The 65,031-nt window shown below is 51.7% G+C and overlaps 3 protein-coding genes across 3 annotated transcripts; all 3 read left to right on the top strand.

Moving 5' to 3' along the window:
• Positions 1 to 4,396: 4,396 nt before the first annotated feature.
• Positions 4,397 to 9,982, top strand: LOC130029326 (keratin, type II cytoskeletal 3-like). Its single transcript, XM_056120266.1, has 8 exons — positions 4,397 to 4,460; positions 4,638 to 4,903; positions 6,369 to 6,589; positions 7,049 to 7,109; positions 7,730 to 7,825; positions 7,983 to 8,147; positions 9,094 to 9,219; positions 9,758 to 9,982. Exons 1-8 carry the CDS (start codon positions 4,397 to 4,399, stop codon positions 9,980 to 9,982), a joined length of 1,224 nt encoding a protein of 407 aa, XP_055976241.1.
• Positions 9,983 to 21,245: 11,263 nt separating this feature from the next.
• LOC130029311 (keratin, type II cytoskeletal 1b) lies at positions 21,246 to 33,989 on the top strand. The gene is made up of 9 exons (XM_056120250.1): positions 21,246 to 21,785; positions 27,611 to 27,825; positions 29,078 to 29,138; positions 29,584 to 29,679; positions 30,577 to 30,741; positions 32,400 to 32,525; positions 32,632 to 32,852; positions 33,228 to 33,262; positions 33,703 to 33,989. Exons 1-9 carry the CDS (start codon positions 21,246 to 21,248, stop codon positions 33,987 to 33,989), a joined length of 1,746 nt encoding a protein of 581 aa, XP_055976225.1.
• Positions 33,990 to 43,266: 9,277 nt separating this feature from the next.
• KRT1 (keratin 1) lies at positions 43,267 to 48,979 on the top strand. The gene is made up of 9 exons (XM_056120246.1): positions 43,267 to 43,845; positions 44,936 to 45,150; positions 45,729 to 45,789; positions 46,035 to 46,130; positions 46,301 to 46,465; positions 46,571 to 46,696; positions 47,429 to 47,649; positions 48,445 to 48,479; positions 48,573 to 48,979. The coding sequence occupies exons 1-9, from the start codon at positions 43,267 to 43,269 to the stop codon at positions 48,971 to 48,973; spliced, it is 1,899 nt and encodes a 632-aa protein (XP_055976221.1). The 3' UTR covers positions 48,974 to 48,979.
• Positions 48,980 to 65,031: the final 16,052 nt, after the last annotated feature.

Here is a 65,031-nt window from a genome sequence, read left to right as displayed (position 1 = left end):
CATCTTCATGAGGGCCTGAGGGCTGGGTCCGAGATGGGGGTTGGTTCGGGGTAGAATGGCTGTACTTTAGGGAACCATTCATCATCTATAGGGTGGAACAAGCCAGGAGGGGTCAGGCCAGTGCCAGGTTCTGTGGAGGAGAAGGGGTTTCCCAATTGGGCCGTGTCTAGGGGAGACAAGGGTTGTGACTGCTCGAGCCACGGTGTCTGGACTGGCTGATCAACTTGCAAAGTCAGGCCCCTGGTTCTGGCCAGAAAGGAGGAGAGTGGAACAGCACAAACTTTGCTCTTCACTCGGGAATCTTGCATATTGCCCTGCTGTGGGCTGTGCTCGGGGCTGCTCCTCAGGTCTTCACTCTGACTCCACACTCTGTTCACCAGCCATTTCCACAGCACAAGCAGATTCAAATTGGGGCTTGCTCCTTGAGCTGGGCTCCGGACTGCAGTGGGCTTGGCGCTATCTCCAGGGCCCTGAGTTTTGCATGTTGACTCCAGTCACAGGGGCTACTCATGGGATGGAGCCAGCTGGGAGGCGTGGCTCTGCCGCTCACTGTCTGGGGGCCCTGGCAGTGACTTCTGAGGCCCAGATTTCCTCCTATGGACAATGACCCCTGCCCTGTAGGGCAGCAGGGATCTGGTGGGAAATGGCCTGGGAAGCCGAGTTCATGGACGAGCCCGCGGCTGGGCTGCACTATCTGCCTTTCTGCTTGCCATGTACCTCTCAGCAACACGGCGCTTCTCCCGTTTCCAATGTCCTTGGCCGGACTTGCTCACTCAACCGCCCAACCACAGCATCAGAAGTCAGAGCCGAGCCCTCAGCTCCTACTCCGTGGAGAATGGGAGCCGACTGAGCCTCCTGCTGTCTGGATGGTTCTATGTCCCTGCGCTCACAGGCTGCTGGGCTTTGGCGGTCACCAGGGCTCTCTGTAGTATAGAGAGCAGTTCCCGAAAGAGCTCACTCCCACCCTGGCCTCAGCCCAAGTCTGCCCAGGACCCCGGAGCTGAGAGCTTCTTCCTCCCATGCTATCCCTGCCAGGGCCCCTGCCTGCAATGCCCATCTCTCCTCTGCATTTTCTGCTGTACTCACCCACCTGCCGTGCCTGACCCAGCACCACCCAGCCCTGTGCGGGCCCTTGCCAGCCTGTCCTTTGCCCAGTGCCTGCGCCTGAGTCCCCCTTCAGCCTCTTGGTTGCCGGCACAGAGAATCCAGTGTCTCAGGATAGAGGAGGTGCTGGCCACAGTCAGTCCAGGAGGCAACGCTGTGGCTTCAGACAGTAGGGGTGCAGGGCCTTTGCCCTCCTAGGGCCCCCAGGAAACACACGGCTGGCTGGATCCGGGTGACTGCTGGCCACAGTCTGCTCTTTCTCTCTTAAGAGGCCCCCGAGGAACAGAGTTGGGCCTTTATAGTCTGCAGGTGGAGGGGATTAGTGGTGGAATTTGCCAGAAAGAAGGGATTTGGGATGGGCCCTCATTAGAGTCCTAAACTTCCACCTCAATTTCTCTGGAATTTGTCCTTGATGTGTAAAATGCAAACTGTCTTCTCAGCATATTCCTGCTGGGCCAGGTCGTTGGCAACTGTCAGTGGGAGGAAGCTCATTATTAATTGTTCTCCAGGGCTTCTCTTTAATGTCGAGGATCTAAAACAGGGGTAGTCAGAGGGTGGGTCCCAGAGACCGTGGGGCCTTTTTGGATGAAGACATAGGGCACACTTGGAACCCAGAGCACTAGTTGGATCTTGGGGTCCAGATCAGCTCCCGGGATGGTGAGGAAAGCTATTTTGTCCATTACATCGCTGAGGGACCGGACCCCCTTGCCTTGCTCCAAAGCCCCAAATTCTGCAATCATTCTTCTCAGACTAACCATGACTTCAAAGTCGGGGATGCTGGTGGGCTAAGTGCTGGTGGGCTAAATGCTGGTGGTGCCATGACACCGGCACTTTCTCCTCCTCTGAGCCCTGGGCCAGCAGACCCAATGTGGATGACCCAATGTGGACTCCCTGCTTGGGTGCACAGTGCTCACCATGGCCTGGCAGAGGCGGAGGCCTTTCATGAGAAATTCGTTGGTGGCTGAGTTGAATGGGAACAACTTTCTACCTCGAAGGCTGGGCCCCAATCTGAACCCAAGTACCAAGTTTTCTATTCTTAGGGCAACAAGATGCTTTGGGAAAACTTGGCCACAGGGAACATAGAGGTGGCTAGGTTTGCAAGGGGCATCCATCTGTGCTGTAAAGGGAGAGGGAGCAAGAGCGAGAGCGAAAGCGAGAGAGAGAGAGAGAGAGAGAGAGAGAGAGAGAGAGAAAGAAAGAGACAGAGTCAGAGTTGAATCTTAGGGGGTAGGAGGAGGGCTAGCTCAGACAGAAGCCTCCCCGTTTTTGTGTTTTGGGTCACACCTGGCGATGTACAGGGGTTACTCCTGGCTCTGCACTCAGGAGTTACTCCTGGCGGTGCTCGGGGGACCATATGGGATGCTGGGAATCGAATCCAGGTCGGCCACGTGCAAGGCAAAAACGAGTCACAAAGAAAAAGGGGGCTGGGGCTGGAGAGATAGCACAGCCCTTTTTCTTTGTGACTCGTTTGCTTGGTGAAGGAGACAAAAGTGTAGGTGGGGTAATGACTCCAGGGCCGGCAGGTCACTGTTTGGCTTCTCCCCCTCTCCAGCTAGCTTGGCGGGGGAGTGGGGTGTCCAGGCAGGGCACATGTCCAAGAAGATGGTGGTCAGACTGGAAGAGGAGACAGGACAGGCTCATTTAAAGGGAGCGAGGGCATCTATAGAGACGCTTTTTCCAGAAGTACCTTGGGTTTTACCATCAGAAAAAGAGTCAAGACCAGCGTTGGCTGCTGAGGGAGAGGCCAGAGATGACATGAGGTTCACACAACGCATGGGTAGATGAAAGGACCTCACCTCAGGCAGCTTCCTCTGGGCCCACAGACCACTGTCCTCCCTCCTTCTCTCCCTCCCTCCCTCCCTCCCTTATTCCATCCTTCTCTCTGTCTCTGAAAATATTGGTAAGGGAAGGTCACTGGACACCCTCTGGGACTTCTGTAGAACCGATGGATTTTAGTCAACAATAGGTCCTGGAAAGAGCTGGCATCTAGGGCCAGCCCACGGCAGGACAGCAGGAACTGCTGAGGTCACTGGCCCCAGAGCTTGGAAGACAGAGTACAAAGAAATTGGGAACTTTTTGCATTCTAATGTGGAAAACTGAACAATGTGAAGAATTTCTGAACGCTCTCCTCTAGACCCTAAGGTGCTTGGCGTCAGTGCTGCAGTGCACTTCGGAACCTCAGGCTGGGGAGGCTCTCCACGAGTGGCTGGGTGGAGAGGTGGACCCAGCCAGGGGCAGTGGGCAGGCTTTCCTTGGTCTAGAGTCTCCCTGGGAAGGAACCTGAACTTCTCGGAAGGTAGAGGTGGTGTCTTCTGTGAGCCGAGGGAAGGGGTCACAAGAGTCCCAGGTTGGGCTTCTTGGTGGGATTTTGGCCCTGTGAGGTTGTGAGGCCTCTGACCTGGACCCTGGTTCTAGACCCGCTTCCTGCTGGCCCTGCTGCAGTTGCCCTTCCTTCTCCTCAGCCCTCCCCTTCCCCCTTCTCAGTCCTCAGCACATCCCGTCCTCTGGGACTGACTTTTCATCCACCCCACTCTCCCCAAGACCCCCTTACCACTAGTGCCAGGGACCCTGCTATATGCTTCTCATGGCCAATGTCCCAGAGGCCTCTACTGCACCGTCTCCCCACTCATTATCCTTCCCAGTCCCTTTCCCTTCATCCCAAGGTCCTCACCAGGGCTCTGCCTCAGCCCAGTACCTCCAGAGGTGGCCTGGTTGGGCAGAGTTGCTACCGGAAGAGACAGAGAAACGCTGACCTATCACTCCCGGCTGGCGCCAAATGGTCGGGATTATGGGCTGTGGCCAGTCCTGCAGGATGGCCCCCTCGCCCAACCCCTCGCCCCACTTCAGCTTAGTTTAGGTGAGTAACCCTGGGAAAAACAAAGCCAATTTAGAAATTTGGGGTGATTACCGAGGTGTGTTTTGCGTTTTGGACTCGACCTTTTGCTGCCAGGCAAACCAAAGCTGGTAATACCTCAATTAGTTGGCTGGCACCGTTCACCAGCCTGGCGCCCTGGCCCTATATAAGGGACATCCCCAGCCCAGAACCCCAGACAGCCTCTGAATCTGCTGCAGCTTCCGAGTGCATCTGTCTTTGGAATAACCACTGTCCACCATGAGTCGCCAAGCCAGCTACAACCAGCAACAGTCCTTCAGGTCCTCCAGCAACAGCCGCCGCCAGGGCTTCAGCGGCAGCTCAGCCGTGGTCTCCAGACAGAGCCGGACCAGTTCCAGCCAGTGCGGCTCCCGATCTGGCGGCAGTGGTGGTGGCAGCGGGTCTGCGGCTTGTGCGCTGATGGGGGGAACTTACGGCAGCAGGAGCCTCTACAACCTGGGGGGGAATAAGAAGATCTCCATCAGCGTGGCTGGAGGCAGCATGCGGCCTGGCTTCGGGGGGGCCACCGGTTTTAGAGGTGGCAGCAGAGGAATGAGTGCGGGCTTTGGTGGAAGGACTGGGGGCTTTGGTGGAGGCGTTGGAGGTTTCGGTGGAGGAGCTGGAGGTTTTGGTGGAGGAGTTGGAGGCTTTGGTGGAGGAGCTGGAGGTTTCGGTGGAGGAGTTGGAGGTTTCGGCGGTGGCGCTGGTGGTTTTGGTGGCCCAGGTGGCTTTAGTGGCCCTGGTAGCTTTGGTGGGCCAGGTTTCGGAGCTGGTGGCTTCCCTGGGGGAATCCAGGAAGTGACTGTCAACCAGAGCCTCCTGCAACCCCTCAATGTGGAAATCGACCCCCAGTTTGGGCAAGTCAAGACCCAGGAGCGGGAGCAGATCAAGACCCTCAACAACAAGTTCGTCTCCTTCATTGACAAGGTGAGCCTGTCTCAGGACAGTGGAAAGTCGGGCCTAATCCACCTGGTCTCTTCCCTCTTCTCGTGAATCTGGGGGAGGCCCTGCAGGGTCTCCCCACAGCTCCTGCCCATCGTGGTCATAGATTATGGCTCTGTCTCAGCCCCTTGGGCAGAGCTGCCTGGCCCTGTGCAGGCCTCAGGTGCTGTGGAGAGCACGGCCATCGTGGATGCCCCTTTGGCCTCTGAAAGCTGAACACAGACTTTCTTCCCTGAGAGGTACTGTGAGCTGCTCCTTGTTGAAAGGGAGGTTGACTTGGCGGATGCTGGAATTTGTATCTGAGATACAAGTTACTCCTCCATCCATCGAGGGAGATAGAGGTTGGGGAGGGTGGGAGAGAGTCGGGGTGAGTATACCTCCTTCAGCATGAAGAGCCACACAAGCTGAGCCCACTTATTGCTGTGTGTGTGGCCACATGGGCTGGGCGGACTCAGGTCTTCTGGTTGAGGGACACCGTGACAACTGCTTTGTGACTAGCAGGGAGTTGGCCTTGGCCAACTGCTAAAGGTCTTCGTAGTATTTCTGAGTATGATGTGTGGAGACATCTTTGTGGCCTGTAATTAGGTTAGAAAGGGTTTGTGGGGGCTCTTGGTGTGAGGGGTTGGTGGTCCTCTCACCGGACATCTGCTCTGGGGAGAAGATACAAGAGAAGTAATCCTTCATGTTGGGGTGTTAGATGTCTTTGAAAGAACTGTTCCAAGCAGGTGCTTGAATGGCAGCATAATCACAGAAAGGATGACAGGGAGGGGAATAGGAAATGGGGTTCAACACTCCAGACCTTCTCATCACACTCAAAAACTGTCCCGGGTCCTGACATCCTGAGTGCCCAACACAGGACTTCTGCAAGCATTTGTTGAAGGGCCAGTTAATTGCTGTCTATTCCACCTGCCTGGACAGTGACCTTCAACTTGAGCCCCCAGATGTTTTGTTGTAGCTTGGGTCAGAGGTTCAGATTCAGCAGAGTCCTGCGTTGAAGCAAGCCTGACAGATGGGGTGACCCTAGGTATGCCTCGACCCGGTTCTTGGGTCAGGATCTTCCTGAGAGCTGCAGCTCCATGGTTTTCTTTATTCCCACCTGAGTGCAGAGTGCCCAGATGCACCACAGACCTCCTCCTGGAGGGGCCCGGGGCTGTGGGATCTTCGTGCTATAGGTTGAGGACTCAATGCATGAGCAATGAACACACACATGCAAAGATCATGGAGCCGACGTAGGTGCTTGGTCGTCTTGTGACTTTGTGTTTTTCTGGGTTCCTGCTTCCCTGTCTGCGGTGGGCTCCGACCTCCTCAGCATTAGCACCAAGCTAATGTGGTAGGCAAGGGGGCAACCCTGCTGGAGAGAAGGGAGCCCCGTGGGTGTGGGTTCTGGGGAAGACCCAAGCTGGCCGGCCCCCCAACGGCTCCTCGATGGCCCTTTCTCATTGGCTGGCAGGTGCGCTTCCTGGAGCAGCAGAACCAGGTCCTGGAGACCAAGTGGCGCCTCCTTCAGGAGCAGGGCTCCGACTCCAACAGCAGCAACAACAACCTGGAGCCGTTTTTTGAGAACTACATCAGCAGCCTCAAGGACTTCCTGAACGGACTGCACAACGAGAGGGACAAGCTGCAGGACGAGCTGAGGGGCATGGAGGAGCTGGTGGAGGACTTCAAGATGAAGTGCGTGCTGCTGCCAGGGTCCCAGGGCAGGGGAGGGGGAAGAAGGGGGGGGCACCCAGAGGCAGATGCAGAAGGCCTGGGCTCTGTGCTCAGGTGGCATTCTGTGCCAGTTGGCTGCAAGCTCATACAATTGTCTCCTACTTATTCCAACTTTCAGTATCCTGGCCTTGAAAACAGAGGCTCCAGGCCTGTGTGGGTCAGAAAGTCTTTTGGGCATTCGATGACGGGGCACATTCATACGATTTGGAGCATTTGGAGACATCTTCCGAATGAGTTTTTATTTTCCTCTCAGTTGACCTCTAAACGCAAAACAACTCACTTTAGACTTAAGGCTCAAGCTTTGGGGGCCATGTCATGACCAAGCCCTGTTCTAGCACTTGTAGCTCTATAGATTGGGCAAACTCTGGGGCTAAGGGGTGTCCCAGGGTAGGTGGAATGGAAGGGCCTCTTGTCTCCCAGGTATGAAGAGGAGATCAACAAGCGCACGGCCGCAGAGAACGACTTCGTAGTCTTGAAGAAGGTAAAGGAGCTTCTCCTCCCTCAGACCCAATTCTGCCCTAAAACTCGACTGGGCAGATGGCTTGAGGCTGAGGGGAGGTAGCTGTGTCCCTACTACCAGTTTCTGGGCTCTGTTAGGCTGTTTGGGTGAGGGTCAGGCTTCAGGAAGGAGGCCCCGGAGGGGCTGAGAGGGAGGCAGGACCTAGCGCCTCAGGGCCCCATGAGTTCCCTCCTGCAGCAGGCTCTAAGGACCATCCCACTTTTGCCCTGATCTCCTGAGGAGTGCATGGGGGGCACATGAATAGATTAGGCCTTGAGTTCTGATTGGAAGACAGGTAGCAGGAAGAAGCAGGGTTTGCAGTTTTCTTCTCACAGGGTGGTAAGGGAGAGATAAGAGTCTGTCAGAACCTTGTCACATTCTCTTCCTCTGGTCTCAGTGGCATGGCTCTGGCCAGCCAAGTTCCCCCCGAGAGCAAGCACAGGTCCAGAGGCACAGAGGCCAGTCAGAAATGTGAGGACCCTCACCCGCATGAACGTCACTGAGGGGAGCTCTGCCGGGGGCGGGGGCAGCCCATCCTCCTGTCAGAGTTCAGGACTGGGCAGTCTGTGGGCAGGAGGGGACAGTGACTGACTCTCTCCCAGGATGTGGATTGTGCCTACATAACCAAAGTGGAGCTGGAGGCCAAGGTGGAGAGTTTGACGGATGAGATCAACTTCCTGAAGGCCCTCTACGATGCCGTAAGTCTTCAAGCCCCCAAGGTGTCCCAGCTGGCTCTGTCCTGACAGAAACATCCCCCCTCCCCCTGCTCCTCAGTCTGTCCCTGCCCTATACCCTCCCCCCAACCCCCCAGAGTGTGGGTTTCCTCAGAGAGGACATGACTGCCTGGCTCTGTAGGAGCTGTCCCAGATGCAATCAGACACCAGTGACACGTCCGTGGTCCTGTCCATGGACAACAACCGCTGCCTGGACCTGGACAGCATCATCTCGGAGGTGCGCGCCCAGTACGAGCTGATCGCCCAGAGGAGCAAGGCCGAGGCCGAGGCCCTGTACCAGAGCAAGGTGGGTGAGCTCCAAGCAGCACTGGGGTCTTCTCTCCCATGTCCAGGTGGGCAGAGCCCACCCTCCCATTCTGCTGCCATGGCAACCCTGCTACCCTTCCTGCTGGTATGGGGTTACTCCCAGAATCTCCCCTCCTACCCGGGAACTGCCCCCTTGCCCCTGGCCTTAATCTAGTTATCTATGACGTTGCCCCAGGAGACATAGTGGGGGTGCAGCAGGGTTGCTAGTGGGGGCTAGTAGCTAGGAAACCAGGGATGCTGCCCAATGAGCAGCAGAAGATCTTCCCCACAGAAGACTTCCCTGCCCAGAGAGTCAAGGCCAAGAAGTCTGATCTTCAATCCCTCTGGCTGGGAGTGTCTTGCTGGCACTGGCCCATGTGTGGTTTGCATTTGAAGACCCTGCAGGGTTGAAGTCAGTATCCAGAAGAACGAGGGGAAGGTGTTGGTAGGGAGCTGAGCAAGCTAGTCTCTGGACACAAGGAATTCTGGGCACCTTCCCTCCCTGCATCCCCTCCCCCTGACGCCGAACAGGGCTGGCCCCCGATGCTTGTGATTCCTCTGGCTTTTCTTCTGCTTCAAAGCTCCTGGCAGTTAAGGAGATGGTTCTGGCCCAGAATGTGTTTGCAATCTAGTCTTGTGCTCTCACTCGACAGCAGGCTGAGTCTGGTCATGGGCTCAAGTGGTCGTGCCTCAGTTTCCTCATTCATAAAATGGGGATGACAGTGACCGCCTCATCAGGCGATAGTCAGGTGTCAGTAACAAGACACGTGGTGCCAGGTCTGGTCCACAAACGGCAGCTGCTGCACCAGGGATGGAATGCCTGGTTCCTCCGACCTGGTCCAAGGGACCCAACTGTTCCCAGCTTTCCTGCCCATGCCTCAGAGGACCTGGATCAGGGTGCTGGCAGGCCTTGCTGACTTTCTGAAAGTGTGACTCTTTCCCCTCAGCTGGGTGAGCTGCAGAGCACAGCGGGCAGGCATGGGGATGACCTGAAGAGCACCAAGAGTGAGATTTCCGAGCTCAACAGACTGATCCAGAGGCTGCGGGCTGAGATCGAGAGCGTCAAGAAGCAGGTGAGTGGGGGAAGAGAGGGCCAGGGCCAGAGACACGGGCTTTGGCTTGCATGGAGCTCTGGGGCACAGCGCATACCATAAAGGCCCCCGGTGTGGGTCCAGAGCAGCGCCAGCTCGGTGCTGAGCCAGAGATGGTGTTGGGACCTGGGCCCACCTCCCCGGAGACTGCAGGAACAGAAGCTGCTTGCCGGAGACCAGAGCAGGAGACTAGCCAAGGGTCCCCTCTAGAGAGGCTGGGGTGGAAGAGCTTTTCTGCTAACACAGGAAGGCTTCCTGGAGGAAGGAGGTTTTCTAAAGATACTCAAACCACAGAAGAGGAGAGAAGTCGAGGGGGAATCTGATTTCCTGCCCTGGGTCCTGGAGGCCAGGCGCTGCCAAGCCCACTCCGTGTCGTGTTAAGCACCAGATCCAGGCCCAGCGTGAACCTCTGGGGGCTGCCATGCCCTCAACACCCCAATGAGAAGCGGACGCCGGTCACATAGGACCTGGGTGAACGCCCCGTTTCTAAACTGCACTGCCTCCCCCCTGCAACCGCCAGAATGCCAACCTGGAGACGGCCATCGCCGACGCGGAGCAACGTGGGGAGCTGGCCCTCAAGGATGCCAACGCCAAGCTCCAGGAGCTCAAAGCGGCCCTGCAGCAGGCCAAGGAGGAGCTGGCCCGGCTGCTGAAGGAGTACCAGGAGCTGATGAACGTCAAGCTGGCGCTGGATGTGGAGATCGCCACCTACAGGACCCTCCTGGAGGGCGAGGAGTGCCGGTGAGTGGGGGCTCCCCGCTGGGCCCCCAAGCCTGCTGCCTGGACATGCAGGCTCCAGGCCCAGCCTCCTTCCCCGGCTCTGAGAGATTGCCAGGCATCCAGGAGAACCACATTTTCTGTACGACCGACCGTTGTCCCCACACCCCCACCCCACCCCACCCCATCCAGTTCACAGGCAGCACACCAGCACACTCATTACTGGGACTTTTTTTTTTCCCCAATGTTTTTGGACAAATGGGTTTCTGGAGCTGGTCCTTGGACTCAAGGCTCTGACCGATGCCGATTTGGATATTTATTGATTTAATGAATGGGGGGAGGATGGGTAATTGCCAGGACAATCCGTGCTCTGTTCCTCCAACAGTTGGTGGAAAGGGTGGCGGTCTCACCTGACCTCAGCCCAGAGAAACAGGCGTCCAGGGCTTGTTTGTCACCCCTGATGCAGTTCTTTCTGCCATGGCCACGCGCCAGTGAGAAGCTGGGGGGTGGGAGTGAGGGCTGGGGGGCTCCCGCAGCTGCTCGCCCGCGTTGGTGCATTTCACGAGATGGTTAACAGGAGGCTGGTCTTCCCGCAGGATGTCCGGGGAGTGCCAGAGCTCCGTGAGCATTGGTGAGTGTCAGACGTGGCCCTGGGAAGGGGAGGAGGGTCCTTCGCCCCGCGGGGGTCAGAGGCTCTGCATCCCCTCTGCAGGGGGAGAGGTGGCAGAGGGGCCAAGGGGCTCCTCCCTCACAATCTCCGGGACAATCTCCGCGGGCGGTGCCCGGGGACTGCTCCGTGGGTTCAGTCCGGGGGGCGGTCCCTGTGGGCTGGACGCTGGGCCTGAGCAGGCCCCCTCCAGCTATCCTCGGACCCCCGACCTCTCCTCTTTTGCAGAGATGGTTCACAACGCCAGCGGGAGCAGCACCAGCGGCGGCGGCGGCGGCAGCAGCGGCTACCTGGGCGGCGCCAGGGGCGGCAGCGGCTCTCTGGGCGGAGGCGCCGGGGGTCGCGGGGGTCTGGGCAGCCGCGGGGGCTCGGGCGGCGGCAGCTCGGGGGAGCGCGGCGGCTCCTACTCCAGCGGCTCCAGCTCCATGACGCGCCGGGGCGCGTCCGGCGCGGGCAGCTCGGTGGTGCGCGGAGGGTCCTGGGCCGTCGCCGGCGGCAGCAGCAGCAGCTCTTCCCGCAGGTCTCAAAGTTCCTCCCAGAGCCAGCGATCCCAGCAAAAATTCTAGCCGGTGGCCGGGCTCCCAGTCCCTTTCCTGCCACCTTGCACTCCAGCTCTGCAGATCCCTTGCACGCCCTGAAACAGTGACACTCTCCCCCTGGAGGGGTTTCAGACCTGCCCCCCAGGGCCAAGCCTTCCCGGATGGTTGGTACGCTGGGAAGGGTGACGGGCTGGAACGCCACCCCCTCCCACCGGGCCCGCCCAGCCAGTGCCACCGCCCAGCCACTTGTCCCACTGCCCCCTGAGGGCACCCAGGTCCCCGTCCAGGTAGCCAGCAGAGTCCACTGCGCCCCACCTCGCCTTACCCCCGGTCCCCATCTCCTGCTGCTGCTTTGATTTCCCCTTCCTGTCTCCAGAAAAATAGTTTTCTGTTCTGTACCTTCAATAAACTGCATTGTGTTTCTGACATCGTGGTGGAGTTTTCACTGTGGATTCCAAGGCCCTTGGGCCAGGGATGACACTCAGCCCCTTCCTGGCACACAGCGGTGCCCTGCGCAGGGGGAACCCCAGAGTGAGTCCTGAGAGCAGCAGGCAGGAGTTCGGCTTTCACAGAGATCGATTTTCTTACTTGATAAGATTTTGCACCATAAAATTTCTTTGCGTCTGAAAAATGCTAAAGGTTAGAAGGTCTTGCTTTTGAGTAATTTCAAGCACATCTAAGACTGTCTAGTAATTATAGCTGATCATGATCAAGTCAGTTGCTGATACAGTCGAAAATTCAAAAACAATGATAAAAAGGATAAAAGCCAATGTGTTGGATGGACATGCACGTCTGATGAGTACATGCGAACACGTTTGATCTGATGTGCCTTGGAGTCTTAACTACTAAGTTGTGAGAGTGGACAGGTCACCCACCTGACCCCCCACACAGCACAGAAGAAAGGCAGATCCAGGAAATTTATTTATTTTTTCTACTCCCAGCTATGCTCAAGGCTTACTCCTGACTCTGTGTTCAGGGACTCCCAGTGGGGCTCGGGGGCCATATGTTGTGCTGGGGATGGAACCTGGGTGGGCCACATGCAAGGCAAGCACCTTGCCAGCTGGCCCCAGGAAGTGTTTGACCCCAGGAAGTGTCTGACCCCAGGAAGTGTCTGACCCCAGGAAGTGTCTGACCCCAGGAAGTGTCTGGCCCCAGGAAGTGTTTGACCCCAGGAAGTGTCTGGCCCCAGGAAGTGTCTGACCCCAGGAAGTGTCTGACCCCAGGAAGTGTTTGACCCCAGGAAGTGTCTGGCCCCAGGAAGTGTCTGACCCCAGGAAGTGTCTGACCCCAGGAAGTGTTTGACCCCAGGAAGTGTCTGGCCCCAGGAAGTGTTTGACCCCAGGAAGTGTCTGACCCCAGGAAGTGTTTGACCCCAGGAAGTGTCTGACCCCAGGAAGTGTTTGACCCCAGGAAGTGTCAGGCCCCAGGAGGTGTTTGACCCCAGGAAGTGTCTGGCCCCAGGAAGTGTTTGACCCCAGGAAGTGTCTGACCCCAGGAAGTGTTTGACCCCAGGAAGTGTTTGACCCCAGGAAGTGTCTGGCTCCAGGAAGAGTTTGGCCCCAGGAAGTGTTTGATCAGAACACAGGGTGCAGTTCAGGGCAGAGCAGCTCCATACATACAGAGAGAGAAACAAAAAATCAAAGTGCACTCAGATCGATTGGGGGATTGGTGGTGGACGATTGTAATCAAGTAGGGTTCATGGATGTTGTGCTTTCCCATGCCTACGAAAGTTATCTTTACATTCAGTAGCAACCTGGAGCATGAAGCATCATTATGACTAACAAAGTACGGAGCGATAGCACAGCAGTAGGGCATTTGCCTTACAAGCGGCCAACATGGCCGACCAGAGTTCGATTCCTCCGCCCCTCTCGGAGAGCCCGGCAAGCTACTGCCGAGAGTATCTTGCCCGCATGGCAGAGCCTGGCAAGCTACCTGTGACGTATTCGATAGGCCAAACACAGTAACAACAAGTCTCATGATGGAGACGTTACTGGGCCCACTCAAGCAAATCGATGAACAATGGGAGGACCGTGATCATGATAGCTGGGGGGCTGGAGAGATAGTATAGTGGGTAAGGTGCTTGTCTTGCGTGTGGCCGATGAGGGTTTGATTTCTGGAGTCCCATAAGGTCGCCTGAACCTTTGAGGAGTAAGCCCTCAGCATTGCCAGGTGTGGTCCCAAACAAACAAAAACAAAACAAAAGCAAAAACTTTATTGCTATAAAAATGAAAGTAAAGTGAATGCTGTTGGAAAAATGACACCCACCGACTTGCTGGACACAGGGTCTTATGTGCATCTTCCATTTGTAAAAAGAACAATGAAGTGAGATGTGAAAACTGGGTTGGTCTGTAAAGAATGGCTGTGGATGAGTATCTGTGTGATACATTCTTTATAAAATGCAGTCCTCATTAGCATGAAGCACTGACAAAGTTGTCAGATAAACAGAAAGGAGGACACACCTAATTAATGGTGATCACAGAAACTCTCAGTGAAGTGAACACAGCACCCAGAATGTCAAACACTCACTAGACTAGGCAAACACAACCAGAAACCATAGTGTCCGTGAAGAATGTCCCAGCTCTAAATTTTTTTAAATTATGGGTTATTTATTTATTTTATTGAATCATCATGAGCTACACTTACAAAGCTATCAAGTTTGAGTTTCAGTCATACAATGATAGAACACCCATCACTCCACCAGTGTACATTTTCCACCACCAATATCCCCAGATTCTGGAAACAACCCGAGTCCTTAAGGACAGACTACTGGTTAAAGAAACTTTGGTACATCTACACAATGGAATACTATGTAGCTGTTAGGAAAGATGAAGTCATGAAATTTACTAATAAGTGGATGGTCATGGAGAGTATCATTCTAAGTGAAATGAATCAGAAAGACCCATGTCTAAAATCTTACCTGAATTGTCTAATCCAAAGGGAGGGAGGCCACCTGCACTTAGAGCAGGTGTAGTCTCACCTTCCAGAATCAAACCCAAGGCTGGTCACACTTCCAGGTTGTGAGTCGACAGGTGTGTCTTTAGGCTCAGGATAGGAGAAATAACGTTCAGCTTGTCTCCAACTGACCAAGGAATTACGATGGTCCTTGAAGTAGATGGTTAAGCAAAGCTCTTCTATGTCTTTTGAATGGTTCACAATAAATCACATAGTCCTGTTTTCCTTCTCCAGTGATGTTCTTACTGACGAAGGGAAGCTAGGTTTGGTAGGTTAGGAGGTAGGTTTGGTAACAGATGGGTACACATTGGGCAATCCAGTACTCACTAAAACTGATGTTCTCTTGTTACTTGCTTAGCAATCTACTCACGCTTTTATTTTTTATGAATGAGACCGATCATCTTTACAGAGGCAGGCTGTGTTTTACATCCATTTTAAAAATGAATAAACAGAGGGATGGGATGGATTTGTTGATCTAGGGCCATGCAATTAGTAAGTGGTGGAACCAAGATCCAAACTTTCCTTAACTCCAAAGTCCCCCTAAAGAGCCCCATGAGGCAGAAAATCGGACTGTTCAGGGGGCAGTGCTCAGACTTTGGAGCAGGGCTGCTGATGGGAACTGTCCCTGTGTTCACAAGCTGTGATCACCTGACAACCCCCCCTCCCCCAGCCCTCACCCAAGTCCCTCTAGTTAAATAAGATTGTGTGACACCCTCTGTTTAACTCCTGATGCATTATGAGAGCTTAATAAGGGATGGTTGGGCTGGAGCGATAGCACAGCGGGTAGGGCGTTTGCCTTGCACGCAGCCAACATGGCCGACCCAAGTTCGATTCCTCCACCCCTCTCGGAGAGCCTGGCAAGCTACCAAAGAGTATCTCACCCGCACGGCAGAGCTTGGCAAGCTACCCGTGACATATTCGATATGCCAAACACAGTAACAACCAAGTCTCACAATGGAGACGATACTGGGCCCGCTCGAGCAAATCGATGAACAACAGGAGGACCGTGACCGTGACAACAATAAGGGATGGTCACTATTTATGGCCAACATTTCCAGAATTCACCTGCTCTTTTATGGTGAGGTAATAATGAATTGTTCATTCTTTAAGCTCATATGATACACTATCTCTCTGACCAGGGAAAGGAGAGTCACTGACCTGGAACTTGCCACCGGATTTATATCTCCCCTCCACCACCCCACCCCCACTCCAATGGACTTGCAACTCTGGTCCCTACCACAATCCTGAGGTCAGTATCCTTTAATCTGTCCCTCTCTCTCTTGGATTCAGCACGGAAGAGAATTGTCTGCTCAGGCAACCCCAGTTCCCTGCTGGGCCTCAAGGTTTCTCTTGGAATTCAATCCAAGTCTAACCTGAAGCCCTGTTTTGGGTCCACACCTGCGTGGCTTTGCCTCAGAGACAGGAGTTGGCAGCTTTATAAATGGGTGTAGAAATAGTCATGGCTGCCAGCATGTTGGTGGAAGAGTTTAATATGCCTGGAACAATATTATCTCTGGATCTCAGCCATGAGAATGCTCAGGGCTGTGTTAGACCTTGTAAGGGCATCTCACCTGATAGCATCTTTTAGAGAGAGAAAAGAGAGAGATAGACACAGAGAGGGGGGATTATAGTCAAATAGATATCAGAGGTTATAAATGTTTTTTGGATTTTTGGGTTACTGTCCTCAATGAGGCCCCTTGGAGGAGGGTCTCCAAGGGGAGTTTCCCTCTCCGCCCTGAGCAGAGCCCCAACAGCTGAAGACCTCCGGGACCCAGCCAAAGCCATGCTGAGACCACTCTCCACACGCTTGGACGAGGAACTGGCAGAGGATCCCAGGTGTGTGGGACCCGGGGCTGAGGTCTCCAAGCCTGCTCGGTTCGGGACTGGGCCTCCTCCACCCAGTTCCCCCACCTTCTGGTAGCTAGACAGTTACACCCACCAACTGCCATGTAACCCCATCAATGGCCAGGATCCAGAGACTCTAAAACCAAGCTCTCAGAAGCGACCTCTTATTCTCTAGTTCTCACTCTTAGAGAACCTGGCAGGACACTGAGAGTATCATACCCGCCTATATGCCTGACTAGGAACACCTGTAAAGGTGATTAGAGGCTGCCCCAAAAGCTTCCATCCCTCTCAGAGAGCCTGGCAAGCTACCGAGAGTATCCCGCCCTCATGGTAGAGCCTGACATGCTAACCGCAGCATATTCAATATGCTAAAAACAGTAACAATGAATGGTCCTCATTCCCCTGATCCTGAAGGAGCCCCCAATATGTCATCGGGCTACACTAGCACGTGACAGGGATGAACAGAGACATTACTGGGCCCGCTCGAGCGAATCCATGAACAGTGGGGTGATAGTGATAGTGATAGTTGGGTTACACTCCAATACTCAGGTGTTAGTCCTGGTTCTGCACTCAATAATTACTCCTGATGGTGCTTGGGGCATCATATGGGATGCGGGGGATCAAACTCGCATCAGTTGCATGCAAGGCAAATGCCCTACCTGCTGTGCTATTGCTCCTGCACCATCAGAGGCTATTTTTACCAATTGTGGTACAAAGTGGAACTTGAAATGTTAGTTGCAGCCCCCAAAACCTCCTTTACACCAGAACCCAGTGGATGCATCACCAAGGGTGTTCTTGTGTGTCCAACACCGCTGTCCCACTTGTAAGCAGGATCTGCTCAAGAGGCGGGTGGAGTGCTCCTTAGGAACACCTGTCCTGGCTGCAGGAGTGCAGAGGCTGCTGGGAACAGCTCACAGGTTGTTATGGATTGAGAGGGAGGATCTCAGCTCCAGTTCTTATGCACAGTCAACATTCTTCTGTCACATCGACAAGGTTTCTTTCTTTCTTTGTTTCTGCTTCTTTCTTGGAATATGAAAGTGCCAGAATGCTGTCATTGAGATATCTAGGACTGATACTCTTTTTACATAAAAAATATTGAATTACCATGAGTTACAAAGTTATTTATGATTGAGTTTCAGCCAAACAATGTTCCAATTCCTTTATCAGTGTCCACTTTCGTCCACTAATACCCCCAGCTCACTCCCACCCCGTAGTGCTGTTATTCCTTTCTTTTTCTTTTTGGGTCACACCCAGGGATGTTCAGGGGTTAGTCCTGGCTCTGCACTCAGGAATTACTCTTGGTGGTTCTGGGGGGACCATATGGGATGCTGGGGGATCGAACCCTGGTTGGCCAGGTGCAAGGCAAACACCCTACCTGCTGTGCTATTGCTCCAGCCCCAGGTCCTGCTATTCTTAAGCAGGAAGAAGAGGCTTGGGAATGTCGGAGCCAAGGTCAGGGTTTGACACAGGCCCAGGAGCTGCTCTCCATAGGCAGGCCACAGCAACTCCCTATTTCAAAGACATCAACCTTCACCCTGTCCTCCCGTTGTTCATCGATTTGCTCGAGCGGGCCCAGTAATGTCTCCATTGTGAGACTTCTTGTTACTGTGTTTGGAATATTGAATACTCTCTGTAGCTTGCCAGGCTCTTCGAGAACCTTCACCCTACATCTGGTCAATTGTGCTCCTCTGTTATCAGATGGGAACTGCCTAGAGAAATTCTTCCTCCCCTCCTCTCTCTTACCAAGGACCCTGCCTGTCGCCATGTCCCTGTAATACTTCTGCACTGCGATATCCATCTCCAACCCTGGAAGATGCAGGACGGGATGGGGAGTAGATTTATGGGGGCTGCCTCTGCCAATGACACCCATACCTCTCTCAGACCTTGTCACTGGTCCAGCCTGTTGACTGATAACTGCCTGGGCCTCACCCCATTGGCAGCCCTGGGTTTCGGGAAATGGGAGACAGGACGGGCAGGCTGTAGACCACAATTGACTCCCCACTTTCTTCTGAAAGAAAGCATCAGGGAAGGTGGTGAAAGATGTAGGAGAGAAGGGGCACCCCTTATTCAAAGACCTCGCCCCTTCCTCAATATGTATTGATGGGGGTGCCCGGGCTCAAACCTTTGTTTAACCATTTTCATCTGTGTATTCTGGGACAGCTTACTTGATCTTTTGTATTCTTTTTTTTCCATCAGGAAAATGATAATAAAAATTTTTTTCTTCATTAAGTTAGTTTTCTGAAGCTATCCATACCATAGACTAATATTGTACGTGGCCCACAAAAAACATTTGATAAGAACTTATCATTATTACTAAGATGGTGATGGGTACTGTGATGATGGTGATGATGATGGTGATGATATGGGCTGAATGGAATCTCAGGAGGTCAATTTCACTCATTCTTCTATTTTCTCATACTTTTCTGCTTATAAAAATCACTTGGGACTTTTGAAAAATTAGTTAACACAACTACAGTGCAGGTCAGTGAAATCTGCAGAGGTGGCTTTTAAAGCTCTCCAGGTGAGGCCAACAAGCAACAAACTTAGAAACCACATCCATCTCTGTGCCATCCAACCAGTGGAGGGGCTTTTCTTAGGGACAATTTTTCTGGAAATCTCGCTTATCATCTAATGTCGACCTGAGATTAAATGTCTCATTTGGGACTGGTACCATCCCTCTTGCTTCCCTTTAAGCCAATGTTCTCTTGCTTTGAGGGAGCAGAGGACGGCTGTTTACTAACACTTGCTGGGTGTATCTTCCCTAGCCCTTCCAAGGAAAGACAACTTCCCACCACCCAGTGGCACAGGACACACAGAGACAGAGTTGGGTATTGATGCTAGATACTGACAGCGAGTCAGAGTTAGAGACCAAAGATGCTTTGTAAAGCTGTCTGCAGTGTCAACCTAAATTTGATTAAAAGTCTGAATTCCCCCATGTTCAGCAGGAGGCTGAATGAAAATGGGGGTAAGTTCTGGAAAAATTCTCTTCCAAGGCCTCTGTGCCCTCAGACTCCTGAGTTCCCTCCTGCTCTTTCCCATCCTTCCTCCAGGAAGTTTCCTTGTCCTGTGTCCCTCTGGCCTTTGGTGCTAATACTTTCCTAGGTCTCTCCACGACCCTAGTTTCCAACCCCAGAGTACCCACCTCATCCCATACGTCATCCCTGGAGGTGAGTTTGAGTCTGTTGCCTGCTTCGTGGAACCTTCTCCGGTTGCTTCTCTTTAGCAAAACTGCCCCCACCCCTTGCTCTGGTCTCAGGGCTGTTTCCATGACAAATGCCATCAATCACACTAATAGTCCCTGACCGAGTGTTGACTGTCTTACACGCCGGACTAGTGTTTCATGAAACACCAGAATCCGTGTTTCACGCTTTCCCTAATTGCCTCTGGCTTCAACTCCATTCTGATTCCTCCAGTCCCTGCGACCACAGGCCAGTAGAAGCAGGACTGGCAGCTGAGACCGGTGGTGGCACATTTCAGGCTCACCCTCTCTCTGTGTTGCGGTGTCTCCTGGAAACGGTCCACCAAGCAGAGCCAGCAGAGGTGGAGGTGAGAAGAAGGTGTGGCTTCAGGCTGCCCACAGAGCCCTCCTGCCTGGCAGGCCTTCTGGCCGCTGCTCCCCATGCCATCCCACATCGCTCTGCTCTTTCCCACAGTCTGCCGTTTCCCACCTGGCAGCAGTGATTTCAGACTCAACAACAGCAGAACATTTGCTTGTTGTGCACAGGCGAATGAAAAGGACATTTATAATATTAGGGAAAAGACCTCCTTTAACCCTTACTAAACCAATTTGCTTTCGATGTGACTCCTCTCTGTTCTTGATTTTATGAGTTCGGAGATATTGCAGAGATACCACTGTGTACCATTTCATTCATTCCCTGTCACATCTGAAGCATTATCCAATGCTGTTGCATGGTCCTAACAGAAATAATTATGTCTAAGTGGGAAAACCATCATTTAGGCTGGACATCGGTATCCCTCACGAGTTAAGTTATAGATGAAACCACCAACTCTTTGAGCCTGGAGAGCAAATGTGCCCCATTGTTGGCCATCCTTGATGCTGGCTGAGAGAGCTTGGCCCCAGACCTGGTGTCTAGGAGAGTGTTGCAGCACGAACACCCCGAACACCACAGCACTGCTTCGTAAGCGCATGGGCAACAGAGGAGTTTTACAATTGTTGAGTCTTTAAAAAGTAAGGTGTGTGTGTGTGTGTGTGTGTGTGTGTGTGGTGTGTCTGTGTGTGTGTGAACACCACTTGTAGCAGCTAGAGAGATAGAACAGTGGATAGGGTGCTTGCCTTGCACGTGGCTGACCCAGCTTTGACCTCCGGCATCCCTTATAGTCCCCTCAAGTCCCTCCGGGGGTGATCCCTGAGAGCAGAGCCAGGAGTTACCCCTGAGCACCTTCGGGTGTGGCATAAACCTCATCCTCCCAAAAAAATCATTCTTTTAGGGTAATCCATTTCACTCTAGTTTACAGAAAACATTGTCTATAACAGGTTGGAAATACGGAAAAGAAAAGAGCAAAACAGAAAGAGAATAGGGTAGATCAGTCTTTGGGTCTAGAAGACAGTGTGGAGGCTCTGTGAATTCACATGCAGCTCTCCAGAGATCCAGAACCTCATCCGTCTTATCTCTGAGAAGCCTGAAGCTTACAGAGCATCTACAAACTACTTCTCCTGGCTTCCACTTGCACTCAATGACCACAATGCTGTGTTTTGGCATGATTAAAACTTGGGATATGCCAGTGGGCGGTAAGAGTGGGGAGCAGGGGGTGGGCGTGGGGAGGCCAGAGCAGAATCTTGGCCTCACCAGCGCAGTGCTGTGGCACCACGTGTCTCCACCCTCTTCTATGCTGTGGTTCCAAGGCAGCTAGATTGCCCTAGATCTCCCAGGCACACCCCAAAACAAACAACTCGATGGTGGCGTCTCTTAGGAAGATCTCAATGCATGTTTGGGGAAAACTTTAGAGGAGTTTCCAGCAGCTGGATCCTTAGTGATTACCGCACACCGATCTCTAAATGGCCAGAGATGAATGATAAATGATCAAGCCGGGGAAGTTTGTCTACAGTGTGCTTTTTTGCAACTCCTAGATGTGAGATCTTAAACAGATGCTCCTGGCAGGCGAGCTAAACATAGTCCCCTCCCAGGATCCGGAATGCCCAGCCCAGCAAGGATGTATATATAGGGACCGCGCCAATCTCTTACCACAGGAGTCAGAGCTCCTTCCCTCCCCTGATCTCTGCCTCTTTCCAGTTTCTCTCCTTGGCTTCCCTGGATGCCCCAGCAATCATGAGCCGCCAGTTCAGCTCTCAGTCTGCGTTTAGCTCCCGGAGCAGGCGGGCTTACCGTTCTGGCTTCTCTGGGGGCTCTGGTGGTGGGAGCCGGGCAGCAGGGTCTGTGTGCGTGGCCCGGGGGAGGTGTGGCGGCGGTGGTGGTGGCTATGGGGGCTATGCCAGGAGCTTTGGCTCTCAGAGCCTCTACAATCTGGGCGGCAGTAAGAGTATCTCCATTAGCCTAGTGGGGAGAAGCCCTAGTGGTTTCCGGCAGGGAGGGGGATTTGGAGGGGGCAGGAGCTTTGGGGGTGGTGGTTTTGGAGGTGGCGGCTATGGAGGAGGTGGATTTCGGGGTGCTGGATTTGGAGGTAGCAGCTTTGGGTTCGGGGGCTTTGGTCCTTCTTGCCCCCCGGGGGGCATCCAAGAGGTGACTGTTAACCAGAGCCTCTTGCAACCACTCAACCTGGAGGTGGACCCTGAAATTCAGAGGGTCAAGAGCCAGGAGCGGGAGCAGATCATGGTTCTCAACAACAAATTCGCCTCCTTCATTGACAAGGTGAGTGCCCCAAGGGAAGCGGAGGGTCTGATCGAGTTTGCCATCTCTCAGCACATGGCTGCCTAAGTTTGGTCCTGACAACCGCCTCCAGACATGTGTTCTGGGATTTGAAACAAACAGTTGCCTCACTTAGGGTCCCATTTTGACTACTGGGAGGGGGATCTACTTTGGCAGCAGAGTAGATAAGAGGTACAAAGACCAACAAAAAATGTAAGGTTAATAAATTTATTTTAATTTATCATTATTTGCTTTAAATCCACTCATCCATCTATTCATCTAACTGTTCACCCATCTTTCACTGAATTATCAATCCAGCTTCTATCATGTCATCCATGCACTGAATTACTACCCACTTACCCACACATCCATCCATCCATCCATCCATCCATGCATATACACATACATACATACAACATCCACCCTTACACTTATCTACCCACTGACTCACCCACACATCCATCCATACACTGGGCTACCTATTTACCCACTGCCGTACCCACCTATCCACACGTGCATCCACCCATGCATCCATGCATCCATCTATCCATCAATCTACACACGCATCCATACATACATACATACACTGATCTACTTATGTACTCTTCACTGACCCACACAGCCATCCATCTACCCATCCATCCACTTATCCAGCCATTCATGGAAATACCCACCCCCACCCCTATATCCATCCATCTCACAGACATTCACTAAATATCTACTGCATGCCATATTCTGTGCCAAGTTCTACAGAGTGACTAGAACACAGGTCCATAGAAACTCCAGCTATAAAGAGGAGAGAGTTCTGACAGTATTTGGGAGTATGTTAGTAGGTATAGCATTCATCACTTTGTCCTTTGAGTTGATAGCTCTAAGGATGGTGTGATGAGTTCTGCCTGCTAGGTCCAGGGATCCTATATCTGACAAGGGTCTTAAAGGTCGAAAAAAAATCCAACAAATCCTCAGAGCAGAGATTTCCAGGCAAGAAGGACATAAAAACATGTGATGTTGCCAGGAATTTTCAAATGGTTAAAATTCCTGGAGAAAATGGTATGACAGAGGAAAGACGAGAGAAGTGGGGAGGAAGTCAGAGAGGCAGACAAGTACTGTAGGGGAATCCATAGAGGTTGATATGAGCACCATGCTGAGGACTGTTCTGATCCAGTAATGGACCAGAGGGAGTCACGGCTCTCCCAGTTCCCTGAATCCATTCAGGTGAGGTGTGGTTCAGGCCCAGAACATCAAGCACAGGCTGGTGGTAAGGACCACATCCTGGCATTTCCTTTTCCAAGAGGTGGAAGTATGGCAGCCATTGGAGACTTCCTAGAAAGTTCTTTGTTTTCAGGGATGTGATGGGAAGTTCAACGATGAACTTTTAGATATTCAGTGATGTTTTCTCAGTTGAGTCCAGAGCTTGACCTGTGGCCTGAGTCAGAGTAGCCATAGTACCAGCCCTCTGCTGGGTGTGTGACCCCTCTAATATGGTGTGGACACTGAAGACAGCCAGCGTGTATGGCCAAGAGAATTGAGGCCCAGAGTTCAACAGAGAAAATGTGTCTGGATACTTGTATTCACCTGGAATGAGAACTTGGCTATCACCTGCTCCTTTTCCCACACACATACTCAACAGGGGCAGGGAAAGTGGGAACAAGGAGGGGAATGTAATGGAGACAGAGAGTGGGGTCAAGACCAGGCCAAGGAACGAACAGGGCACTTGAATGGGCCATGGCTTGCTGGCAACTGGATGCGAGAGACTCTCATTTGATTGCGGTTCCTGCGGTAATGGAAATCTTTGGTTTTATGACACAGGGCTATGGGCAGAGGCTCGGAGGCAAGTGGCTGTGACTTCCTGTCCTTCCCTAAGGACACGATCTGTGATGAGCAGGGGTGACCTCCCCTCCAGCAGGCTGGAAGGGGGCATGTGTCTATGAAAGCGATTTCTGATGCACTTTCTCATCTGGTCCTTCTGTTTTCGTCCTTAAAGCATAAATCCTCTTCCAAACGTCTTACTAGTGCCCTTCTTTAAAAACATACCACTTCACCTCTCGGTTAGAATCTTCTATTGGCTTCTTATCTCCTTTGGAATGAAAGGACCCGTGGTTTGGTCCTCTTAACCCACAGCTGCTGTGTCCCCGGGATTGCATTTCTGAGGATTGGGGGAAGTTTCAATTACCACTACATGGAACAGCACTCAAGTGTCAAGCATTCCATGAGCAGAGAGAGGGGCAAACTAGAGTTCACAAACTGATATTTTTCTAGAAAGTTTCAAACTTACCATCTGCACTTGCCCTCTGACTCCTCACCTGCTTCTCTCTGGTTTCCCAGCAACCATTGCATTCCTACACCCTGCTCCCATCCCAGACCTGCCCCTGGACCTTTGCACTTGACACCCTGTTTGATTAGAACTTCTAGAAGAAAAGAGTGCTCTGGTTCCTCCCTCACCTCCATCAGGTTCTTATAGACAGGAGGGCCTTCCCGGGTCTCCCTGGGTAAAGAAGCACCCCCAGCCCAGTATTCCTGTTCACTAGCCTTGGTAACTTCCTCTTTTGCCTTATAGCCATTTGGTGTGGTTCATTTCTTTAAAGTTGTCTCCATGAGCACAAGGTAAATTCCCAGAAAAGCAGGGGTTTTATATGTAGGGCTTAGAATCCCATTTCCAGCACCCACACCAGCACTGGCAGACAATAACTGCTCAATAAATAGGCATTAAATCAAATCCGAATCATCTCCCTTCCACCACCTGCCACCATGGGTCAGACTTAGACCCTCAGAGTAAGAGAATGAGGAAAAAAAGGAGTTTTTTTTTCCTCTGAAGGCCGAGGAAGCGGCCTTCAGACAAAAAGGGATCCATAGCTCCCCATGACCATACTGCCCTGGCATGGTTCAACTGAGCTGAACTTCCCTGTTCAGGCCTGGGCTAATGATTGTCCTGAGATTCGACTCTAGCAGGTGGTTTCAAATCCATCTGCACATCACCTGTCTGGGATATTTACTAGCTCTCGCCCTCAAGTTGGATGCAGCACCCATGGGTCACAGCAACTGTGTCTGTGGGAGAATAGATCTGGTGCCATCTTCATGGCTTCCTATCCCAGCAAGAGAGCAACCTGCTGTAACCCAAACCACTGCACATCTGTCAGCCAGGCAGAGCACTGAGGGGCTTAGGGGAACTGCTTGTGGGACCAGGAAGTAGCTATGACCGGAAGGCAATGAGCAGGCATGGGGACACGAGTGACCAAGTGGAGGGTTTTTTCCAGTAAGAAATCTAGCTCAGCACAGTGCTGAATTGCATCTATTCTCTGAGTTCTCCCTGAGTATTGTTAATGAGGTATAACCTGGGAAAGGAATTTTTTAAATTAATTTTATTGAATCACCGTGAGATTGTTATAAGCTTTCATGTTTGGGTTACAATCACACAATAATCAAACACCCATCCCTCCACCAGTGCACATTCCCCACCACCAACATCCCTGGTATAACCCCCCTTTCCCATCCTCCCTCTGCCTCCATGTCAGATATGATTCCCGATAATCTTTCTCTACTTTTTGACATTATGGTTTGCAATAGAGACCCTGAGAGGTTATGATGTTTGGTCTTTTATCTACTTTCTGCACACATCTCCCATCCCGATTCCTCCAGCCATCTTTTTCTTAGCGATCCCTTCTCTATTCCAGCTGCCTTCTCCCCCTTGCTCATGAGGCAGGCTTCCAGTTATCTGGCCCTTGTATCTACTGTCCTTAGGTATCAGCCTCATGTTATGTTGTTTTATACTCCACAAATGAGTGCAGTCCTTCTATGTCTATCCCGGAGAGGGAATTTTTTGTGGGAGGCTAGGAAGAGGTGTGGAACTGGGAAAAATCACAATGGCTTTCAGTGATTTTTCTAGTTGCTAAGTTCCGTGAGGAAGTCCTGGTGCAGGAGGTTTACTCCATGGCTTGGAAGCTGGCCTCACAAGCTGGGGGAAAGGGCAGTTCAGATAGAGAAGGGGACACCAAGTAAGTGTGCTTGGAGGACCTGCTAGGGATGGGAGATGCGTGCTCAAAGTAGACTATAGAGGGAACACGATGGTCATTCAGTACCTCTATTGCGAACCACAACACCCAAAGGGAGAGAGAGAACAAAAGGGAATGCCTGGCCGCAGAGGTGGGGTGGGTGGGGGTGGGGTGGGAGGGATGCTGGGGTCATCGGTGGTGGAGGGTGGGCACTGGTGGAGGGATGGGTACTCAGCATTGTATGACTGAAACACAAGCACAAAAATATGTAAGTCTGTAGCTGTAGCTCACGGTGATTCACTAATAAAAAATTAAAAAAAAAAAAAAGAAGTCCTGGTGCAGCTTGAGCCAGCTTCTACCTTTGCAAGTTGTCTGCCCTGGGGAGAACCATGTTTATCACTGAGCCTCTAAGAGGGGGTCAGGGTGGAGGGTGTTCCACTTATCTCAGAGCAAGCAGAGTCAGTTGAGTGTTGCTTGACGTGAAGAGTTCCCCCTGAGACCACAGGAGGCACTCAGGTCACCCCTGCTAGGAAAGTGAACGATGCCAGGCAGTACTCCAGAGGGAGGCTTCTTTCCATGGATTGCTCACAACATGGGGCACTGGACTTGCCCTTATTTTCTCTGCTCCTGGGAGTGCCGCCAGGGTGGAAGCAGGCAGGTGCGGGAGCTTCTCACGGCTGTGCACGCTGTCAACACACACACACCTGTGAGAACGGGTTGCCTAATCACCAGCATGACTCAAGGAAAAACAGGGAACCCTGGGAAGGAATATTCTCTGCACCTCTGCAGAGAGGCACCCCTGCCCCCAGGACATCTTAAGGACCCGGGAATTGGGGGCAGCCTCCTTAGCCCCTAGTATAGGGGAGTCTCTTTGGGAATCTGTTTGAACCACATGAAGCAGTGGGCGTGCCCCATGTGCAGCTCCCAGAGAAATTCTGGAGAGAATGTATATGTGCGTCATGCAGGTGACATGATGTGTGTTTGTGCATATGTGTGTGCATGTGTGCAGGTGTATGGGCACATGTGTGTGTATGCTGGAGCAAGGCCAGAAGCATCACTGTGTTAGCTGGGGACGGGGAGGGTAAGCTGTACTTTGTATCAGGGGTTTTGGGGGCGAAGGTGGTAAGCATGTTGAGTGATATCTATTCTCTAGTCCATGTGAATATTTTCTAAACCCAGACAACCCCCGGCAGTCTCCACTTTAGAGAAGCTGAATGCACACTATACAACACTCCCAAACAGGTCACAGTTACTATCAGACTTCTAAGTGTTGGAAGCATTTAAATGAGGCGATCTTCCAGAAAAATACATAAGGCCAGGAGTGGAGGAGACAAGGTTAAGGATGGACACTCCCAGGCAAATGTGCTGGGAAATCATTTTAATATTCAGAATCAAATGGTATCTTCCCTTCTGGTATGTATTCCTCTCTTCCATGACAAAAACATGTCAACCAAGAGAAATGCACTGTGAGCATGTCAGGGATCCAGACGCTCTAGATTACCACTTGCTTGTGTGGTACCCATGGGGAGACTGAGAGTTCTGTGACGGTGATGCTAGTAGCTCCAGAAACAGACACTCAAGAGCAGTGGTGCCCCCTCAAACTAGGGTTTGCTTTCTGTTCTTTTCAGGCAAGTTGGCCTTTTGGCTGTGGGTCAGCCATCGTCCAGGGGTCACCTGTGAGAATTCCCGTTGGCTTCTGTTCGTCCTGTTCTCTGGTCAAGCAAAGCTCTAGGGGCTTCTCTGAGGGCTGGTGATGCTGTGGATTCATGAGTCCCATCCCCAGGAGGGAGTCTCTCAGCTCCACAGCCTGGGGTGAACTTGGAGGTCTCTTGCTCTTAGGTACGCTTCCTGGAGCAGCAGAACCAGGTGCTCCAAACAAAATGGGAGCTGCTGCAGCAGGTAAATACCTCCACCCGCACCAACAACCTGGAGCCCATCCTGGAGAACTACATCAGCGAGCTGCGAAAACAGGTGGACTTCCTAAATGCGGAGCAGGTGCGCCAGAACTCCGAAGTCAAGAACATGCAGGACGTTGTGGAAGACTACAAGAGCAAGTGAGGCTCTGGGAAAGGCCAAGGGGTCATGGCCAGGCACCGGCTCATGGCATGAGACACTCTACTTACAAGCTACATGTGTAAAGGGTGCAGGCAGGCAGGCACTGCAAGGCCCCTGTGGGCTGCCATGGTGCATCCGGCATCCCTAGGAGGAAGACTCTGCCAGTCAGCTCTGAGTTCCATGGGGAAGGGCTGAGCAGGTTCCTGGATATTGGAATCAGATAAACCTGAGTCTAATGTGAACATTTTTTGGGGGGGGGGCTTTTTGGGTCACACCCGGCGATGCTCAGGGGTTACTCCTGGCTCATGCATGCAGGAATTACTCCTGGCAGTGTTCGGGGGACCATATGGGATGCTGGGAATCGAACCCGGGTCAGCCGCATGCAGGGCAAATGCCCTACCTGCTGTGCTATAATAGCTCCAGTCCCTAGTGTGAGCTTTTTCCAGACTCATGCTGCCTGCAAATGCATCTTACTAAGTATTTGGATTTAACATTAAAATGGGGTGGCTGATAAGTGCCTCCCTGTTGAATTGTTGTAGGGGATAGACTCTTGGCTCAGTTGAAATCAGATGGCAGCAGTAGGACGGGAATGAGGCTGGAGTGTCTGTCTTTCTGGCATGCTTCCTGAGATGGGTAGGCTGGGCACTACACATGGTAGACCATTGGTCCAGGTGAAAGGAGGCAGGACCAGTTCCCAGACTGTGTCTGAACATACTAAGCACTCAACCAGCTCCAGCTTTTACGACTCACAATAGAGTGAGGGGCTGTGGGGCAGGCTTAACTCCAGACCAGATCCTCCAGCCTTGCAGGAAAGCCCCGAGCAGCTGCCTCCTCTCCATGCTGGGGTGAGAGTCAAGACAGCAAGTTGAAATTCACAGTGAAGGTGATGGGGAATAGAACCATGGATGAATTTGCTTTCTCTTTTACAAAATGTAGTCAAAGAGGTTTATCCTTTATGTCTTCAATAACAAACAAACAAACAAACCCAAGTGTGATCATTTTACAAAGGTAAAACTTTTTTGCGGGGGAGAGGGAGGGTTGTTCTGTGTCGTCTGGAATGTGGTTCTCTGTTCCCTCTGTCGACCTAGAGAACTGGGAGCTATTTCTAACTGCTGCCGGGAAGAGTGGCAGGACCTGGCAGGGGCCAGCCAGAGCCCAGAGCAGCAGGATCCAGGGAAATGCCAACAGGGAGGATTGTGGAGGGGCCAAAGGCAGTTTTAATGGCTCACTGGGTCTTTCTGTCCCCCACAGGTATGAGGATGAAATCAACCGGAGAACCAACACTGAGAATGACTTTGTCATCCTGAAGAAGGTGAGGACAGGGCTGTCCTGTGGGGATGGGAACAGGAGGGAACGCCCATGAGATGATGTGATGGGGACAAACAGCGTGCCCTCTGGCACCAGCTTGTTAAGTGTGTTACCCCAACGTAACATTCCTCACACAAAGAGGAAGGTCCTAAAGTCGCTCTGCATGGAATCTTGGGGAACTCTGGAGTCACTTTCTCCCCAGTCCCGGGAGAATTCAGATGGCAGCTTATCATCTAACCATGGGATCTGGGGAGGGTGCTGAGTGCTGTGTGTGACTGATGGAGAAGAGCTGGGGTCACACTTCTCCCAGGAAAGCCAGGGGTGCAGGTCCCTGACTTGAGTGAGGTTTAGGCCATTTGTGGGCAGGAAATGGGCTTAAGAGTCTTCTAGGGTGCTGGCGAGAGCCGGCAGCAACAGGCCATTAGCGCCGGTTTGTACTTCCTGTGTAGGATGTGGATGCCGCTTACATGAACAAGATGGACCTGCAATCCAAGGTGGACACACTGTTTGGGGAGATCAACTTCCTGAAATATTTATTTGATACAGTGAGTGCAGCCCTTTTGGGAACCACTTCTCCTTTCTCCCAGCACCTCAAGCTTCTGGATTGGGGAAGGGGAGCCCTGGAACCAGCTACCAGTGAGGCCCGGAACTTCTCTGTTCCCTGCCCTTCTCTGCTCTGTGGTCTTGTTCCCTCGGGCTTGTTGTGCAGAATCCTTAGATGGGGTTCCAGGGAAAGGGAGGCAGGAGAAGGTGAGGCAGCCCCACTGCCTTCTGGGAAATGCAACTAACATCCAGGTCCTCCGGGGACAAGGCTACCAGGATGCTTCATTAGTGCCAGGAAGTCTCAGTGCATAGGAGAGGGCAGTGATCCCTTAAAGGAGGTGAAGACTACAGCAGGGAGGGGAAACCTGCCCCTGCCTACCCTGGGAGCAACTGCTCTGGTCAGATGCTGTATAGTGGCAGCCTTACTGTATCCCAAGTATCTCCTTCCGATAGATGAAAAAGCCGGGGTGCTGGGAAGTTTCATTTCGTGCTCAGCCCTCTAGCTAGTCAATGGTACAGGCCAGATTCAAGAAGGAATGTGAGTGGCTATTTAGTGGGATTCCTTCCTATTACTCCTGAGAACTGAGGGGGGTTCATGGAGCGAGTCTGTCTGTCAGAGGGTTCAAGATGGTGGTGAAGCTGGAGTAAAGAGGGGATGGAGGGAGCAGGGACGGCAAGAAGCTCAGGGCATGTCTCAAGGGCTGTATTCAGGGCTCTTCCTCTCCCTAGAGGCTAGGGTGGGCGTCTCCATCCTCAGAGGAGGAGCCTCTAAGGCCCCGGCAACTGCCCCTCAATCTTCACATCTGGTCCAGGCTTCTCCAGGGTCACTTGGGGAAATGGCAGAGGGAAACAGGCTCTGGAGGAGATGGGACAAAGTTAGCTCTTCCTCTGGCCTACAGGAATTGTCCCAGATGCAGACTCACATCAGCGACACCAATGTCATCCTGTCCATGGACAACAACCGCTTCCTGGACCTGGACAGCATCATCGATGCCGTGAGGACCCAGTATGAGATCATTGCCCAGAGGAGCAAGGATGAGGCTGAGGCGCTATACCAGACCAAGGTGACTACTGCCCCCTCCCAGCCATTACTTCCAAACCTTCCTCCAGGACTGGCAGCATCTTTCTCTTATTCTAAAGTAAAACATGTTCAGTATAGAAAAACTTCGATAAAGATCACTCGTATCCCACTACCTCTATTAACTGCGGGCCAGAATATTTCCTATCATTTCTTGGTAGTGAACATTTATTGGAAATGTCTATGTTCCACACTTATAAATAGAAAGTTTTATATTTATAAACATAAAATTTGTACTTATAAAGCTTCATTCCATACCGTCTATGTTGTTTATATAATGTGCTATATTTAGATACACTATGTGTAGGTTCTTTTGTTTGTATATATTCATTTATTTCCCCTTTACAACAGCCCTGAGAGTCAGGAACTAACTAGGTCCAGAAAACAAGAGTGTCAGATTATTGACTTTCCTATGATTTTGTGTCTGATAAGTGGCAGAGGCAGAATTTATGCTCAGAGGTGCTATCTAACGAAGGCACACTCTCAACCATGATAATATTTTTGTTCTTTAAAGATTTAAAAAATACAATTTAATCTTTTTTCTCTTGCTTATCACTTTCGGATGCCTTTTCATGACATTAACTATTCCATACCATTTTTCACAGTAACACCTATTTCTGGGTGGGAATACTCCCTCACTCATGTGCCAAACATCCTGTAGCTAAGTGTAAGACACATCTTTGGCTACTTTAGCCTGAGTTGACCAGGATCTCTATAGAGAGTGAAGACCGGTTGAAAGGGCAAAGGCCCATCACTAAATTCTTCATTGCTGGCACTCATCTCCTTGGTGGGTTACTTGCGGCCAAGTTCCCTCCCTGGCCTCTGTACCACAGTCTTGTACACTGGTGTTCAGGGGGGCATGAATCTCAGCACCAGACCCCGGGGCCAAGAACAGGAAGTGTAGAAAGCAGAATGCCCATGACCCCCATTCAGGGTCACAGCCTTTGAGTTCCAAATGATGGGGTCACATTGACTTGTTTCAGGGCTGGAGGAAAAGGGGGATGAATTTGGGGCGAACTGTGGGGAAATGGGGTCCTGAAAAAGCTATGGAAATCATCCTCGAAAAGGATAAAAATAAGTTTGGGTGAGCAAAGTGAGGGGGGCTTCACGGTCCATGGTCACGGTCCTCCCGTTGTTCGTCGATTTGCTCGAGTGGGCCCAGTAACATCTCCATTGGAGACTTTGTTGTTATTGTGTTTGGCATATCGAATATGTCACGGGAGCTTGCCAGGCTCTGCCGTGCGGGCGAGAGACTCTGCCGGGCTCTCCGAGAGGGGCGGAGGAATCGAACCGGAGTTGGCCGTGTTGGCCGCGTGCAAGGCAAACGCCCTAGTGCTGTGCTATCGCTCCAGCCCCAAGGGGGGAGGGGTCTTAGGGTAAATAAAGTGGAGGTATAGATGTGGAAAAGAAGAGATGGAAAGGGATCCAGGATGTAGGTGAGTCTGGGATGTGGGTCTGGATGAGGGACTGGTGGTCCCGACTGGTGGTGGTAATGGGTGTGTCAAACTGAAGGGCTCTGTCAACCAGGCAATTGGTTGCAACCAGGAACCTACTAGAAACCCTGAGTAGGGCCCGGGAAGGTAGAGCCCTGCTCAGAGGGGTGCACGGTGACCGGGGACTCACTGTGGTACCTTTGACCCTCAGTACCAGGAGCTCCAGATTACAGCCGGGAGACACGGGGATGAGCTGAAGAACAGCAAGATGGAGATCGCAGAGCTCAACCGCACCATCCAGAGGCTGCAGGCAGAGATTGGCAACATCAAGAAGCAGGTGGGACGGGCACCCGGGCCAGCCGACCACAGGCACCGCCACCCCACAGAGTCCTGCTCTTGCCTCTCACCCCCACGTCTTTGCTTCTTCTCCTTCCCATGAGCAGATTGACCAGATGCATTCGGCCATCTCGGATGCAGAGGAGAGAGGAGAGCGGGCCCTCCAGGATGCCAAGCAGAAGCTGCTGGACTTGGAGGACGCCCTGCAGCAGTCCAAGGAGGAGCTGGCCCGGCTGCTGCGCGACTACCAGGCGCTGCTGGGGGTCAAGCTGTCCCTGGACGTGGAGATCGCCACCTACCGCAAGCTGCTGGAGGGCGAGGAGAGCCGGTGGGTCCTGTCCTGGGGCCAGAGTCCATAGGATTGTGAAGAGAGAGGACAGGCCCGCATTTGGTGGGGGTGTGTGTGGGGGTCAGGGTGCGGGTGACTAGAAGCTCAGGGTGAGCAGGAGCAAAGGCCATGTGTGTTGGCCGTTAGCATCACTCCCTTGCCTCTAAGCCGGATGTCCTGACACCCCAGCCTCACAGTCATGCCCCAGGGGTGATCCCCCAATGCCCAAGGGCTTCCTGAAATGCGACTCACTGGTCCCCTGGCACCCCACTATTCCCCTGCTTGGGAGCATGCTTTCCCAAGGTTGTGGGGGGAGTTCTCAGGTCAGCTGCTCCTTTGGGGTCTGACTGGTACGTCTGCTTGCTTGTTCCGCAGGATGTCGGGAGAGCTGCAGAATCACGTGAGCATCTGTAAGTGGCAGCATCCAGGGCCTGCTGGCGGGCTGGGCAGAGGGCGGGCCCGGAGGGCTGGCGACCTGCTGGTGTCAGTTCCAGTCTCAGGCAATGAAAGCCAACAGGCAGACACACACACAGCTCCCAAGACTGGGGGAAATGTGCTGAAATAAGTCGAGGCGATTTCAGTGTCCCCTTTCGTCTTAATTTGTATTTATTTATTCATTTATTTATTTATTTATTTATTTATTTTTGGATCACACCCAGCGATGCACAGGGGTTCCTCCTGGCTCTGCACTCAGGAATTACCCCTGGCATGCTCAGGGGACCATATGGGATGCTGGGAATCGAACCCGGGTCAGCCGCGTGCAAGGCAAATGCCTTCCCCGCTATGCTATTGCTCCGGGCCCTTTGTCTTAATTTTTATGACACCCAGGGGTTCCTTTCTGTCTCCCCAGCTGTGCAGAGCAGCCAGGTGACAGTCAGCGGCTCAGGCTCTGGAGGCGGCGGCGGCCGAGGCTCAGGCGGCTACAGCGGCGGAGGCAGCGGCGGCGGCTACGGCGGCGGCGGGAGCCGGGGCGGCGGCGGCGGGGCCGGTTACGGAGGGGGCTCCCGGGGCGGCAGCGGAGGGGGCTACGGGTCGAGCAGCAAAAGCAGCGGCAAGTACGGGGGCCGGGGCGGCTCCTCCCGCGTGCAGATCATCCAAACGTCCACCAACACCTCCCACAAGCACATCCTGGAGTAGAGGCGGAGCCGCACGTCCCGCCTGGCACGCGCTGCCCTGTCCCCCCTCCTACCCACCACCCCTACCCCTGCCCTTGACTTTCCCCTGATGGGTCTCAGCAGCTTTGCCAGTACATCCCCCTGTCCACGGGGAAGCCGGGGGATAACCCCAAACAGCTACTGCGTCTTTGCAGACTGGTGTGCAGTCAGAGCTGGGCCACCGGCAACTCCTTCAGCACTTGGGGTGGGTGTGGGGGCTGCCCCCTACACCCCCCCGCCCCAGGATTCCAGCTTAGCCAAGGAGAGAAAGAAAGCCCCAAAGCACCACCAAAGCGAGTGAGTGGGTGTGGTGGTGGAACTCCAGTTATCTCTCACACCCGTGCCTGCACCTGGCTGCTGGGTGAACACCCCACACCGCTCAGGGCGTCCTCAAAGAGGGTTCCCGGGAGTGGCCAGGCGGGGACCTTGTGCAGGGGCCATCCTGCCATGTTGCTCTGTGAGCCCCATGGGCACAGTTGGTGGGGCCAGGCTGTGCTGATGCGTCACACACCAATAGCTCCCATCCATTCTGGTCCTGAGTCCCTGTGTCTGGGGTTGCCTACCCCATGTGGGGTCTCAGAGGACAGGTGGTCTCGCCTGCTCTTCCCTGATCCTCCCGAGTTCTGCTCCATCGGGCTGTCCTGGGGGTTGGCCAACAGGTGGGCACACTCCACCCAATTTGCTCTGCCAGGTGCCCGTGGAGTCCGAGGCATGGGCTTGGGGCTTGAGAGCCTTCATTGCTGAACACATCAGGAAGCTGCCCTGCCCTAGCAATGGAGTTCTAAGGCTCCTTCCAGAGCGCCCAGTCCCCTCTGCTCTCTGTACTCCATTACCAAGAACCTCCTGAGAATAGGACTTCTCATGCTGGCCTGACTTCAGGCTTCGGGGTGTGCTGGAGGAGATGGAAAGGAAACTCTGGGCCACCAGCTGGCCAGGGAGAAGGCAGCCAACGTGGCTTCCAGACGTGGGGCTTCCTGCACGTGCCAGCTGATTCTAGCTCAGCTCCACGCTCTCCCTCCTCCGGGGGCATCGGGTGGGCTCAGGTGCTGTCCCCTGGAGAGAGCTGCCACCTCATCATTTCCTGGTTGAAGGTTGTACCTTGAAGGGTTTGTCATTTCTGGTGTTCCTCCAATAAATTTTCTCAGATCTCAAACTGTTTGGTCAGGAGGTGAATTATTTCCTCTTTGGTTTCTACAGGCCTCTGAAGGTAATCATGTGCAGGAGTCCAGGTTCTTACTTTGAGTACTTTTTTTTTTATTGCATGAGTAATACATAATCTTAGAACACCTTGCAGGCACAATCTTACTAATCCTCACAGTGACTGATCACTCAGCTGTCACTACATACGCCTTGGCCAGATGTTGTTCAACACATCTGTGTCACCAGCCACAACCGGGAGAGGGGGTGCAATGTGGAGCAATCATGTCGCTCGATGTTAAGGCAACCCACTCCCCTCCCCTTCTGTGAGAGGTTATGGGGATGGGAAGTTTCAGAGAGAGGAGAATCAGTGTGTGTCCCTGTGACACGATAGCCTGGGGGGGGAGAAGGGGGGTCCTGCTGGGGGACGCAGACCACCTACCTGGACAGGAGCAGAGGGAGCTGTGGCAGGTGCCGGTGTGGGGAGGGGAGTTGGTGCTACACAGGAGATCTGGACCATGGAGAGGGACTGGGGGATAGAGTGGGGCTGGTCCGACAGAGACACAGAGGAAGGGTTGAGTGTGTGGGAGTGCTGGGAGCTCAGAGGGGGCTGAGTGCAGGAGCGGCTGAGCCAAGGGGTCGAGGCTGAGCTGTCCATCTCAGGGTAACTCCCTGGAGGGATCATCAGGTCGAAAGTGGAGGACAGAGCAAAGGAAGCCAGCGACTGTAAGCGCTCGGAGCCCATGCAAGGGAGAGCCTCACAAAGGTGTGACCTACTTTCTCATTCTGTGGAGGGACCCAGATGGAATTTGGATATGGGGTTGATTCAAGCCTGATGGCATCTGGGGCTGATAAGACACTGTGTTCCCAGGCACGCCCTGCACTCTCTGAGTGGCTTCTCCCTGTCCCTGCAACTGGCCTGTGTGTGTATGGGGTGGGGTGGGGCGGGGGGACTGGGCTGAGCAAGGGAGAGAGGGGCAGGGGGCTGCCGATAGCAAGGAGGGGGGTGCAGGCAGAAGCGCTGGCCTCCACCTGCAGCTCAAGCCCAACCGAGGGCAGAGGAGCTAGATACAATCTCGAGTGTTCAGCCGACAGACACGCCTGAGCCTTTACGTCTTCTTCAAGCTCAGGCCTGGGAACCAGGAAGAGAGCGTGGGCAGGTCTACTCTGGCTCCTTACGCTTAGATGGCTTAGGATGCTTCTAGCTGGAGCACAGTCAGGGGCCGGGGCCCCCCTCTCACCTCCCAGGGGTGGGGCACTAAAAGGTACTGGAAGAATCCAGGAGACCTTTCTTCTTTTCTTTTCTTTTTTTTTTTTTTTGAGAAGTTTTATTGGATCACCGTGAGATGCAGTTCCAAACTTGCATGATTGTGTTTCAGTCAAACAGTGCTCGAGCACCCATTCCTCCACCAGTGCACATTTTCTACCACCATTGTTCCCAGTGTCCCACCCACCACCCCCACCCCACTCCCTGCCTCTGTAGCAGATACAGTTCTTCTTACTCTCTCTCTCTTCTTACTCTCTCAATGCTCAATTTTGGGCATTGTGATTTGTAATACAATTATTAAGAGGTCATCGTGTTTGGTCCTTGGTCTACTTTCAGCACACATCTCCCATCCTGGACAGTCCCTCCAACCATCATTTACTTAGTGGTTCCTTCTCTGTTCCAACTGCCTTCTCCCCCAGCATGTGGGATCGGCTTCCCAGGAGACCTTTCTTTGGGGGACATGCGACATCACTGCAGAGACTGGAAGTACATCTCCAGGAAAGAGGGGCTCACCTAAGCAGATGATCTAGAAGGACAGGTGGAGAGTCAGTTCATTGAGCTCAAGCGAAGCAACAGCCATGGCTCCCAAGATGGGAAGGTCCACGTCGGGAGCTAGCAAAGCACATGCCGAGGCTGGCTGAGTCTTTGGCAAGAGGTTGAGGTGGGGGGATCTGCCTATGGCAACTGCTGTAAGAGCCCATGAAATGGCACCTGGGAAAAGAAGCACCCAAGTCTCTGTTTCCTGTTTGGGAACATCCAGGCTGGATGCCAGGGAAGGATCAAGTCAGGGAGAGGCCATGGGTCCCAGCCAGGGCCATCCAAGGAATGCAAACTTTCTGGCAACAGCACTCTGAGAGAGGGCAGGAGCTTCTTCTCCCTGGGAACCTGCATGGACGTCTGGTGCTCATGAGAATCCACACTCAGTAGAGGCCAAATGGCCAGGGCCCCTGGTTATCTCCTCGACCTTGGCAGGAAGTGGGTTTCTTCTCAGAAACGGGGCATTGCATTTTCTGTTCAGAGGCCTTGATCATCTGAGACTGGGGGGACAGCTGGAAAGACAGATGCATCTTGGGAACATGGGAGTGGAGCTACTGCAGATCTGAGGAGGGAGGAGTGAATTCCGAAGGGAGTGTGAGTATCTCCCTATGATACTCTGGGTCTGAGCCATGGGAGCGAGAGAGAAAGAGGGGCCGGTGGGGAGGCTTCCTGGGAGGCAAAGAGTCCTCCTGTTGGACAGTGCCACCGGGAACAAAAGCCTCTCCTTGATGAAAATAGTAAAACAAGGCCCCAGCCCCAGCCAAGTGTCTGTTTTCTATCTGGGAACATTCTATTTGGCTGGGGGGATCGAGCCAGAAGAGGCCTTGGGTCTCCACAGCAAGACTCGCCCACGTGTGGCTCTCACTGGTCCCAGTAGAGGCAGGAAGACCCTCTGTGGGTGCAGGCACGCCACCCCTGCTGATGACCAGGCTGTTCCCCACAAGGCAAACCTCGGAGGAGGAGCAGAGCAGGCCCAGCCACTAATCAGCAGGGGGGTGGCACCAGGGAGCGGGCACTCAGGGCAGCAGCCTCCCAGGGAACGTGCCAACTGCTCCTCCTGCACTGGCAGGGCGGGGCGCTGGGAATCTAAATTTAATTCCCCCAGTGTCTCATCTACATAGATTTTGATCTTCGGCCGAGTGAATGGGATGAGGCATCACTGGCTTCACACAGTTCTAACTCCATCTGACCTCGGACCTGGGAAAGTTCTCCATGCAGGGAGGCGCCTTTCAGGAATGTTGCTCTCAGTTATCAGTCCAGTGGCCCACAATGTGTCTGCAAATGATGACCCTCTTCCAGCACAAGGGGGGCTCCATTATTTCGTGAGAGTGGCAGCCCTTTTTGGATCCGTCCCGTGCTCTCTTGCCAGCTGAGCTGGGAACTAGGGACTGGGGGTCTGGGGGGTATGGGGAGATTGGTTCTGAAAAGTCTTGGCCTTTCTGAACTTTGGTCATTCCCAGTTCCCAGGCACCACCTCTTAGACCTGTCCTGGGGTGCTTAGCTCTGGGGCCCCTGCCCCCTGCAGAGCCCACATTCCTCAGTGAGAGTCGTTCCAAGTCTAGCCTAGTTCCCTCAGTGTGCAGCACTGTCTAATCTCCCTGTTACAGATTTAAGGTACCTTCCCCCCCTTAATCCCCTCCCTGCACCCCAGAAAAATAAAGCTTTCTCCTGGGAGGTGACACTATTCCAAGAATGTAAATTCCCTTGTCTAGAGCTTCTCACTCTTTCCAGTAAAACCAGATGCTCCAAAACTCTCCCTGGGGGCTGAGGATGTGGCTCAGTGGTAGGGCATTTGCCTTTCGTACATAAACCCCCAGATTCCATCCCAGGAATAACACACACACACACACACACACACAGACACACACACATACACCCTCCTCCACCTCCTCCTCCTGCTCTCTATTTGCCATGTGCAATCCCTACATAGATATAGTTCGTATCTTACAGATGAGGACGTTTAGGCTCAGAGAGGTCAATGGCTTCGCTAAAGGCACACAGCCTAAACTGTGCCCTCATGGTCCCATGTGGCTGTCTCCCAGCCTCCGAGGAAGCCAACCTGCACCTCTGCTCTCACACCCTTCGCTGGCTCCCTTTTCTGGAGGGATACCGCCCCCGAAGCCAGCCAGCGCCTCTGAGGTCTCCTCCTCTCTGGGTCCCAAGCACACTGCCCCTCACACTGCAACACCACCTCCTAAGAAGCCTAAGAAACCTTGGCCCCTCCTCTGCTGGGTGCCAGCTTTCAACATCTTGCCACGCCTCCCGCCTCCCCATTGTCTGCCTCCCCCTTCACCCCTCCCAACCTCCAGCTTCCCCCACTCCCCTGAAGTTCCTTCTCCCACGTCCCTGGTGGAGTCCCTCGGGGCTTGGTTGCTTGTCACTGCATGTCTCCCACTTTTTTTTTCCAATCCCATCCCTGAAAAGCTCTCACCACACCTGCCCCTGCCCATGCCCACAGCCTGCCTGGGGCACCCATCTCTCAAGATCAGGTTGGGGGGAGCTGTGGGTTGCTGGGATTGAGGGGGTGGTATCCTGGAGCGCTTCTCCCCAGCGGGTATGGGATACCCCTTAGGAACAGGGGACTGGGCGGGGGTAGGCTACAGGGGAGATGGGGTGGTGGGAGGGCACCCAAAGACAATGAGGACTTCACCTTATTTTCAAAAGGCTTGTGGTGTAATTGAGGGGCCAGCAAATATATTCCTGCCTTCCTTCCCTCACCTCACCCCCTCACACACACATGAAAATGAATCAATCAATCAGTATGCAATTGGATCTGTCAGCAACCAGGCTTGGAAAAGGAAACCAATGGAACAGTTGAGTGGTGTTAATCAAGGAACCCTCTCTGGAGGAGTGGACCTGTTCCCTGCTTGGCAGAGCAGAAGTGATACACTCATTTGCTTCCGTGGCGTCATGGACCCAAACCCAATTCAAGTCTGGAATTCTCAGGAACTGAGCTCTTAGGTGCCCCAGCACTGGGCTATGGAAGGAATTTGAATGGGTTTCTGAGACAATTGAAATGGCTTCCAGAAGAGAGGTGTAGGAGGGCCTGGGAAGCTGGGGAGGGAGGCAGGTGAAGGCGTGAGGAGCGTTAAAAGTATGGGGAGGCAAGCAGGTAGAAGGGAGTGACGAGGGAGAGCAGGAAAACAGTGGATGGTGGATCAGGGGGACGAGAGCTGAAGGTGGGCTTGTCCTAGGAATTAGGCCAACTTGGCTTGTCAAGTACCAGCAGGGAAACATGAACACACGTCAAACCTTGATGAACCCAAGTTACCTTTGTAGAAGATAACAAACCAGTATCTCCACCATGTGGCATTTCTGTGATGTTTAAATGAGATGTAGTTCTGCGTACAGAGTCAGCGCCCTCATATTTAGCACCTCTTTCCAGGTAGTCTTTGTTCTAGAAATACAGAGCACACAAATGAGCTAGGATCCAGGACGCAACTTGAATGCCCACTTGTTTTCTATCTCCCTCCACTTCTCTATCCCACCCGCACTGGCCTCAGGTCATCAGGAGTAATGGGGCTCCCTTTGCCGGCTGCATGGTGCTTCCTGGCCCCATGGGGCCACCTTAGAAGTGGACAGTGGAGTAAGATAGGAGCTTGAGTTAGACTTCAGGGGATCGATTCCCAGTTATTATTTGGACAACTTTGCCTTCCTGGGGCCAGACCTTCTCACTTCTTTGACAGGCATGCTGAAGAGTGTGGTCTTTCGAGTTGAGAGACTAGCAAGGGGCCAGAGTCTATAATTCTCTACACACTTGTCAACCTTCCTCAGTTCAGATGGAAGGCTACTGACAGTGAGACCCAAAATGCTTCCTCAATGGGTGGCTAAGCAAGTCACCCCAAATCTCTAGAGACCAACCACCGGTTTTCTCTCTCATAAAATGAATTGTAGCCCCCTCAAAAGCCTTATTTCAAGAGTTCCTGAGTGGTTAGAACTCATGGGTATTCTTAGTGGGGTGGCCCATAGAAACTGGGGTGATTTTTAGGTTTTCCTTCTGCTTCTGGTGTCTCTCCCTTCTCATGGGAGAGGCTCTGTGAACTGACTATGGATCGTTTGGTGGGTCCCGGCTTAGGTTTTTCCCTGTGTCAGCTTCTCGGGGGATGGAGGCAGGACTCATTTCAGATGTCTGTTGTGGGATGGAGGGGAGAGAGAATGGGAGCACGCATGCAGGTACACATCCCCACCCCTCCAAAGTGCTAGAAGGAATCAATTGCGCAGAGATCGGTTTCATGAGGGAGTGTGCTGAACTAAAGGCATTTTGAAGGGCTGTCAGGGATGATTAGGCAACTATCATTAGCACTCAGACCATCCCAGATCCCATTGTTCCTAGTCAGGAACAAGATCTAGATTACTCATCCTTCCAGAGATACCTGGTGTGGCAGCCCAAGGACATGAGTCTGGGGACAGAGTCCTCACAGCAATATCATGGTGTGGGGGGAGCGGAGCTGTGGAGAGATGAGAGGAGTCCTCTCTGGACGTGGGGGTAGGGAAGGACCTAGGAGAGGCAGAGTAGGCTCCGTGGTGAGGGAGAGGGCTGGTGAAGGCTAGCCCTCAGCTGTCCTGGTCAGGATTCCAGGAAGCTTGGCTGGGTGGTCTCCCCAGCTTCCCCTTCTCTCAAAAGTTTTGTCTTCCGTGGTAAAGACTTCCAACAAGGTGCATGGCTGACCCCTTCAAGCTGCCCAGAGCCAGCCAGTTCGGGGCTAGGCTTTCCTCACTGAATCTCCGGGGGCCTGGGGTTCACATGCAACATGAACAGTCTGTCAGGCTCTGAGAAGGCTCAGAGTGGCAGAGCTCAGGTGTTCTTAGATCTCAGAGCCTCTGCTCTCTATTAAGACTGACCAGAAGAGGCTCTCCATGAGAGCCGCTGGGGTTTCCTGGGCTGCCATAATGCATGCTGAGTGTTCTTCCACTTAAACTCTGACTGTCCACCTTCCCCTCTTCAGAGGAAAGAGAAGAAACTTTTCCTCAGCACATGAGTGTGCATGAGGTCAAAAATTCAAAGGGATGACCAGAGCTTCCCGTGCTGTCTGTCTTGCAGGCAGTGGGTGGCACATCTCAAATTCAGCTGCTGTGCTGGTACTCCTCACAGAAGGGATCCTGGGACACTCTAACTCAGCGTATTTGGTTTAAATCCCAAATTTCCAGCTATGTGAATGTGGTCAGGATATTGAAGATCTGTTACCTCATTTTAAAAATGGGTAGAATAATAGCATGCATCTCAAAAGAGTGAAGAGAAGAATACATGGAAAACCAGGGCTTGGCACACGGTTAGTTTTTGATACATGTTAGCGGGAGTTAAGAGTATTATTATTGTCCAGAAATAATGGCCACGTGTCGACCAGGCTTTCCAGACCCCAGCACCGCCCTCCCTTTCAAATACGTTTACACGTTTCTCTCCACGGAGTCTACTTTGAAGCTTGAGCTACCTGTCAAGCCTCTCTCCTCCCTTTGCTGAGCTAAATGTGTGGACTCACTTCTATCCGCCCATCTCCCTGCAGCTCCTGTTTGCACCTGTCTGCTGGGGCTGGTGTTTCTGTCTCCCGCCCTGGCCTCTCTTTGAGCAAAGGAATCAGGGAAAACTTAGAAAAGATTCCATCTTTCTCTTTGGGTCCTTCCAGTGCACCTGTCTGTCCATCCATCCAGCTTGGAGATAGCTTCTCTTTAAATATCCATGCAGTTATAAAGTTTTCATCTCATAAGAAATAACTTCTCTCACGTGTTCACTTCAAGTCCCGGTCTGTGGCAGGGGCCATCCCCTGGTGTGCTCTGGGATCTAGAAAAGGCAGGGCTCGGAAGTGGGGCAGAGAGTTGAGATTGGTCCACCACCTCCACCATCTGCTAAGATTCGAGCAGGGGCGACAACTCTCCTTGCCAAACCCTAAGGGAGAGTGCACCCCAGTGCTTAAAGGGCAAGGCTGGAAGGGAATGTATGAAACTTTGTGAAAGAAGGTGATGAAACATTACCGAGAAGCACCAGGTGGCAGATGTGGGGTCTTATTTTCCCAAAGTCGCAAGTACTTGAAGAGAGATCTTGTCTGATAAAATGATTACCACACCAGTGATCTTGCATACACTGCATTTTTGAGAGCCATCCTGGGAGTTAGGTGTGTAGTGTTTATCCGTATTGTTGAGGCTCGTAAAAATCTTGTATGGCTGCAGGCAAGCCAAACCCTTGAGAGGCACCACATCCCGCTGACTCGAGGACCAAGCCCAATGGTACTCCCTGTATATAAGGGGAAGTCTCTGAGCCAGAGACAGAGGAGTGTTAAACTCCTTTCCTGTCTCCTCTTAGCTCTTGATTTTTCTCTAAATCAACATGAGTCGACAATTTAGCTCTAGGTCCGGGTACCGATGTGGAGGAGGGGGCTTCAGCTCTGGCTCTGCTGGAGCTGTCAGCCATCAGCGCCGGACCACCAGCTGCACTATGCGCCGTAGTGGAGGAGGAGGTGGTGGGAGAATGTTAGGTGGAGGATGTGGTGGTGGTGGTGGTGGTAGTGGTTTTGGAAGCCGGAGTCTTGTTAGTCTTGGTGGCAGTAAAAGCATCTCCATAAGTGTGGCCAGAGGAGGTGGCCACGGTGGCTTTGGGGGAGGTAGCTTTGGCGGTGGTGGCTTTGGAGGTGGTTTTCGCAGTGGGGGAGGTTTTGGTGGTGGTGGTTTTGGCAGTGGAGGTGGCTTTGGTGGAGGTGGTTTTGGAGGTGGTGGCTTTGGAGGCGGTGGTTTTGGGGGTGGATTTGGGCCAGTGTGCCCTCCTGGTGGCATCCAAGAAGTCACCATCAACCAGAGCCTTCTGCAACCCCTCAACGTGGAGATTGACCCTGAGATCCAAAAAGTCAAATCTCAAGAAAGGGAGCAAATCAAGACACTCAACAACCAGTTTGCCTCCTTCATTGACAAGGTGAGTATCTGCTTGGGGCCTGGGGACAGCTTTTCCTGGTCTTTTTGACACTGGTAAAACCAAGACATGTTTGGGTTGGGACTTCAAGGTCTTGGGTTGCATGATTTAAAGGACATTTTGTGGAACTGTCTTCTAGAGGTATGTGAAAATTATGCTTCTGAATGATGCTAATAATGACTAAACTCTTGGTCAAAGGAGTTTCAGCTTATACAAATGTGGGTCCATTCAATATCACTTTGAGGGGGGGTTGGTTTATAAATTTAGCTCTTGAGCTGAAGAGGGACTCACATCTGTTGAATGAAGATCCCAGAAATGGGTCTAACTCAACCTTCTAGAGTGGAAATGAGAAGCCTAGGAAGGTCTTGCTAAGCATTAAAAGGGAACTGAGTGGGAGTTGAGTGCACTGGGACACAGCACAGTACTGTGTCTAGCAAGTCAGTATCACATGGGTTGCTGTCAGGGGGATGATTCCACTCCTGGGAATTTTATAGTGATGTTGGGTCAGGGTGAGAATAATTCAATGTACTTATGTTTTGAAGTTTCTGTTCTGAGAATATACAAACTTTTGGGTCCATTGGGTCCACTTTAACTTGTGCTTGATAATTAATCATTTCAACTCAATATTTATCCACAATAAAATTGAAATTCAATTTTGGATTTTCTCAACATGCTCATCAGCTGTGATATGCTCAGAAAATACAAACCAAGGTTTATGGCAATCTACCTAAAACACTATGGGAAGACGAATTGCTTAAGTATCACATATCTCTCTCACAGTGTAATTAAGATTGTCATTTCCCTATGTTGTTTCTCTGTGCTATTTCTCTTTGCAATTTATTTCTTTGAGCTACTCCCTTCTAAGGTTACACTGAAACAAGGCTATACTTGTTCTCAGGGAAACACAACCTTCTCTGAACAGAGCTTTTTTATGATGATGATACTAGCTTAACAATCTCTGTCATGGCTGGAAAACGAGGAATTGAAGCTTATCTAATAAGATCCAGCCTTGGAGTGCAGCAGCCCTTGGTTTGCAAGGACCATAGATCCCATTTTTGCACCAGTGGGTAATGATGGGGTCTTGTGTTCTCAGGTGCGCTTCCTGGAACAGCAGAACCAGGTGCTGCAGACCAAATGGGAGCTGCTGCAGCAGGTGGATACCTCCACCAAGACCCAGAGCTTAGAACCCTGCTTTGAGTCATACATCAGCATGCTGAGAAAGAAGGTGGACCAGCTGAAGGGCGACCAGTCTCGGATGGACTCCGAACTAAAGAATATGCAAGATATGGTGGAAGATTACAGGAACAAGTAAGGGAATATGACAAGTCTTGATTTTTGCTTGAAAATATACCCAGAAAAACATAAGCTAAGATTTTGAAGATCAGTATGTGTTTTCTTTCTTTCTTTCTTTCTTTCTTTCTTTCTTTCTTTCTTTCTTTCTTTCTTTCTTCCTTCCTTCCTTCCTTCTTTCTTTCCTTCTTTCTTTCTTCCTCTTCCTCCTCCTTCTCCTCCTCCTCCTTCTCCTCCTTCTCCTCCTCCTCCCCCTCCTCCTCTTCCTCCTCCTCCTCCTCCTCCTCCTTTTCTTCTTCTTCTTCTTCTTCTTCTTCTTCTTCTTCTTCTTCTTCTTCTTCTTCTTCTTCTTCTTCTTCTTCTTCTTCTTCTTCTCCTCCTCCTCCTTCTTCCTTCTTTTTAGATTATGTGCAAATCAATTTGTTCCTTACTTTCTAGAAATAATTTGGTGGTTTTGTTGCTCAGAAGGAAGGGAATACTTATGGTGTTTCTGACTAGAAAGAGGAAAGCAGGGATAGATGATGCTGGATTTAGTCTACAGACTGAAGGCCTTCCCAATTCTCTGGTTCTCCTAATCACTTCTGGTTTCCTTGTAGGTATGAAGAGGAGATCAACAAGAGGACAAATGCAGAGAATGAATTTGTGACCATCAAGAAGGTAAGAAAATTCTGTAGATTAGACCCCATTTTGGAAATCTATAGAAGAGGGTCTCTGGTTAGGAAATAAAAGTCATGCCTGCAGATAACCAACAGCAGGTGGCCATGCAGGCCCTGTGGTCCACCAGGAGGAGAGAACTTTGGAGTAGATTCCTCTGATCCTTTCTGCCTATATAAGCAGTTCTATGATGGTGACTAGAGCCTGCCCTGGGGAAACTAGGAATTATTTTTCTTGTATTCCGCTAGGATGTGGATTCTGCTTATATGACAAAGGTGGACCTTCAGGCCAAAGTTGACAACCTTCAGCAGGAAATCGAGTTTCTCACAGCACTCTATCAAATGGTAAGTCTTCCAGTTTCTACTGAATTTTCCCAAATGGAGAAAAATTTAAGCCTGAATGTCCTACTGCCCAGAAGAGCTGGTGTATCTTCCAGCTCTTGGCCCCCTCTCTGCCTAAACTGTTTCTGGTTTCTTTGAACATGAAAAAGTTCCTGAACTATTATGTCTTACAGGAGCTGTCTCAGATGCAGACTAATATCAGTGAAACTAATGTCATCCTGTCCATGGACAACAATCGGTCCCTGGATCTGGACAGCATCATTGCTGAGGTCAAGAGTCAGTATGAAGAGATTGCACAGAGAAGCAAAGTTGAGGCTGAAGCCTTGTACCAGACCAAGGTGAGGGGGAAAAGTTTGTCTTGCTGTTTTGTGTTATCTCTTAAGTTTGTGTGCATAAGGCAGGGTGCACTAAGTGCATCGAATGACTTGCTCCCCCTTCTTTAGTATGAAGAGCTCCAGATTACCGCTGACAAACACGGGGACAATTTGAAAACCTCAAAGATGGAGATTTCTGAGCTGAATCGCATGATCCAGAGAATCAGAGCTGAAATTGAGAGTGTCAAGAAGCAGGTATTGTTTTTTCCTTTTGGCCCTACTTATATGGGCAATCCTTACTAACTGGAAAACATTCTTTGTGTCAACTCTTCGCACCAAGGTTCTGTTGTTCTCTCAATTTCTTTTGATGGCTATGCCGGTTTCCAGAATTCAGTTCTCTTGCAATCCTAGAGAAACTCGAGAAAAAGACCCAGTAGAGAAAGAGATGCCATGGTCATGAGTGACCTAGGTCAGGACCTTCGTGAGTTTTAGGAGTGAAATATAGGCAGCCAGGAAAGTTTGGGACTAGGCAGTTAGAAGAATGTCAAGTCTGTAGGACTCAGGCTCAAGAATCACCTTGAGGGCTGGAGCGATAGCACAGCAGGTAGGGCATTTGCCTTGCATGCAGCCAACCTGGGTTTGATTCCCAGCATCCCATGTGGTCCCCTGAGCACCACCAGGAGTAATTCTTGAGTGTGTAAGCCAGGAGTAACCCCTGTACATCGCCAGGTGTGACCCAAAAAGCAAAAATTAAAAATAAAAACAAATATAAATAAAATAAAAAAGAATCACCTTAAAAGGCTTGGCAGGAAGAGGACACAGTGACGTGTTGTCTGGAGGTAAACGCATGAGAGGATGTACGAGTCCAGGTTCTCTCATACCCAGACTCCTGGCCCACTGGGCTGGAGGAGGGATTGTGTTGGGATGGAAAGGTCAAGATGGGTTAGTCGAAAGGAGAGAGTCACGTGCTGTATTCTCCTTTTTCAGAACTCTGGGCTGCAACAGTCCATCAGTGATGCAGAGCAGCGAGGTGAGAACGCCCTGAAAGATGCCCAGGGCAAACTGAATGAGCTGGAGGATGCCCTGAACCAAGCCAAGGAGGACCTGGCCCGGCTGCTGCGTGACTACCAGGAGCTGATGAGCACCAAGCTGTCCCTGGATATGGAGATTGCCACCTACAGGACCCTCTTGGAAGGAGAGGAAAGCCGGTGAGGAAGGGCCCCTGGGGGTATTGGGTGCAGTGACGGCTCCCTTCCCTGTAAGCTGGCTGGAGTTTAGCAGCTTGTCCTGGGAAGGCAGGAGGATAGGGAGATGGCTGACTATCTCCATGAGGTGCTGAGATGGAGCTCACTGTCCATGGGACTCGCTCAGGTGTCATCTGCTCCCAAAGGTGCCTTCTAACTTCAGACTGGCAGCAAAGCTCTGGTCTGGTTTTATGAAAACTTCCCAAGCTAAGAGAAAGAAAGAAAGAAAGAAAGAAAGAAAGAAAGAAAGAAAGAAAGGAAGGAGGGAGAGAAAAAAGAAAGAGGGAGAGAAAGAAAAAAGAAAGAGAAAGAAAGAAAGAAAGAAAGAAAGAAGAGAGAAAGAAAAGAAAGAGGGAGAGAAAGAAAAAAGAAATAAAGGAAGGAAGGAAGGAAGAAAGAAAGAAAGAAAGAAAGAAGAAAGAAAGGAAAGAAAGAGGGAGAGAAAAAAGAAAGAGGGAGAGAAAGAAAAAAGAAAGAGAAAGAAAGAAAGAAAGAAGAGAGAAAGAAAAGAAAGAGGGAGAGAAAAAAGAAAGGGAGAGAAAGAAAAAAGGAAGAAAGAAAGAAAGAAAGAAAGAAAGAAAGAAAGAAAGAAAGAAAGAAAGAAAGAGCAAGCAAGTCACACAAAGCCATCCAGGGGGTCTCAGAGGGGACCCGCTTAGGCCCTGGTGAACTGGGTGAGGTCTCTCAGCGCAGAGCGGGGGAGAGGGCTTGGAGGGCGGTGGGGGGAAGGCAGGGGATTCACTCTTCTCTCTCCGCCAGGATGTCGGGAGAGTGCACCCCCAACGTGAGTGTGTGTAAGTACCGGGGTGGTCCCAGGGGGCGGGGGCGGCTTGGCGGGGGAGGCGTCCGGCCGGACAGATTGGAACTAACTGCGCGTCCCCTTGCAGCGGTGAGCACCAGCCACAGCAGCATCAGCGGCGGCCGCAGCGGCGGCGGCGGCAGCTACGGCTCCGGCGGCGGCGGCGGCGGCGGGTACCGAACCGGCGGCAGCGGCGGCGGCGGCGGCGGCAGCGGCGGGTACCGCACCGGCGGCAGCGGCGGCGGCAGCTACGGGTCCGGCGGCGGCAGCGGCGGCGGCAGCGGGGGCCAGAGAGGCGGGTCGGGAGGCGGCGCCGGCGCCGGCGGCGGCAGCAGCTCCGGGGGCGGCCGGGGTTCGGGCGGTGGCAGCTCTGGGGGCAGCTTTGGCTCTTCTGGCGGCCGGGAGTCCGGCTCTGGGGGCAGCAAGACCACCAGTGGCAGTTCCAGCGTGAAGTTTGTGTCCACTAGCTACTCCCGAGGGCCCAGATAGAGCCTCCTCGCCTGTTGGCTCGCCCACTCCGTCACCTACCCACACCTGCAAGGCAAGAACAGAGCTCCATCCAGCCTGGGTGGAGAAAACAAAAAACAAACCCCCCAAAAAACGCTATGTGTAGTTAGTCGGTTCCTCCCGCCGGTTCCTCCCGCCGTCCCCAGTTCTTTCCTTTTCTGCCTACCTTTCCAAAGAAGCTTTTCCATCTCAGTCCCTCCCGGCTAGGACCCTGCTCCGTGCTTTGCCCAAGACCTAGATGAGCAGTGACAGGTCGTGCTATCACATTCCAGAGCACCTAAGTCAGCCGAGGGGGGCTGCTGGGACCCCAGGGTTCTCCCCCACAGAAACCCCCAGTCCCAACAGCGCCTGTCACCTCCCTTTTCTTGCAGGCGGCTCTGTGCTGCTTCGGTTTTTGTACATACGGTGTAAGCAAATCGTCTTTTGTGGAGACGGCTTGAACTCTGCGTGTCCCTGTGTTGCTGCAATAAACTGCATTTGAAATTCTCAGAGTCTCTTCTGCCTTCATTCATGGTCCTGTCTACCCGGGAAGGGTGGTGGCAGAGGAGTGTGTGTGTGTGTGTGTGTGTGTGTGTGTGCGCGCGCACGCACGCTGTCTTGGGAAACACGTACCCCAACTGGGCAAATGGAGAAGCAACACTGACCTTTAAACACTCTACACCCTCTTTTTCTTCTTTCCCTTTTTCTCTTTCAGGTGTCATGATTTGCAGTACTGTCCATGATGCTAGGGGGTGTTCATGCTTACAGTGCTCCAACACCATACCCTTTGCCAGAACCTCTATCACTGTCTCCGTAAACACTTCACATGCCATTAGAACATGGGGTGCACATGTGGGGTGGGGGTGGGGGCAGACAGAAATGGAGAGACAAGGGTAGCGGGTGTCTTCATCAGAGAAGTCTTTCCTGAGAGGAGAGTGGGCCGGCAGGTTGCCAGGAGCTTGGCACTGAGAAGAAGGGGCTGTGTTGCATGGAAGAGGTGTTAATATGGAACAGCCAGAGACGAGAGGAGAGTGGGTAATGCAGGCTCAGCAGCTGCTTTCCAGAACTCAGAGCACAGCAGAGAGGTGAGTGGCCCCTTCTGCTGTGAGGCCACACTCAAGCTGCTTCACCTAAGGAGTTCCCACGGGGACTGGCAGCTGGTTCTTGTGAAATAAGGCACAGAGTAACTCAATAGTCAGAAGCACAGCTTTGAACTCAGAGATGATAGGCTTTGACCACCAGTGCTTAGTATCTCTGGGAGAATGTGCTATCAGCCTCACCGTGGCTCAGTTTTACTATCTGAAAAATGGGAGTAAGAGTTCCCCCTGGGAATTGCTGTGAGGATTGAATGAGATGAGGAGAGGTCACGGCTTAGCACCTAGTGAGCACTAGGATGACTTCTTGCTCTCAGTGCTAAGGTGATGACGCTGTTGGTGAACTGGCTGTTGTACCACGGCTAGCTGGCCACCAGATAGCTCAGGAGATGTTTGCTCTGAGGAACAAATGAACATCAGAGTTTCAGGGGGTCTAGGATCACAACAAGGCAGTCAGCTTCTCTGAGGATCAGTTCAGCTTCCAACGAGGAAAATCTTTCCGGTTTCAGTGTTAATCAAGGCTGAGGCAAGCATGGAGAGTACCGGTCAGCAGTGTCATTCCTGGCACTTCTTAGGGACCACATGTGGTCAGGAGATAGAAGTGGGGTTAGTCTCTTGCAAGGTAATGCTCTCTGTTTGTGTATTTGTGTTTGCTTCTTTTGGGACCACATCTGGTTGTACTCAGGGCTTACTCCTGCCTCTGACCCCAGGGGTCACTTCTGACCAGTTTGGGGGACCATCTGGGTAATGGAAATTGAACTGGGATCAGCCAGGTGCAAGGCAAGTGCCTTAGCTGCCGTATGTACTATGGCTACAGCCCGTCAGCAGAAGTATTATGGGAGGACCACACAGTGAAAGTCATTCCCGTACCCCAAGTCTCCTTCACCTGAGCTTTTCCCTGACTGAACTCTGAAGAGCATGATGATGGAGAGAAAGAAGCAAGAAATTTGATTCTAAGCGCGTGGGATTAACCCATTCTGGTATTCAAGGGGCAAACAAGGGTACATTGTCCACCACTGAGAGGATATGTGAGTCCTTGAACTGGACACTTGATCATTCTAAGCCTCAGCGGTCTTGTAGGCAAGTGGGGGTGAAAATATTTGCCCGAAGACAGCAAGAATATACCATATACAATGTAAAAATGCTTTCTGAACTGTAGCTATGCTATATAGAAGGTCACTGTCACTGTCACTGTCCTCCCATTGTTCATCGATTTGCTCGAGTGGGCCCAGTAACGTCTCCATTGTGAGACTTGTTACTGTGTTTGGCATATTGAATACATCACGGGTAGCTTGCCAGGCTTTGCCGTGTGGATGAGATACTCTCGGTAGCTTGTGGGGCTCTCTGAGAGGGGCGGAGGAATTGAACCCGGCTCGTAATGGAAATTAAAAGGGAGAGAAAAATAAAGGAGAGAAGGTGATTGGATGATGCAACACCTGGGACCATATGAGTGAACCAATGAGAATATTATAGTACTTGGCACAACTTTTATAATTTTGTTCTTTTTGTTTTGGAACGACATTCAACTGTTCTCAGGGTTCATTCCTGGCTCTGTGCTCAGAGATGATTCCTGGCACTGTTTAGGGTCCATGTGCAATGCGGGGGTAGAACTGGGGTTGGTCTCTTGCAAGGCTTATCAGCTGTGTTTTCGTAATTTGGGTCTTCTAATTTCCTTCTTAGGTTATAGCTTCCTTTAAAGATTATTAAATATTGGGAATGTCCTTGTTCACCTTGTTTGGACTTGGGTTTTCTTGATAAGGTTAAATATGGAACAGAGAAAATTATGTGAACACGTTATAAGATAAGTAAGATTAAGAGTCCATTACATCAGCATTTGAAAATCAGCAAAGAAAAAAAATCTGGATTCTATTCAGCTCTACAGTTTGTGCACATATATTACGTGTTAGGTATGAATGAGACCAAATACTGGGGATTTGTATATGAGTGAGTACTGATTTTTTTTTGTCTCAAAGAACTTAGAGACTAGAATGTCGAAGCATGTACAAACATGACCTTACAATGAGCACAACAATGCAATGGAAGAAACACACACAAGGCATAGAAAAGGTACCTTCAGATGGGAGAATGAGTATGAGTAAAAGTGGTGCCTGGCAGATTGGGTGTTCAAGGAGTTAAAGGAGTTTGCCTGTCCAAGAAGGAAAGTCAAGACAGACTAGGACACTTAAGGCAAAGGTCGCTCCTGGCAAGAATAAAATGGAATAAGACTGGACAAGTGAAATTGTATACATGATCAGATCATCAAAAGGGCATGAACTTAGTGACAGGGAATGAGGGTAAACAGTCTCATATAACCAAGAAGGACCTTTGAGAAAAGTGTTGAACAAAATCTGGACTCTAATTCATCATGGGTCAGAAGTTTTCAGGTGAAGCGTATTTGTTTATTAAAACCTTCTACGTACTGTACCAATGGAGCAGGGGCTGGTGGCGGTGGGGGTGAGGGTGGGGGACGAAGCCTGAGCACTAGTGGAATGAGGACCCAGCCCAAAGCAGAACTGTCTAGGACTTGAGTATCCCTTAAGAACTCTTCTCTGTTTCTGGGAGATTTGTCATGTAAATATACTTTAGAGTACTTTATGGGTAGAAAATCTGTGAAAGGGGAGAAGCAGCCTGGCATGGCACCCACTAGGCGAATAACAGGCGTTTTAGAGGTATCACTCGGGCCAAGTTGGAGGAGGAAAGCTTAAAGGTAGGAAGATTTGCTAGATTATTGGGTAGGTTCACCCAAAAGATTACACAGACCCATACCTTGTTTCAAATTCTTAAAGTTGTTAGAGAGATCAGGAATGAGGATGAGGATCTGCACCCAGAAGTCCTTTGCGGTGGGGTGGTGGCAAGGCCAGTGGGAAGCAAACAGAAGCAGGAGAGGGACTTCATGTTCCTGGCTTGGAACATAATATATCAAGTGCGTTATGACAGGAGAAACAGTAAGTCAGTTCTTTGGAGGTACTTCTACTGTAGATGTGTAAACTGAAGGTCATCGAATCTGAAAGTTAGGGCATCCCTCAGATAACTCAGGATGCAGAGAATCCCCATCAGGAAAGTCAGCAATATGAAGGCAAAGATGGAGAAATGGAGAAATCTTCTAATTCTCAATTGGGAAAAACAGTTATTTAGGGGCTAACCAGCCCGAATACTGAGGTCCCCCAGAACTAGTAAGGTCCTCTCAACATCTTTGATTTCAATACCTCATCCTTGGTTGGGTCCAGTGGATTTGATATGTGGTTCTTGTCCAAGTAATAATATTCAGAAGAAGTGAGTGAATTAGTACATCTGGGTGATTAAAAATAAAATCAATGTTTTGGCAAATTTATGTAACTTTATGTAAAATGACACTGAGGAACTTATAACTTTCCTCAAAGGAATGACTGTGATGTGAAAAATGATTCTGTTGTTTTAGCTTATCTTTATTAAATATTTTTGCTGTATCTAACTGCTGCACAGGTATCATAAAAGACTATGAAGTTCTATCATTCTTCTACTTTTGAACTAGAAGTTACATTCTTTTTTGGGGGAAGGGTCACACCTGGCGATGCACAGGGGTTACTCCTGGCTCTGTACTCAGGAGTTACTCCTGGCGAAGCTAAGGGGACCATATGGGATGCTGGGGATTGCTATCGCTCCAGCCCCAAGAAGTTACATTCTTTATGTTGCAGGATTCTATACTTTTTTATTTTGAAAATATGTCAATCCTTAAACCAATTAATAATTTGAAACTAAGAGTTTACAGTTTTTTTCCTATATTTTTTGTAATCAAACAAGACCATAATTTTGGTCTTATCACAATCTTTATAAATATTATCAGTGGTTGAAGAAAAAGTAAAAGCTCCTATTTATTTCTGCTGTGTTGCTGAGTTTCCTTTCTCTAAGTAACTGCAGTTTCATAAGATTTCTTTCTAAGTATTTATGCACGAGTAGGCCCATGAATTTCTTTCTGTTTCTCAGATGTCCTACCATCCAACTACAAAGTGATGGTGTTCATTTGGCTGGGATTGGAATTGCAAATTCTCTAGCAGGTGGGCCTATTGGGACTTGGCTGTGGCTTTTGCTCATAGGACTAAAGCAAAATACCAAAGCATTTTGCTACATATATATATATATGCTGGAGCGATAGCACAGTGGGTAGGGCATTTGCCTTGCACGTGGCTCACCCGGGTTTGATTCCTCCATCCCTCTTGGAGAACTCGGCAAGCTACAAGAGAGTCTGGCAAGCTCCCCATGGCATATTCGATATGCCAAAAACAGTAGCAAGTCTCACAATGGAAATGTTACTAGTGCCCGCTGGAGCAAATCAATGAACAACAGGAAGACAGTGCTACAGTGATGTACATATATATACTGTCACTGTCACAAGACAAACATATATATGTATATATATATACATATATATATTTGTCGTCTTGTTGTTCATTGATTTGCTCGAGCCGGCCCAGTAACATCTCCATTGTGACTTGTTACTGTATTTGGCATATTGAATACATCACAGGTAGCTTGCCAGGCTTTGCCGTGCGGGCGAGATACTCTTGATAGCTTGCCAGGCTCTCCAAGAGGGGCGGAGGAATCAAACTTGGGTCGGCCGCGTGCAAGGCAAATGCCCTACCGCTGTGCTATCGCTCCAGATATATATATACATATATATATATATATATATATATATATATATTTGGTTTTGGGACCACACCTGGTGATGCTCAGGGCATACTCCTGGTTATGCATGTAGGAATCACTCCTGCAGGTGCTGGGGTACATTATGGGATGCCAGGGATCGAACCTGGGTTGGCTGAATGCAAGGTAAGCACCCTACCCACTGTACTCTGCCTCTCCCTGTCTTTGTCCTAAAATATCTGCACACACCTGCTCTGCCAGGGCCAGGATCCCTGTGTCTTCTTCCTAGTGCCTCAGTTGGGAGGTCAGGTCCCTCAGTCCATCGCTGGCCAAGTTTCTCTGATCCCAGGGCCCCTGAGCCATCTCTCCTCTCCAGGACTGAAGGGTCTTCACTAGCCTCGGGGTCTCTTCAGCAGCCTTTGAGATGCAGAATCCCAGAAGATGATATTGAACTGGAGTCTAAGCTTCTGCATCAAAGTTTAGCTATCAGAAGCTCCCAGATATCATGGAAATGGAAACATTTTGTTGGTCCCCTGAAGGGGCTCTGAGGAAAAATCATACAGTTTTCCTGTGTTATCAAAACTGGGGGGACATTGTGAACATTTTATGGGAAGTTTATAGACACTGATAAAAGTTTCTTCTGAAGACAAATAGGCTTTCTTTAGGTCATTTAATTTTTTTCTTGTTTTTGGGGGCCACACCTGGTGATGCTGAGGGCTTACTCCTGGCTCTGTGCTCAGGAATCATTTCCGATAGTGCTCAGGGGACCGGGATACTGTCCTGGCAACCTAAACAGGATGAACTTCGCCATCCACCATACAAAAGGCAAAAAAAAAAAAAATCCTGCGAAGTATTTAATAAAAATGAAACAGCTTTCTCTGGGTTGTTCCAGGAGTTGCCTTTCTTAGCACTTCGGCACTGCGAAACCACATTGCAGGGGTGAGAGTAATGTGTGACTTGGGTTCTAGGTTCAACATCATGAGCAGAGGGGCTCTGCGAAGCCCTGCGGGGGCCTGGGTGTGCCCATCAGGGGGCACAGCAGCCTTGGTACACTCACTGTTGATTTCCAGAGAGCACAGGACAGTCCCATCGACTAAGGCCATTTTGGGCAGACAGATTTAGAGCATGCTGGGGAGAAGTTGAAGCACATATTTGTTCTATATCGTGTGTGTGTGTGTGTGTGTGTGTGTGTGTGTGTATGTGTGTGTGTGTGTGTTGGGAGAGGGGGGTGGTAGAAAGGCTATTTCACCATCTTAGAGTATATCTGGAGCCCTTCAGTCATGTAACTCTTTCCTTTCACTTCTGTCTTATTTGCCTTCAAAGAAACTTATTCTCACAAATACAGAGACAGAAGGAGGAAGAGATGGGAGAAAAGAACGCAGAGACCACCCCTTGTCAGGACCAGAACAAGCAGGAGAAAGCATCCAAGAGGGTCCAGGGATGACGTGGGACCAGGTGGAGCAGGAGAGTGACCACCTTCCAAGGAGCAGGGGGAAGAGAAGTCATGTGAGTGGAAGGTCCTAGAGGAATTCAGGTGGAAAGAGACTAGGACGATGGTGAGGACTTGGGCGGTGGGAGGAACAGAGAAAGCACTCCAGGCCCCCTCCCTGGGCTTGGCCAGCTGGCTGGCTGCAACTGGGGGCCAGAGATGAGGTCTAGAGAGCTGCTGCCTCTGTGCCAGATGGAAGAAGGGTGAAGATGCCCAAGGGCCGTTTGGGCGGCACCAGCACTTTTCAGTTGTGTGTTGGAAGGAGGAAGATGCCCAAACTGCCCTGGGAAGCTCTGCGTCACTAGCTTGTCCCTCCCATCCCCGCTGAAGGGAATGTGGCACTCCCTGTCAATCCATTATCAGAAAAATGGCACAGTCTTAGTCAACTTGTGACCTCTCCAGGAGCACGCTGGGTTATTCCCACCCCTCCCTGGTGCCCACACCCACTTTCCAATCTGTCAATAGGCCCGGAGAGTTCTCTCTCTGGTGTGCAGTGTCCCCTGCTGGTGTGCAGGCTTTGTTACACACGCAGAGGGGCCTGTATTGATCCCAAGGCTGCCTCTCACAGGCGCCAAGAGGACCAAGAAGAGGACACCACAAGGCCATTTCAGAAACTGTCTTGGGAATCTCTAAACAAACAAATGAAAAGGAGAGAAAAAAAAAAAAAGAAAGAGTTTTTCTTGGTTCGGATCTATTGGTCACAAATATACACAGAAGAAGTGGAGTCCTGACTGGTGCAGAGTCTTGGAGACAGGGAAAAAGCTGTCCCCTCATGGGTGTTGAGATGAGGCAACCTGGACATGGAGAAAGCTAAAGTTCAAAGCTCATGGGAGGGCTGGAGAAATATTACAGCGGATAGGGCGCTTGCCTTGCAAGCGGCCAACCTGGGGTCGATCCCTGGCTTCCCATAATGGTCCCCTGAGCACCTCCAGAAGTAACCCCGGAGCGTCGCTTAGTGTGGCCTCAAAATAAATAAATAAATAAATAAAACACAACAGAAAAAGCTCATGGGAGATCAGGGTCAGGAGCTGGGCAGAGTCTGATAAGGGAGCGTGCTTTGGAAACAGAGGCTGGCTTTGCTGGAAAGTGACATTGTCACTGAGGAAATGTCACTCAGGCTCAGCTGTCATGGTGGCAGAAGCTGCCTCTAGTGACGAGAGGTTGATGCTATTGATGACATAGGAGAATGTTCCTGAGGTCAGGGGCACTTCAGAAGAGAGTCAACCCCCGGATGGGCCACCTCGCACCCATTACTGAGCCCCTCTGGCTTCCTCTCTGTTTCACAACTTCCCCAGAGGACCTGCTTTTCTTCCTCCCTTGTTCTCAGACCCAACTTCCAAACCATCTGGTGGTGGTGCTCAGCTGGAGCCCAGGGCCCCCACTCACACAGGGGATGCATGTAGTTTAACCACTTAAACAACACCCCATGTATTTTGATATTTTGACCAGTTATTTTAAAAGTTTGGTTTGGGTTTGTGCTGCTCTGAGGGGTGATTAGGAGAACTTTCCTGTTTGTTCAGTTAAGAAGATGGATGCTGGCATTTAGTCCTTGAGCTGGCTTACTCGGTATGAGCTGAAGACTGAGGTGCGGCCATCTTGTCTCTCCTGTAACTCAGGTCCTTAATGAACCTTAATTAGCTGGAAGATGAGAAGGGGGGTGGAGAGGGCAGGTCCCTGGCTTAGGCTCTTCTGATCCCACAAACTATGCGTTCTTACTTTCCACATTTCTACTCAGTACTCAAGGGTGGAGTTGAAAAGTCCCTTTGGTTATCAGCTTGAGTCTGTCTTGTTGACACAGTTGATTTCCTTTTCTCTTACACCTAGTGGAGCTGGAAGAACATTCTGGGCCAGGGAGCAGAGTGATGCAAAACCTCTCTGCTGAAGGCGGCAGGAGCTGGCCCTGTTATGGAAACCGTCCTTCTGGGCATTTGCAGCTGGACACTTGCTATCTGTTCTCCTGCTAGCCATGAGGGCATGGTAGTGTTTAGCAAGCATTCTCTAGGCTCCCGAGAGAGGGCTCCATTTCAGTTTCCTTCTCCTTGGTAACCCTCTCTTGACTTGCTAATCCATAAACAAGGTTTCCATGGTGAGGCCATTGGCTTTAAGGCAATGTGGAGTGGCTTGAGCAAGGCGCCACCTCATTGGCGCTTGCGACCTGCCACGTGTTATCGTGGGGTGGTTTGCCCTGGCAGGACTGAGGGAGGTGGAGCATAATTCTGTCATAGTAGGACGTTCCTAGCGTGTGGTATTGGGAGGTTTGTCGATGTAAGGCTTGGATTATCTTCTCCAAGATCCCACCTGTTATCCCTTTGCGGACCACTCACAGGGCTGAACAGGAAAGCATAGTCAGTCTGACATCCTAACAATCTGGAGGGCTGGGGTTGGGGGTAGGCATTGTAATGAAAGATCTAGAAACCTGGGAAGGGCAAAGGTCATCTTGACTTCCTGTTGTTCATCTTGGTCAGTAACAGTGTTACCTGTGTCTGGAACAACCTCTACTGCTGCCTCTGGAGACCTTTTCAGACTCAGCTTTTGGGTGTCAGGGGTGGTGGGTCTCAGTGACCCAAGCTAGGGGGTAGAGGGGAGGTGGGGGGGGAGGTTCCTGCTCTGTCACTCATGTAAGCTTGACCAATCACTGAAGCCCGTGTCTTCACCATAAAACGGGAGGTCACATTGGGTGTTCTCCTGCCTGGTGCTGAATTGCGGCTGCTCTGTGTAGCAGGTTGGGGTGAGGTGCTGTTGGGAGATGCTCAGATCTCTTGACTCGGTGTGGGGAGCAGGGCACTGAGGTGGGGGTCTCGGAGGGTGTGGAGGCTGCAGATATCGGGGTGCTTTCAGACAGATTCTGGCCCTTTCCAGACTACTCCAAGTGCTCATAGGGACTGGGCCCATGGCTGACCCTATTCATTGGAGGACATTGTAAGGGTGAAATGACATGCAGGAGGGGGTGACATGAGGGCTTGCTGGTGGCCACTGTAGGGGTGGTGCCAATGAGGAGACCTCTGGAAAAGGCTTTCTGCAAAGACTAAGGGGGCTCAGAGCCAGCTTCCCCAAGCTCCACTTCTCTGGGTTTGGACTGTGTCAGGGGTCCTCTTAAGAGAAGATGTGCTCATTTTGGGGGGGCATCGACTCTTCTGCTGGGACCAGGACTACCAGCTCGGTGTTGAGAAGTTACCCCATGAGCAGGCTGACAGGAGTCCTGAGGAAAAGGGAATAGGGGGACTCTGAGGCTGACTTGTGAGCCTCAGGGTGCCATGTCTGGTTGGGCTGCAAGAGACAGTCTTGGGGATGGTGGTGCTTAGTTTTATTACCACAGTGTTGGAATTTATAGACATTTCCTGCCACTTCGACAGACCACGGGAAAGCAGGGCGCCTGGGAGCAACGTCGGTGTGGAATGCCCAGTTTCATCTTCATGATTTCACGCATTTTCCTGTTATTTCTCCAGTATGATCGTGCACAACTGAGAGATGACCAAATAGAGGCCCTAAAAGACTAGGGGGGTTACAAGCCAGTGGGTGGGGGCCGGCATGCAGCGCAACGTGCACACACAAATGTGACCTTAGTCAGCACCTGGCATGAAGCATGGGCTTGGTTTCATTCCAGGAACCCTGCCAGGGTAATTTATTATTACAGCTTCTCTTAATTGGAAAATCCCTTAGAGTCTTTCTGTGCCAGGATGGAGGGTCAGCAGAAAGAAGACTGGGGGGGAAAGGAAGTGCCCCCTTTCCATGCCGGGGTTTAGAAACTTGCAGTTACCACCACCCACACAGAGAGGGCAGCTCAGGCTTAGATGCAGGCTCAGAAACTTCCTTCCTCATGCCTTGCCTTTACAGGCCTGCCAGGACCCTCACCAGGGACGAGGAGGGCCCCTCTTCATCCCCTGGAGGGGCCCTGTCTCCCTACCTTTGGAGACCACACCCCACCATGCCTGCCAGAGTTGGGTGTAGCTGCTCAAAGCCAGCAATGAAACCTCCCCGTTTTCCCCTGTCTTAGCAGGAGGAGAAATAAGAGCACTCCCCAGCCCCGTGACCCAGCACTGTCTTTGCACGGTTCTCCCCCAGCTCCCCAGAAAGCAGGTGGAGACCACTCACCCTGGGCCGAGGCGGGGGTCTGAGCTTTAGAGCAAAGTCAAGGTGTGCTTTTCCGGATTCATCCCGGCAGCCTTGGGGACTGTTGCACTGTAACACTGTCCTCCCGTCGTTCATCGATTTGCTCAAGTGGGCACCAGTAACCTCTCCATTGTAAGACTTTGTTGTTACTGTTTTTGGCATATCGAATACAGACGGGGAGCTTGCCAGGTTCTGCCGTGCAGGCGGGATACTCTTGGTAGCTTGCTGGGCTCTCCGAAAGGGACGGAGGAATTGACCCCGGGTTGGCCGCATGCAAGGCAAACACCCTACCCTCTGTGCTATTGCTCCATCCCGGCTTGGGGGACTACATTATCCAACTTGCTGCCTGAGAAGTGGTAGCCCCCAGAAATCTCCAAATTACCCACCTTTAATAGGGAAGGGCTGGGGGTTAGGAGGCTTCCACAGAATCAAGGGTTAGGAAAACCACAAGCAGCCTGCAGATCCGCTGATCTGGAAAGGAGGAAAGTGGGGTGGGAAATCCAGGAGGAGGGTGGCTGGTGAGTAAGAGATGCAGCCCCGGGGGCTGGCACTGCTGACACGCTGTGCAGACAGCCCGGGACTGGCGCCTGGATTCCCTCCTCCCTTCTCCGGGGTGGGATGGCATCTCCCCTCCTGCCAGCTCTTCTTGTCCTGGTCCACCAGGGTTCAGCCCTGGTGCTGCTCTGACAGGTTGCTCTGTGCCAAAGAGAGTGGATGGAGACCCCCGGAACTCCCTCTATCCTTCTCTGCTTTCTCCCTCGATGACACACCAAAGGGGCCTCTGGTTGCCCGGTGCTCGGTGCCCAAATTGTACCTTCCAGTTCCCGTGACCTATAGACTTCCTGGGACACAGAGGTGAGGGAGGACGCCCCTGCTTCTCCCACTCAGGCCGACTATCTTCCACCTGCCAGCTCCCCCATGCTCCCTCCTCTGTGCTCCCCAGCCCACACATCCATCCATCCTCTCGGGCATGGGCACGACCCCCCTAGCTTCCTGCCCTGGCCTGACTTCTTGCTATGGCATTGTCGTGAGCCGGTTCTGGGAGTCAGGGCCAGGCAGGCAGCCGGCAGCATGGGGAAGAGAAAGCAGGCCAGCACAGAGGGGTGGAAACAGGTTTGGGTCACAGGCCCCAGAGAGAACCTGAAAGCATTTTCCTCCCTCCCCTCAGCGAAACTCACAGCCTTGTACAACTGCTGACTTTTGCAAGAGCTTTATAATAGCTCCAGGCTCTTCTCAAGGTCCCAGCTCAGGGACTTGGGGGCTGGTACCCACCAACAGAGACCAGTCTTTGGAGACAGTGGAGTACTGAGTAAGGCAAGAAAGGGAGTAAAGGCACAGGCAGAGAAGGGGCCCAGGGGAGGAGAAGGGGGCATCAATGGGGTCCATCAAACTTTCCATCACAGGGCGATAAAGAGCAGAAGAAGCTTAGAGGGAGGAAAGTTGGGGGTACCTGGAGAGGCACCCCTGGGGGCCTGGCAAAGCCCAGGACAGCATGTGATGGGCACCAGCCCACGGCACTGCAGCAAGCACTTCCTGGGCCTATGCCACCACAGCTGCATTGTCAGCAGATTAAACACGCCACCAGGGCCAGCAGAACAGACACCCGGTGGGACAGGGGTGGCACAGGGGGAGGCATCTGCCAAGAGGCCAAGCAATGGGGCCAAATCTCTCTTGTCCTGGAGGCTCAGTAGCACCCATGCTGCCACGGTGTGTCGGGGGGTCCCCCCAGGAAGTCCTGTCTGGCCAAACCAGCCCCTCCTCTCTGCTGCCTGGGGACAAGGAGACTGTGAGGACTCTCCTCCCACTAAGTTCCACAGAAAGTGGAGCACAGCAGAGACATGCCTGCATGGCCCTACCACGGCATCCCCATCCCGAATTCTGTCCCTATCCCCTTCCTGCCATAGGAGTTATTTCTGCTTTGGTGGATGTCATGGAGCGAGCCCTACAGAGAGAAGCACAGAGGCCCCCAACACATGGACAACTCTCTGGGTGTCGGACAGGGACCTCAGAGGACAGGCCATACCAGAGGGGGTGGCGCTGGGGAGCCTCCTGAATTGCGGGGGCCTGGGGGAGATTAGAATCCATTTCATGCCCTCATTTAGGATCCAGCTGAAGCGGGTGTGGGAAGGTGGGGGCCACACTCTCTCCCCCTCCCCCTGTGACTCAGCGACCTCCAGTGAGATGCTCCTTTGCCATTTCCTTCTGTCGGATCTTTCTCTGTGTGCAAGAGGCACAGCCCTGAGGTACACAGACCTGCAGGAACCTGCTGAAATGCTTGACACAAAAGGGGCTTCCCTATCTCCAGGGGACGAGAAATAATTTTTCTCTTTTGCTTATTTTTTGACATAGCTGTCCTCCCGTTGTTCATCGATTTGCTCAAGCGGGCCCACATAGCACAGCAGGTAGGGCGTTTGCCTTGCATGCAGCCAACATGGCCGACCCGAGTTCGGTTCCTCTGCCTCTCTTGGAGAGCCTGGCAAGCTACCAAGAGTATCTTGCCCTCACGGCAAAGCCTGGCAAGCTACCCGTGTTGTATTTGATATGCCAAACACAGTAACAAGTCTCACAATGTTACTGGGCCCACTCGAGAAAATCGATGAACAATGGGAGGACAGTGACTTATTTTTTAGGTCACACCTGGAAGTGTTCAGGAGCTGCTCAGGAGACCATAGGTGATGTCGGGATTGAAGTCCTCAGTTGCGAGACACATGCCCTCCCCACTGTATCTCTCTGGCCCCTACACACTTCTGAGGAAGTTTTACTCTAAGGGGAATGAGGCCAGCACAGAGCTGCCTCTCAGATCCTAACTGCCCTTGCCAACTCGAGTTTGGTACCCAGCACCACATAGGATCCCCCTGTCCCACCAGGAGTGATTCCTGAGCACAGAACCAAGAGTAAACCCTGAGCAATACCAGGTGTGCGTGTGTGTGTGTGTGTGTGTGTGTGTGTGTGTTGGGGGTGGGGGAGGAGAGAAAGTCCCTCATTCAAAAAGACACAGGCCTTTGAACATGTGTTTTAATTTTTTTTCTTTTGATAAAAATGCTAGCAGTTGGACCGGAGAGCTAGTACAGTTGGTAGGGTGTTTGCCTTGTAAGGGGAAAACTCAATCCCTGGCACTACATATGGTCCCCTAAGTCCTGCCAGAAGTGATCCCTGAGCATGAAGCAAGGTGTGGCCCCAAAACAAAACAAACGCTTACTACCCACGCCTGCAGGGACTCCTCAACTCCTGCTGGCGGGCAGGACTCCCCCTTCAGCGGAAGCCCTTCCCACTGACCCTTCTCCTTCCTCCCCAGCTTCTGCTTTTGGGGACACTGAACCTGATGCTGTGCCTGCAGGCTTTGTTTTCCAAGCTCTGCCCAAGTCCTACCATGCCCAGACTTCCCCTTGGTGTGTCCATTTGAAGCACAAATGGACAGTCCCCTGAGTGGGACCCTGAGTGGGACCCCACACACCTGCCATCCAGCCACAGCTGACAGATGACAAAGGTGTGAGCAGAAGGGTTGTGCCCATAGGCCCCAGCACCACAAGTGGGTGCCTACTCCGTGAGCCCTTCACCAATGTCCTCCCATACCTCCCTTCATTCACGAAGCTGCCAGAGGGCCTTGCCAAAGTCACAAGGGGGGAGTTCTTGGCGAAGTGACAGAGCCTCAGAGCTAAACGGGGTCTTCCGAGTTTGTGGCTGCACTCACCTTATAAAAGTCCTGTGAATAGAGACAAAAATCCCGCTTTGAATACCTGATGGGCAATGAAGTGTGCCGCTGGCTCATAAACAATATAATTTGTATCATAAACTTAACTCATCCCCAATGAATGACTGTATTAGCTCTAATAAACCTTCACTGCCTCATTTACAAGGATTCCACTGTTTTTGATTTGGCTTATTATGTTTTTTAGAATTTTAAAGGCTTTTTAAGAACTGAGATGACCCATGGTTTTTGATGTGGGCAAAACACTGAAAGTTCCCCATTCAAAAAGATCCAGATCCATTAATAAAAAAAAAACTCACGGTGATTCATTACTTAAAAAAATAAATAAAAGACCCAGATCTTCAGACATTTATTTATTTATTTTTTATATAAAAATGCTGAGGCCATTCTCCACACGCATTAAGGTACCGGCAGAGGAACAAAGGCATGCGGGTCCCGGGGCTGAGATCTCCAAGCCTGCTTGGGTCGGGGCTGAACATCCTCCACCCAGATCCTCCATCTCCCAGTATGCGGGGGTCACACCCACCAACTGACCCCTTGGCGCCGTGTAATCCCATCAACGGCCAAGACCCAGAGGCTACAAAACCCAGCTCCCGGAAGCGTGCGGCTGCATTTGTGGCTGCACAACATCTTATTATCTCATTCTTACTTTGGACAACCTGGCAGGCTACCGAATGTAACCTGCCCACATGGCAGAATCTGGCAAACTCCCCGTGGTGTACCCAATATGCCAAATGCCAGTAACAGTGATGGGTCTCATTCTCCTAACCCTGAAAGAGCCTTGAATATGGCACTTTAAAATCTCAGAGCTAGGACAAAGGAGATGTTACTGGTGCCTGCTTGAGGCAATCGATGAACAACAGGATGATCATGATTGTGATCAGAGACAAAAGTGAAAGTGACACATGGCAGGGCACATGTCAGAGCTGCAGCCCAAGAGAGGCACATTTTAGGACACAAGGCCCTAAAATGGGAATGGGATCATTCAGAGTTACTTCTCTTGTGGAGTAACCCCCATGAGGAGGGGAGGAACGCT

Source organism: Sorex fumeus, unplaced genomic scaffold (genome assembly GCF_029834395.1).
Source record: "Sorex fumeus unplaced genomic scaffold, SorFum_2.1 ptg000042l, whole genome shotgun sequence".
Classification (NCBI taxonomy): Eukaryota; Metazoa; Chordata; class Mammalia; order Eulipotyphla; family Soricidae; genus Sorex; species Sorex fumeus.
Note: the sequence above shows the minus strand (reverse complement) of the source record. Positions and strands in the feature narration are given on the sequence as shown.

Coding starts and splice junctions, on each gene's coding strand:
- LOC130029326 (XM_056120266.1), top strand. CDS start 4,397: ATGGGGGGAACTTACGGCAGCAGGAGCCTCTACAACCTGGGGGGGAAT. Junction 4,461..4,637: donor GAATAAGAAGATCTCCATCA/GCGTGGCTGGAG, acceptor TTGGTGGAGGAG/CTGGAGGTTTCGGTGGAGGA. Junction 6,590..7,048: donor GTGGAGGACTTCAAGATGAA/GTGCGTGCTGCT, acceptor CTTGTCTCCCAG/GTATGAAGAGGAGATCAACA.
- LOC130029311 (XM_056120250.1), top strand. CDS start 21,246: ATGAGCCGCCAGTTCAGCTCTCAGTCTGCGTTTAGCTCCCGGAGCAGG. Junction 32,526..32,631: donor TTGGCAACATCAAGAAGCAG/GTGGGACGGGCA, acceptor TCCCATGAGCAG/ATTGACCAGATGCATTCGGC. Junction 33,263..33,702: donor GCAGAATCACGTGAGCATCT/GTAAGTGGCAGC, acceptor CTGTCTCCCCAG/CTGTGCAGAGCAGCCAGGTG.
- KRT1 (XM_056120246.1), top strand. CDS start 43,267: ATGAGTCGACAATTTAGCTCTAGGTCCGGGTACCGATGTGGAGGAGGG. Junction 43,846..44,935: donor TTGCCTCCTTCATTGACAAG/GTGAGTATCTGC, acceptor TTGTGTTCTCAG/GTGCGCTTCCTGGAACAGCA. Junction 47,650..48,444: donor TTGGAAGGAGAGGAAAGCCG/GTGAGGAAGGGC, acceptor TCTCTCCGCCAG/GATGTCGGGAGAGTGCACCC.